Source organism: Hetaerina americana, unplaced genomic scaffold (assembly GCF_022747635.1).
Source record: "Hetaerina americana unplaced genomic scaffold, ioHetAmer1.1.p SCAF_221, whole genome shotgun sequence".
Taxonomy (NCBI): Eukaryota; Metazoa; Arthropoda; class Insecta; order Odonata; family Calopterygidae; genus Hetaerina; species Hetaerina americana.
Window position 1 is genome coordinate 229,190 of NW_027286788.1, and position 72,089 is coordinate 301,278.

The 72,089-nt window shown below is 33.4% G+C and overlaps 1 long non-coding RNA gene across 1 annotated transcript; it reads left to right on the forward strand.

Annotated features, from left to right (window-relative positions):
• The first annotated feature begins 30,005 nt into the window (after nucleotides 1-30,005).
• LOC139689362 (uncharacterized) lies at nucleotides 30,006-30,871 on the forward strand. The gene is made up of 3 exons (XR_011701313.1): nucleotides 30,006-30,119; nucleotides 30,201-30,499; nucleotides 30,775-30,871. It is a non-coding gene; the product is annotated as an uncharacterized lncRNA (long non-coding RNA).
• Nucleotides 30,872-72,089: the final 41,218 nt, after the last annotated feature.

Sequence of the window (72,089 nt, forward strand, 5' to 3'; positions counted from 1 at the left end):
CGAAAGACAAGAAATGAGCATAGAAGAAGCTTCAGCGCAAGTGTTAATGTTACTAAGAGAGCCCAAATTTCTAAAAATATTGCGAAAAACAATAATCTTCTGTTTTAGAATGAATGTTTGAGGTGTATAGAAGGCATTTATTTCATTTTTAGAAAATTTAATTTTTCACATTTTTCCATGAAAAGTGCCAATACCCCCCCCTCAGGGTTCTAGGTGAAAATCTCACTCGACACAAATCAAACAAAAATGTTTCCATGGTGTGTATTGTTGTACATTTTCATCAAATAAACAATATAAAAGCCAGTTTTAATCCCGAAAGACAAGAAATGAGCATAGAAGATGCTTCAGCGCAAGTGTTAATGTTACTAAGAGAGCCCAAATTTCTAAAAATATTGCAAAAAACAATAATCTTCTAGTTTAGAGTGAATGTTTGAGGTGTATAGAAGGCATTTATTTAATTTTTAGAAAATTTAATTTTTCACATTTTTCAATGAAAAGTGCCAATACCCCCCCTTTGGGTCCTAGGTGAAAATCTCACTCGATACAAATCAAACAGAAATGTTTCCATGGTGTGTATTGTTGTTAATTTTCATCAAATAAACAAAATAAAACCAATTATTAATCCCGAAAGACAAGAAATGAGCATAAAAGATGCTTCAGCGCAAGTGTTAATGTTACTAAGAGAGCCCAAATTTCTAAAAGTATTGCGAAAAACAACAATCTTCTGTTTTAGAGTGAATGTTTGAGGTGTATGGAAGGCATTTATTTCATTTTTAGAAAATTTAATTTTTCACATTTTTCCATGAAAAGTGCCAATACCCCCCCCTTTGGGTGCTAGGTGAAAATCTCACTCGACACAAATCAAACAAAAATGTTTCCATGGTGTGTATTGTTGTTAATTTTCATAAAATAAACAAAATAAAACCAATAATTAATCCCGAAAGACAAGAAATGAGCATAAAAGATACTTCAGCGCAAGTGTTAATGTTACTAAGAATGCCCAAATTTCGAAAAATATTGCGAAAAACAACAATCTTCTGTTTTAGAGTGAATGTTTGAGGTGTATAGAAGGCATTTATTTCATTTTTAGAAAATTTAATTTTTCACATTTTTCCATGAAAAGTGCCAATACCCCCCCCTTTGGGTTCTAGGTGAAAATCTCACTCGACACAAATCAAACAAAAATGTTTCCATGGTGTGTATTGTTGTTAATTTTCATTAAATAAACAAAATAAAACCAATAATTAATCCCGAAAGACAAGAAATGAGCATAGAACATGCTTCAGCGCAAGTGTTAATGTTAATAAGAGAGCCCAAATTTCTAAAAATTTGCAAAAAACAATAATCTTCTGTTTTAGAGTGAATGTTTGAGGTGTATAGAAGGCATTTATTTCATTTTTAGAAAATTTAATTTTTTACATTTTTCCATGAAAAGTGCCAATCCCCCCCCTTTGGGTTCTAGGTGAAAATCTCACTCGACACAAATCAAACAAAAATGTTTCCATGGTGTGTATTGTTGTTCATTTTCATCAAATAAACAATATAAAAGCCAGTTTTAATCCCGAAAGACAAGAAATGAGCATAGAAGATGCTTCAGCGCAAGTGTTAATGTTACTAAGAGAGCCCAAATTTCTAAAAATATTGCGAAAAACAATAATCTTCTGTTTTAGAATGAATGTTTGAGGTGTATAGAAGGCATTTATTTCATTTTTAGAATATTTAATTTTTCACATTTTTCCATGAAAAGTGTCAATACCCCCCCTTTGGGTTCTAGGTAAAAATCTCACTCGACACAAATCAAACAGAAATGTTTCCATGGTGTGTATTGTTGTTCATTTTCATCAAATAAACAATATAAAAGCCAGTTTTAATCCAGAAAGACAAAAAATGAGCATAAAAGATGCTTCAGCGCAAGTGTTAATGTTACTAAGAGAGCCCAAATTTCTAAAAATATTGCGAAAAACAACAATCTTCTGTTTTAGAGTGAATGTTTGAGGTGTATAGAAGGCATTTATTTCATTTTTAGAAAATTTAATTTATTACATTTTTCCATGAAAAGTGCCAATACCCCCTCTTTGGGTTCTAGGTGAAAATCTCAATCGATATTAATCAAACAAAACTGTTTCCATGGTGTGTATAGTTGTTCATTTTCATCAAATAAACAAAATAAAACCAATAATTAATCCCGAAAGACAAGAAATGAGCATAGAATATGCTTCAGCGCAAGTCTTAATGTTACTAAGAGAGCCCAAATTTCTAAAAATTTGCGAAAAACAATAATCTTCTGTTTTAGAGTGAATGTTTAAAGGTGTATAGAAGGCATTTATTTCATTTTTAAAAAATTTAATTTTTCACATTTTTCCATGAAAAGTGCCAATACCCCCCCTTTGGGTTCTAGGTGAAAATCTCACTCGACACAAGTCAAACAAAAATGTTTCCATGGTGTGTATTGTTGTTAATTTTCATCAAATAAACAAAATAAAACCAATAATTAATCCCGAAAGACAAGAAATGAGCATAGTAGATGCTTCAGCGCAAGTGTTAATGTTACTAAGAGAGCCCAAATTTCTAAAAATTTGCGAAAAACAATAATCTTCTGTTTTGAAGTGAATGTTTGAGGTGTATAGAAGGCATTTATTTCATTTTTAGAAAATTTATTTTTTTACATTTTTCCATGAAAAGTGCCAATACCCCCCCCTTTGGGTTCTAGGTGAAAATCTCACTCGACACAAATCAAACAAAAATGTTTCCATGGTGTGTATTGTTGTTGTTCATTTTCATCAAATAAACAATATAAAAGCCAGTTTTAATCCCGAAAGACAAGAAATAAGCATAGAAGATGCTTCAGCGCAAGTGTTAATGTTACTAAGAGAGCCCAAATTTCTAAAAATATTGCGAAAAACAACAATCTTCAGTTTTAAGGTGAATGTTTAGGTGTATAGAAGGCATTAATTTCATTTTTAGAAAATTTAATTTTTCACATTTTTCCATGAAAAGTGCCAATACCCCCCCCTTTGGGTTCTAGGTGAAAATCTCACTCGACACAAATCAAACAGAAATGATTCCATGGTGTGTATTGTTGTTCATTTTCATCATATAAACAATATTAAAGCCAGTTTTAATCCAGAAAGTTAAGAAATGAGCATAAAAGATGCTTCAGGCAAGTGTTAATGTTACTAAGGGAGCATAAATTTCTTAAAATATTGCGAAAAACAACAATCTTCTGTTTTAGAGTGAATGTTTGAGGTGTATAGAAGGCATTTATTTCATTTTTAGAAAATTTAATTTTTCACATTTTTCCATGAAAAGTGACAATAACCCCCCTTTGGGTTTTAGGTGAAAACTCACTCGACACAAATCAAACAAAAATGTTTCCATGGTGTGTATTGTTGTTATTTTTCATCAAATAAACAAAAGAAAACCAATAATTAATCCCGAAAGACAAGAAATGAGCATTAAAGATGCTTCAGCGCAAGTGTTAATGTTACTAAGAGAGCCCAAATTTCTAAAAATATTGCGAAAAACAATAATCTTCTTTTTTAGAGTGAATGTTTGAGGTGTATAGAAGGCATTTATTTCATTTTTAGAAAATTTAATTTTTCACATTTTTCCATGAAAAGTGCCAATACCCCCCCTTTGGGTTCTAGGTGAACTTCTCACTCGACACAAATCAAACAAAACTGTTTCCATGGTGTGTATAGTTGTACATTTTCATCAAATAAACAAAATAAAAGCCAGTTTTAATCCCGAAAGACAAGAAATGAGCATAAAAGATACTTCAGCGCAAGTGTTAATGTTACTAAGAATGCCCAAATTTCGAAAAATATTGCGAAAAACAACAATCTTCTGTTTTAGAGTGAATGTTTGAGGTGTATAGAAGACATTTATTTCATTTTTAGAAAATTTAATTTCTCACATTTTTCCATGAAAAGTGCCAATACCCCCCCCTTTGGGTTCTAGGTGAAAATCTCACTCGACACAAATCAAACAAAAATGTTTCCATGGTGTGTATTGTTGTTCATTTTCATCAAATAAACAAAATAAAAGCCAGTTTTAATCCCGAAAGACAAGAAATGAGCATAAAAGATGCTTCAGCGCAAGTGTTAATGTTACTAAGAGAGCCCAAATTTCTAAAAATATTGCGAAAAACAACAATCTTCAGTTTTAGAGTGAATGTTTGAGGTGTATAGAAGGCATTTATTTCATTTTTAGAAAATTTAATTTTTCACATTTTTCCATGAAAAGTGCCAATACCCCCCCTTTGGGTCCTAGGTGAAAATCTCACTCGAAACAAATCAAACAGAAATGTTTCCATGGTGTGTATTGTTGTTAATTTTCATCAAATAAACAAAATAAAACCAATAATTAATCCCGAAAGACAAGAAATGAGCATAAAAGATGCTTCAGCGCAAGTGTTAATGTTACTAAGAGAGCCCAAATTTCTAAAAGTATTGCGAAAAACAACAATCTTCTGTTTTAGAGTGAATGTTTGAGGTGTATGGAAGGCATTTATTTCATTTTTAGAAAATTTAATTTTTCACATTTTTCCATGAAAAGTGCCAATACCCCCCCCTTTGGGTTCTAGGTGAAAATCTCACTCGACACAAATCAAACAAAAATGTTTCCATGGTGTGTATTGTTGTTAATTTTCATCAAATAAACAAAATAAAACCAATAATTAATCCCGAAAGACAAGAAATGAGCATAGAACATGCTTCAGCGCAAGTGTAAATGTTAATAAGAGAGCCCAAATTTCTAAAAATTTGCGAAAAACAATAATCTTCTGTTTTAGAGTGAATGTTTGAGGTGTATAGAAGGCATTTATTTCATTTTTAGAAAATTTAATTTTTCACATTTTTCCATGAAAAGTGCCAATACCCCCCCTTTGGGTTCTAGGTGAAAATCTCACTCAACACAATCAAACAATAATGTATCCAAGGTGTGTAATGTTGTTCATTTTCATCAAATAAACAAAATAAAACCCATAATTAATCCCGAAAGACAAGAAATGAGCATAAAAGTTGCTTCAGCGCAAGTGTTAATGTTACTAAAAGAGCCCAAATTTCTAAAAAAAATGCGAAAAACAACAATCTTCTGTTTTAGAGTGAATGTTTGAGGTGTATAAAAGGCATTTATTTCATTTTTAGAAATTTAATTTTTCACATTTTTCCATGAAAAGTGCCAATACCCCCCCTTTGGGTTCTGGAAAAAAAATCTCACTCGACACAAATCAATCAAAAATGTTTCCATGGTGTGTATTGTTGTTCATTTTCCTCAAATAAACAAAATAAAACCCAGAATTAATCCTGAAAGACAAGAAATGAGCATAAAAGATGCTTCAGCGCTAGTGTTAATGTTACTAAAAGAGCCCAAATTTCTAAAAATATTGCGAAAAACAACAATCTTCTTTTTTAGAGCGAATGTTTGAGGAGTTTAGAAGGCATTTATTTCATTTTTAGAAAATTTAATTTTTCTCATTTTTCCATGAAAAGTGCCAATACCAAGTGCCAATATTGGGTTCTAGGTGAAAATCTCACTTAACACAATCAAACAATAATGTATCCAAGGTTTGTGTTGTTGTTCATTTTCTTCAAATAAACAAAATAAAACCCAGAATTAATCCTGAAAGACAAGAAATGAGCATAAAAGATGCTTCAGCGGAAGTGTTAATGTTACTAAAAACTCCAAATTTCTAAAAATATTGCGAAAAACAACATTTTTCTGTTTTAGAGTGAATGTTTGAGGTGGATAGAAGGCATTTTTTTAATTTTTAGAAAATTTAATTTTTCACATTTTTCCATGAAAAGTGCCAATACCCCCCCCTTTGGGTTCTAGGTGAAAATCTCACTCGACAAAATCAAACCAAAATGTTTCCATGGTGTGTAATGTTGTTCATTTTCATCAAATAAACAAAATAAAACCCATAATTAATCCCGAAAGACAAGAAATGAGCATAAAAGATGCTTCAGCGCAAGAGTTAATGTTACTAAAAGAGCCCAAATTTCTAAAAATATTGCGAAAAACAACAATCTTCTGTTTTAGTGTGAATGTTTGAGGTGTATAAAAGGCATTTATTTCATTTTTAGAAAATTTAATTTTTCACATTTTTCCATGAAAAGTGCCAATACCCCCATTTTGGGTTCTAGGTGAAAATCTCACTCGAAACAAATCAATCAAAAATGTTTCCATGGTGTGTATTGTTGTTCATTTTCCTCAAATAAACAAAATAAAACCCAGAATTAATCCTGAAAGACAAGAAATGAGCATAAAAGTTGCTTCAGCGCAAGTGTTAATGTTACTAAAAGAGCCCAAATTTCTAAACATATTGCGAAAAACAACAATCTTCTGTTTTAGAGTGAATGTTTGAGGTGTTTAGAAGGCATTTATTTCATTTTTAGAAAATTTAATTTTCACATTTTTCCATGAAAAGTGCCAATACCAAGTGATAATATTGGGTTCAAGGTGAAAATCTCACTCAACACAATCAAACAATAATGTATCCAAGCTGTGTGTGGTTGTTCATTTTCTTCAAATAAAAAAAATAAAACCCATAATTAATCCCGAAAGACAAGAAATGAGCATAAAAGATGCTTCAGCGCAAGTGTTAATGTTACTAAAAGAGCCCAAATTTCTAAAAAAATGCGAAAAACAACAATCTTCTGTTTTAGAGTGAATGTTTGAGGTGTATAAAAGGCATTTATTTCATTTTTAGAAATTTAATTTTTCACATTTTTCCATGAAAAGTGCCAATACCCCCCCTTTGGGTTCTAGGTGAAAATCTCACTCGACACAAATCAATCAAAAATGTTTCCATGGTGTGTATTGTTGTTCATTTTCCTCAAATAAACAAAATAAAACCCAGAATTAATCCTGAAAGACAAGAAATGAGCATAAAAGATGCTTCAGCGCTAGTGTTAATATTACTATAAGAGCCCAAATTTCTAAAAATATTGCGAAAAACAACAATCTTCTTTTTTAGAGTGAATGTTTGAGGAGTTTAGAAGGCATTTATTTCATTTTTAGAAAATTTAATTTTTCACATTTTTCCATGAAAAGTGCCAATACCCCCCCTTTGGGTTCTAGGTGAAAATTTCACTCGACCCAAATCAAACAAAAATGTTTCCATGGTGTGTATTGTTGTTAATTTTCATCAAATAAACAAAATAAAACCAATAATTAATCCCGAAAGACAAGAAATGAGCATAAACGATGCTTCAGCGCAAGTGTTAATGTAACTAAAACAGCCCAAATTTCTAAAAATATTGCGAAAAACAACAATCTTCAGTTTTAAGGTGAATGTTTAGGTGTATAGAAGGCATTAATTTCATTTTTAGAAAATTTAATTTTTCACATTTTTCCATGAAAAGTGCCAATACCCCCCCCTTTGGGTTCTAGGTGAAAATCTCACTCGACACAAATCAAACAGAAATGATTCCATGGTGTGTATTGTTGTTCATTTTCATCATATAAACAATATTAAAGCCAGTTTTAATCCAGAAAGTTAAGAAATGAGCATAAAAGATGCTTCAGGCAAGTGTTAATGTTACTAAGGGAGCAAAAATTTCTTAAAATATTGCGAAAAACAACAATCTTCTGTTTTAGAGTGAATGTTTGAGGTGTATAGAAGGCATTTATTTCATTTTTAGAAAATTTAATTTTTCACATTTTTCCATGAAAAGTGACAATAACCCCCCTTTGGGTTTTAGGTGAAAACTCACTCGACACAAATCAAACAAAAATGTTTCCATGGTGTGTATTGTTGTTATTTTTCATCAAATAAACAAAATAAAAGCAATAATTAATCCCGAAAGACAAGAAATGAGCATTAAAGATGCTTCAGCGCAAGTGTTAATGTTACTAAGAGAGCCCAAATTTCTAAAAATATTGCGAAAAACAATTATCTTCTTTTTTAGAGTGAATGTTTTAGGTGTATAGAAGGCATTTATTTCATTTTTAGAAAATTTAATTTTTCTCATTTTTCCATGAAAAGTGCCAATACCCCCCCCTTTGGGTTCTAGGTGAACTTCTCACTCGACACAAATCAAACAAAACTGTTTCCATGGTGTGTATAGTTGTACATTTTCATCAAATAAACAAAATAAAAGCCAGTTTTAATCCCGAAAGACAAGAAATGAGCATAAAAGATACTTCAGCGCAAGTGTTAATGTTACTAAGAATGCCCAAATTTCGAAAAATATTGCGAAAAACAACAATCTTCTGTTTTAGAGTGAATGTTTGAGGTGTATAGAAGGCATTTAGTTCATTTTTAGAAAATTTAATTTTTCACATTTTACCATGAAAAGTGCCAATACCCCCCCCTTTGGGTTCTAGGTGAAAATCTCACTCGACACAAATCAAACAAAAATGTTTCCATGGTGTGTATTGTTGTTAATTTTCATCAAATAAACAAAATAAAACCAATAATTAATCCCGAAAGACAAGAAATGAGCATAGAACATGCTTCAGCGCAAGTGTTAATGTTAATAAGAGAGCCCAAATTTCTAAAAATTTGCGAAAAACAATAATCTTCTGTTTTAGAGTGAATGTTTGAGGTGTATAGAAGGCATTTATTTCAATTTTAGAAAATTTAATTTTTCACATTTTTCCATGAAAAGTGCCAATACCCCCCCTTTGGGTCCTAGGTGAAAATCTCACTCGGAACAAATCAAACAGAAATGTTTCCATGGTGTGTATTGTTGTTCATTTTCATCAAATAAACAATATAAAAGCCAGTTTTAATCCCGAAAGACAAGAAATGAGCATAGAAGATGCTTCAGCGCAAGTGTTAATGTTACTAAGAGAGCCCAAATTTCTAAAAGTATTGCGAAAAACAACAATCTTCTGTTTTAGAGTGAATGTTTGAGGTGTATAGAAGGCATTTATTTCATTTTTAGAAAATTTAATTTTTCACATTTTTCCATGAAAAGTGCCAATACCCCCCCTTTAGGTCCTAGGTGAAAATCTCACTCGATGCAAATCAAACAGAAATGTTTCCATGGTGTGTATTGTTGTTAATTTTCATCAAATAAACAAAATAAAACCAATAATTAATCCCGAAAGACAAGAAATGAGCATAAACGATGCTTCAGCGCAAGTGTTAATGTAACTAAAACAGCCCAAATTTCTAAAAATATTGCGAAAAACAACAATCTTCAGTTTTAAGGTGAATGTTTAGGTGTATAGAAGGCATTAATTTCATTTTTAGAAAATTTAATTTTTCACATTTTTCCATGAAAAGTGCCAATACCCCCCCCTTTGGGTTCTAGGTGAAAATCTCACTCGACACAAATCAAACAGAAATGATTCCATGGTGTGTATTGTTGTTCATTTTCATCATATAAACAATATTAAAGCCAGTTTTAATCCAGAAAGTTAAGAAATGAGCATAAAAGATGCTTCAGGCAAGTGTTAATGTTACTAAGGGAGCAAAAATTTCTTAAAATATTGCGAAAAACAACAATCTTCTGTTTTAGAGTGAATGTTTGAGGTGTATAGAAGGCATTTATTTCATTTTTAGAAAATTTAATTTTTCACATTTTTCCATGAAAAGTGACAATAACCCCCCTTTGGGTTTTAGGTGAAAACTCACTCGACACAAATCAAACAAAAATGTTTCCATGGTGTGTATTGTTGTTATTTTTCATCAAATAAACAAAATAAAAGCAATAATTAATCCCGAAAGACAAGAAATGAGCATTAAAGATGCTTCAGCGCAAGTGTTAATGTTACTAAGAGAGCCCAAATTTCTAAAAATATTGCGAAAAACAATTATCTTCTTTTTTAGAGTGAATGTTTTAGGTGTATAGAAGGCATTTATTTCATTTTTAGAAAATTTAATTTTTCTCATTTTTCCATGAAAAGTGCCAATACCCCCCCCTTTGGGTTCTAGGTGAACTTCTCACTCGACACAAATCAAACAAAACTGTTTCCATGGTGTGTATAGTTGTACATTTTCATCAAATAAACAAAATAAAAGCCAGTTTTAATCCCGAAAGACAAGAAATGAGCATAAAAGATACTTCAGCGCAAGTGTTAATGTTACTAAGAATGCCCAAATTTCGAAAAATATTGCGAAAAACAACAATCTTCTGTTTTAGAGTGAATGTTTGAGGTGTATAGAAGGCATTTAGTTCATTTTTAGAAAATTTAATTTTTCACATTTTACCATGAAAAGTGCCAATACCCCCCCCTTTGGGTTCTAGGTGAAAATCTCACTCGACACAAATCAAACAAAAATGTTTCCATGGTGTGTATTGTTGTTAATTTTCATCAAATAAACAAAATAAAACCAATAATTAATCCCGAAAGACAAGAAATGAGCATAGAACATGCTTCAGCGCAAGTGTTAATGTTAATAAGAGAGCCCAAATTTCTAAAAATTTGCGAAAAACAATAATCTTCTGTTTTAGAGTGAATGTTTGAGGTGTATAGAAGGCATTTATTTCAATTTTAGAAAATTTAATTTTTCACATTTTTCCATGAAAAGTGCCAATACCCCCCCTTTGGGTCCTAGGTGAAAATCTCACTCGGAACAAATCAAACAGAAATGTTTCCATGGTGTGTATTGTTGTTCATTTTCATCAAATAAACAATATAAAAGCCAGTTTTAATCCCGAAAGACAAGAAATGAGCATAGAAGATGCTTCAGCGCAAGTGTTAATGTTACTAAGAGAGCCCAAATTTCTAAAAGTATTGCGAAAAACAACAATCTTCTGTTTTAGAGTGAATGTTTGAGGTGTATAGAAGGCATTTATTTCATTTTTAGAAAATTTAATTTTTCACATTTTTCCATGAAAAGTGCCAATACCCCCCCTTTAGGTCCTAGGTGAAAATCTCACTCGATGCAAATCAAACAGAAATGTTTCCATGGTGTGTATTGTTGTTAATTTTCATCAAATAAACAAAATAAAACCAATAATTAATCCCGAAAGACAAGAAATGAGCATAAACGATGCTTCAGCGCAAGTGTTAATGTAACTAAAACAGCCCAAATTTCTAAAAATATTGCGAAAAACAACAATCTTCAGTTTTAAGGTGAATGTTTAGGTGTATAGAAGGCATTAATTTCATTTTTAGAAAATTTAATTTTTCACATTTTTCCATGAAAAGTGCCAATACCCCCCCTTTAGGTCCTAGGTGAAAATCTCACTCGATGCAAATCAAACAGAAATGTTTCCATGGTGTGTATTGTTGTTAATTTTCATCAAATAAACAAAATAAAACCAATAATTAATCCCGAAAGACAAGAAATGAGCATAAAAGATGCTTCAGCGCAAGTGTTAATGTTACTAAGAGAGCCCAAATTTCTAAAAGTATTGCGAAAAACAACAATCTTCTGTTTTAGAGTGAATGTTTGAGGTGTATAGAAGGCATTTATTTCATTTTTAGAAAATTTAATTTTTCACATTTTTCCATGAAAAGTGCCAATACCCCCCCTTTAGGTCCTAGGTGAAAATCTCACTCGATGCAAATCAAACAGAAATGTTTCCATGGTGTGTATTGTTGTTAATTTTCATCAAATAAACAAAATAAAACCAATAATTAATCCCGAAAGACAAGAAATGAGCATAAAAGATGCTTCAGCGCAAGTGTTAATGTTACTAAGAGAGCCCAAATTTCTAAAAGTATTGCGAAAAACAACAATCTTCTGTTTTAGAGTGAATGTTTGAGGTGTATGGAAGGCATTTATTTCATTTTTAGAAAATTTAATTTTTCACATTTTTCCATGAAAAGTGCCAATACCCCCCCTTTGGGTTCTAGGTGAAAATCTCACTCGACACAAATCAAACAAAAATGTTTCCATGGTGTGTATTGTTGTTAATTTTCATAAAATAAACAAAATAAAACCAATAATTAATCCCGAAAGACAAGAAATGAGCATAAAAGATACTTCAGTGCAAGTGTTAATGTTACTAAGAATGCCCAAATTTCGAAAAATATTGCGAAAAACAACAATCTTCTGTTTTAGAGTGAATGTTTGAGGTGTATAGAAGGCATTTATTTCATTTTTAGAAAATTTAATTTTTCACATTTTTCCATGAAAAGTGCCAATACCCCCCCCTTTGGGTTCTAGGTGAAAATCTCACTCGACACAAATCAAACAAAAATGTTTCCATGGTGTGTATTGTTGTTAATTTTCATTAAATAAACAAAATAAAACCAATAATTAATCCCGAAAGACAAGAAATGAGCATAGAACATGCTTCAGCGCAAGTGTTAATGTTAATAAGAGAGCCCAAATTTCTAAAAATTTGCGAAAAACAATAATCTTCTGTTTTAGAGTGAATGTTTGAGGTGTATAGAAGGCATTTATTTCATTTTTAGAAAATTTAATTTTTTACATTTTTCCATGAAAAGTGCCAATCCCCCCCCTTTGGGTTCTAGGTGAAAATCTCACTCGACACAAATCAAACAAAAATGTTTCCATGGTGTGTATTGTTGTTCATTTTCATCAAATAAACAATATAAAAGCCAGTTTTAATCCCGAAAGACAAGAAATGAGCATAGAAGATGCTTTAGCGCAAGTCTTAATGTTACTAAGAGAGCCCAAATTTCTAAAAATTTGCGAAAAACAATAATCTTCTGTTTTAGAGTGAATGTTTGAGGTGTATAGAAGGCATTTATTTCATTTTTAGAAAATTTAATTTTTTTCATTTTTCCATGAAAAGTGCCAATACCCCCGCCCTTTGGGTTCTAGGTAAAAATCTCACTCGACAGAAATCAAACAAAACTGTTTCCATGGTGTGTATAGTTGTTCATTTTCATCAAATAAACAAAATAAAAGCCAGTTTTAATCCCGAAAGACAAGAAATGAGCATAAAAGATACTTCAGCGCAAGTGTTAATGTTACTAAGAATGCCCAAATTTCGAAAAATATTGCGAAAAACAACAATCTTCTGTTTTAGAGTGAATGTTTGAGGTGTATAGAAGGCATTTATTTCATTTTTAGAAAATTTAATTTTTCACATTTTTCCATGAAAAGTGCCAATACCCCCCCCTTTGGGTTCTAGGTGAAAATCTCACTCGACACAAGTCAAACAAAAATGTTTCCATGGTGTGTATTGTTGTTAATTTTCATCAAATAAACAAAATAAAACCAATAATTAATCCCGAAAGACAAGAAATGAGCATAGAAGATGCTTCAGCGCAAGTGTTAATGTTACTAAGAGAGCCCACATTTCTAAAAATTTGCGAAAAACAATAATCTTCTGTTTTGAAGTGAATGTTTGAGGTGTATAGAAGGCATTTATTTCATTTTTAGAAAATTTATTTTTTTACATTTTTCCATGAAAAGTGCCAATACCCCCCCCTTTGGGTTCTAGGTGAAAATCTCACTCGACACAAATCAAACAAAAATGTTTCCATGGTGTGTATTGTTGTTAATTTTCATCAAATAAACAAAATAAAACCAATAATTAATCCCGAAAGACAAGAAATGAGCTTAGAACATGCTTCAGCGCAAGTGTAAATGTTAATAAGAGAGCCCAAATTTCTAAAAATTTGCGAAAAACAATAATATTCTGTTTTAGAGTGAATGTTTGAGGTGTATAGAAGGCATTTATTTCATTTTTAGAAAATTTAATTTTTCACATTTTTCCATGAAAAGTGCCAATACCCCCCCTTTGGGTTCTAGGTGAAAATCTCACTCAACACAATCAAACAATAATGTATCCAAGGTGTGTAATGTTGTTCATTTTCATCAAATAAACAAAATAAAACCCATAATTAATCCCGAAAGACAAGAAATGAGCATAAAAGTTGCTTCAGCGCAAGTGTTAATGTTACTAAAAGAGCCCAAATTTCTAAAAAAAATGCGAAAAACAACAATCTTCTGTTTTAGAGTGAATGTTTGAGGTGTATAAAAGGCATTTATTTCATTTTTAGAAATTTAATTTTTCACATTTTTCCATGAAAAGTGCCAATACCCCCCCTTTGGGTTCTAGAAAAAAAATCTCACTCGACACAAATCAATCAAAAATGTTTCCATGGTGTGTATTGTTGTTCATTTTCCTCAAATAAACAAAATAAAACCCAGAATTAATCCTGAAAGACAAGAAATGAGCATAAAAGATGCTTCAGCGCTAGTGTTAATGTTACTAAAAGAGCCCAAATTTCTAAAAATATTGCGAAAAACAACAATCTTCTTTTTTAGAGCGAATGTTTGAGGAGTTTAGAAGGCATTTATTTCATTTTTAGAAAATTTAATTTTTCTCATTTTTCCATGAAAAGTGCCAATACCAAGTGCCAATATTGGGTTCTAGGTGAAAATCTCACTTAACACAATCAAACAATAATGTATCCAAGGTTTGTGTTGTTGTTCATTTTCTTCAAATAAACAAAATAAAACCCAGAATTAATCCTGAAAGACAAGAAATGAGCATAAAAGATGCTTCAGCGGAAGTGTTAATGTTACTAAAAACTCCAAATTTCTAAAAATATTGCGAAAAACAACAATTTTCTGTTTTAGAGTGAATGTTTGAGGTGGATAGAAGGCATTTTTTTAATTTTTAGAAAATTTAATTTTTCACATTTTTCCATGAAAAGTGCCAATACCCCCCCCTTTGGGTTCTAGGTGAAAATCTCACTCGACAAAATCAAACCAAAATGTTTCCATGGTGTGTAATGTTGTTCATTTTCATCAAATAAACAAAATAAAACCCATAATTAATCCCGAAAGACAAGAAATGAGCATAAAAGATGCTTCAGCGCAAGAGTTAATGTTACTAAAAGAGCCCAAATTTCTAAAAATATTGCGAAAAACAACAATCTTCTGTTTTAGAGTGAATGTTTGAGGTGTATAAAAGGCATTTATTTCATTTTTAGAAAATTTAATTTTTCACATTTTTCCATGAAAAGTGCCAATACCCCCATTTTGGGTTCTAGGTGAAAATCTCACTCGAAACAAATCAATCAAAAATGTTTCCATGGTGTGTATTGTTGTTCATTCTCCTCAAATAAACAAAATAAAACCCAGAATTAATCCTGAAAGACAAGAAATGAGCATAAAAGTTGCTTCAGCGCAAGTGTTAATGTTACTAAAAGAGCCCAAATTTCTAAACATATTGCGAAAAACAACAATCTTCTGTTTTAGAGTGAATGTTTGAGGTGTTTAGAAGGCATTTATTTCATTTTTAGAAAATTTAATTTTCACATTTTTCCATGAAAAGTGCCAATACCAAGTGATAATATTGGGTTCAAGGTGAAAATCTCACTCAACACAATCAAACAATAATGTATCCAAGCTGTGTGTGGTTGTTCATTTTCTTCAAATAAAAAAAATAAAACCCATAATTAATCCCGAAAGACAAGAAATGAGCATAAAAGATGCTTCAGCGCAAGTGTTAATGTTACTAAAAGAGCCCAAATTTCTAAAAAAATGCGAAAAACAACAATCTTCTGTTTTAGAGTGAATGTTTGAGGTGTATAAAAGGCATTTATTTCATTTTTAGAAATTTAATTTTTCACATTTTTCCATGAAAAGTGCCAATACCCCCCCTTTGGGTTCTAGGTGAAAATCTCACTCGACACAAATCAATCAAAAATGTTTCCATGGTGTGTATTGTTGTTCATTTTCCTCAAATAAACAAAATAAAACCCAGAATTAATCCTGAAAGACAAGAAATGAGCATAAAAGATGCTTCAGCGCTAGTGTTAATGTTACTATAAGAGCCCAAATTTCTAAAAATATTGCGAAAAACAACAATCTTCTTTTTTAGAGTGAATGTTTGAGGAGTTTAGAAGGCATTTATTTCATTTTTAGAAAATTTAATTTTTCACATTTTTCCATGAAAAGTGCCAATACCCCCCCTTTGGGTTCTAGGTGAAAATTTCACTCGACCCAAATCAAACAAAAATGTTTCCATGGTGTGTATTGTTGTTAATTTTCATCAAATAAACAAAATAAAACCAATAATTAATCCCGAAAGACAAGAAATGAGCATAAACGATGCTTCAGCGCAAGTGTTAATGTAACTAAAACAGCCCAAATTTCTAAAAATATTGCCAAAAACAACAATCTTCAGTTTTAAGGTGAATGTTTAGGTGTATAGAAGGCATTAATTTCATTTTTAGAAAATTTAATTTTTCACATTTTTCCATGAAAAGTGCCAATACCCCCCCCTTTGGGTTCTAGGTGAAAATCTCACTCGACACAAATCAAACAGAAATGATTCCATGGTGTGTATTGTTGTTCATTTTCATCATATAAACAATATTAAAGCCAGTTTTAATCCAGAAAGTTAAGAAATGAGCATAAAAGATGCTTCAGGCAAGTGTTAATGTTACTAAGGGAGCATAAATTTCTTAAAATATTGCGAAAAACAACAATCTTCTGTTTTAGAGTGAATGTTTGAGGTGTATAGAAGGCATTTATTTCATTTTTAGAAAATTTAATTTTTCACATTTTTCCATGAAAAGTGACAATAACCCCCCTTTGGGTTTTAGGTGAAAACTCACTCGACACAAATCAAACAAAAATGTTTCCATGGTGTGTATTGTTGTTATTTTTCATCAAAAAAACAAAATAAAAGCAATAATTAATCCCGAAAGACAAGAAATGAGCATTAAAGATGCTTCAGCGCAAGTGTTAATGTTACTAAGAGAGCCCAAATTTCTAAAAATATTGCGAAAAACAATTATCTTCTTTTTTAGAGTGAATGTTTGAGGTGTATAGAAGGCATTTATTTCATTTTTAGAAAATTTAATTTTTCTCATTTTTCCATGAAAAGTGCCAATACCCCCCCCTTTGGGTTCTAGGTGAACTTCTCACTCGACACAAATCAAACAAAACTGTTTCCATGGTGTGTATAGTTGTACATTTTCATCAAATAAACAAAATAAAAGCCAGTTTTAATCCCGAAAGACAAGAAATGAGCATAAAAGATACTTCAGCGCAAGTGTTAATGTTACTAAGAATGCCCAAATTTCGAAAAATATTGCGAAAAACAACAATCTTCAGTAGAAGGCTTTAGGCTGTCCGAGGACAGTTGCGCGCGCGCGGAAAAGACAGCAACAAGCGGTGTGTTTCCCCCCTCCCCTTCCCTTCCCATCCCCTCCCCTCCCCTCCCCTTCCCCTCCCCTTTCCCTTCCCATTTCCCTTTCCGCCGAACTTGTTTGTGCATGTTTTTTTTGGATTTCTTACGTTCCCTCTCTCTCCCTTTCCGCGACTTTCGGGGGGTTTGGAATGAAAAAATGACGACCTGAAAAGGTCGGTTTATTTATATTAAAGTTAATTATATATAAATATTTCTATATAAGTTTGCACTAGCGGATTCTGTATAATTGCGACTTTAAAAGTGTGGCGTACTTATATATTATTCTCGCATCCATGGCAGTGCTTTTTCAATGGTGGTGGTCCGTCGATATGTGTCTGCCCTTTATTGTAGTGTTGGTAACACAAATCGAACTCGGTACCATGGCCTCCTCTTGGCAGCCTCGACAGCAAGACATGCACCTGGCTGGGTCGGTACATTTCTAGAAAAGCGAGAGGCAGGTGTGCGACGTGTTCGTCGGAGAGTATGTTAATTTCGCCCTTCGCGACAATGCAAGCTCTAATGGAGTTGTTGACTCTCTCCATAATATGACTGCTCGCATCCATGGCTGTGAGCTCAATGCTCAAGTGTTCATTTGAGATGAGTATCACGCGGGAAGAGGGGAAAAAAGGAAACCGGAAAGGGGAGGCAGGAAACTTGCTAACCGCATTTGCCTGAAACTCTTCTGAGATGGATACTTTTAAGAATGCTAAAATTTTATCATTGCTATTATAGTAGTAGCATTATTAGAGAAATAATTATACAATGGAAGGTGAAGGAAAATTAATTAGGAAAAAAGAACAAATTTTTTTACAACCAATTTATTCTATATATAAATAAAAAAAATACACATTACAATAGGAATATGATCAATTAGAACAAACACTATAACATTACAATAGGAATATGATCAATTAGAACAAACACTATAACATTATAATTGGAATTCAAAGCAGAATAATTAAATAAATTTTAAAAATGAATTAAATTTATCATGCTGCACATTATTATGTATCCAAGCTTTTAATTTTGAACAATTTTTCACCGCACATACTAATTTCTCCGTTTTGTGAAAATCGCATTTTGTTGAAGTGGGTGGGAGCGTGCACAATTTTGGGACATTAAAATACTTTGCCAGTTCTATTACTGGACGATCAATGATTCCCGACAAAAATTTACATTTTTCCAACCCTTTTGCAAAAACATATTGAAATGGCTCGGTTTCCTTTTTCAGAATAGTGTTCAATTCGTCGTAAGGTACATCGCCCGAATCATAATCTAACCCGTGCCAATTTCTAGTGAGCCACTGGTTCGTTTCCATCGCGGGAATTGGGATGCCGGGTGGAAACTGGAAAAGCCACGACCTTCGCCACTCGGATTCCAGATCCTCCATAGCCAATTCTCTGATCACCAAAACCTTTCCATCAACTCCTGCCTGGAAGTCCACAATGACTTTACTCATCCTTGTGCTCGGCATGGGTCGAACGGGAAGGGTACGTTTAGACTGGCGGTCGACCTCATGCCAAAGGTTATTCTCATGTGTTGCCCTCCCACCGTGCTTACGGCATCCCGAATGGGCGTGAAGAATTGGTCCAGTTTCGGGCTCCAATGATTGGCAACTAGGATAGCATCTATGAGTACATTGAGAATTTTTGAAAACTCTAGCCATTCCGATAAGTTTAGCAAAACAGTTTTACCCCACCGTTGATCGAGGAGAGCAGCTCCCGATTTACGAACAAACGCTACAACTTTACCACCGTTATGCGTGCCAAACTCGACGGAGAAATTCGTAAGTGGGCGGATGGTTTTCGGCTTTCCCTTCGATCTGCTTAAGAAGCCAGTAATGATCTTTTCACAGTTGCGTAGGGCGCAAAGGTCACAATCGAATAAGTCCAGCCCGCTCAACTCGTCACAGTCGTCTGGTATATTTAACAATCTCACGTAAGCCCGCCCACCGTCACTCTGCCTCAGCTGCCACGCAATGTGAATTTTCTTGCTTGCACTTAGGACGGCACCACAATAGTATAAATGTTTAATGGCAGATAGATGTTTCTCATCGACACAAGAGGTCGTGGATGATGGTTGAGGAGGAGGAGGAGGAGGAGGTGGTGGTGGTGGTGAAACAGGTACCGCGTCGGGCTTATCTGCGTGTAATGCCCCAAGGATCGCTTCCTCTATTTCCCTCTCCAAAATGTCGAACGCAGCTAAACTGCAATGTTCGTATGTTTTACTTTTCTTCACCGCTCTCTTGGGCTGTATATTTTCTTTCCCTTCCGCTCCTCCTGTCTTGATCTTTCGCTTGATGCGAGGGTCAGAAGCACTCTGCTGCTCCTCGGCAGGAGGCTGTATCTGATGCACCGGCTGCTGTTGTTGTTGATGATCCGGTGACGGCATGAGTTGTTCGCACTGCTGCGGATGTGGATGCTGCTGCTCATGAGGAGACTGAGGAGACTGTTGCTGCTCCGGGTGCTGCTGATTATCTGGCGACTGCATGATGATTGACTTAAAATTTGTTTGGCGCTTCGTATTTCTTTATATGCTTATTTCCGGACTTCTTATCTTCTTTGCATCCGGTCTTTTTTCATTATCTCTAACCAATCCGGTTACGTGTTCGTCTGGGATATTTTTTTGTGTAACGTTTCGAATGTTTTTCAATTTTCTTTGAAGGCATAGTTGATTTTTTACGGAAATGATATCGTAAATATCATCCAAGTTGGTTATTATACTAGTAATTTCCCCCTCGAATTCGTCTAGAAATTAATCGGGTACTTGCGGATGTCGCGTTTCCTTGTTTATGGAAATGGTATCGTTTATATATTCCAACGTGTTCATTAATTTAGTAATTTCCTTCGCGTATATGTCTAGAAATGCATCGCCTACTCCCGGATGTCTTTTATTTTTCCTTTTATTCCTTTTCTCGTAATGCGGCATGGTGCTCTCCGTTTGCCAGCAGACGGGTTAATGATTATTTTATTAGCTCGTGCAACCATATGTCTCAGTCTCTGCCGCCAAGCCGAAGTCTCAGCTAACGAGCAACATACTTGCGATTTTGGATGGCACTTGCGTTTGCATCTGACTTTACCGAAAAACTTTGCAAACAATACAGCGGCTTTGCAATCATTTATGTGAGGGTGTGAGAAAACCCCAATGAACTGCGAAAGAGAGCGTTTGGTGGATTTGAATAGTGTGTACAAGCAGCAGTACTCCCCACACAAATCAGACTTGAAATTCTGAAGACGTGTAGTATTCGTTCGTAAGGAGGAAAATCTTGAAAGAAAGATTAATATATCGGGAACGAAAGGTTGAATCGCATACGAATCGAAATATTCCGCATGTTGCGAATCGATGACGTGCACTGCAACCCAATGAATCCCCGGTTTGCTTGATGGGTCAAAATTAATTATATACACGCCAGGTTTAACATTATATTTCGGTAAAATGTCAGAGGCGAAAACTCCGCGAAATGAGTCTCGTGTTAGCGGATTTTGCCTAAGAACTCTGTCAATCTCGTGAGTTTGCATGTTGTGAACCTTATGACAAAAGTAAACTTACTTCCCTATTGTTATTAATTAAAATCTCCGAATCATACTCGGCATAAACGAGGACGGTCACGGCGTTTTCTATGGGGTTCTTGAATTTGGCTTGCAAGCGTAAATTTCCCGTACGAGTTGGGGAAATGTGAGTCTCGTGCCCCGAACCGTCGCGAGTGAGATTCCACGCCATAATGAAATACCCATGCTCGAACATCTCCTTGGTCACTTGATTTCCACCGTCACTATGATGAAGCCTCAGGGCTCGGTACAGCTGACGGTATGCTCCGGTACAAAACTTTTTGGAAGTGGTATCAAAATCAGTTTCGTACCCTCCGCAAGGGTATTCCTGATCGTCCACATAGACCGAGCAGGCATACATGCTATAATGATGAAAGTTGAAAGGATTTTTATTCCTTTTACCGAGAAATGAATTGCTATCTAACAGAACGGCGACTAGCGTGTTTGGAATTCGCCCTAATATTAGGTTATCATTGCTAAACATGCTGCTATTTGCTGGGATAGTAAATGTTTTAATTTCGACTCGCTTATAGGGTAACGTTATCGGCATTCCACTGGATAAAACAGTAGCGTGAGCCACGAGAAGGGAAGGATCTAGATCGTAATGCGTGGCATATAGTGTAGCTTCTTCAATTTTCAAAATGGAATCTCCCCCCTCTTTTTCCATCAAAAAGAAATCAGGCTTGGCGAATGATAAATCTATATCAACGTCTACATTATTGATCAACAATCTGTCTTGATGCAGCACATCCGCGTGGAGTTTACCTTCTAATTCTAGCAAGGCACTATCCTTCAACCAAGTCTGACGTTTTACGAAACCTCTGTTCGGCAATTCAATTTTGTCCAAATCGTCGCCTTCATCGAGTGCCCATCCATCGCAAATCATGTGCGTACGAGCAGCGTCTTCACCATAGTTCAGGAGCTTTTCAATGTAACTTCTGTATCCATAGTATTCCGAGGTGGTCACCCTTTTCCCGTTCAAGGACACGTTACAATTTTCGAACATGGAATGTAAGATGTTGTTCACGACCCCAGGTTGATTTGGGTCAACACTCGCGTAAGACTTTTCATCAGTTTTAACTAGTCTTAATTTAACATTGAGACATATGCTGCTTAGATCGAGATACCTATCTCCATTGCCTTTGATTGAAAATTTCAATTCCGAATATGTATCGATTGCGGTAATTGGTTTGTACGCTACCGTCCTGTGGCCGAGAATACTGGTTTGCATAGGAAGCTGTTTGAACAGGTCCAAACACGAAGGAATGACTTGCTCCATTTCGTTTGATGATGTAGTCCAAACCCAAGCTCTAGAAAGACTGTTTATCTTTTGCGTTAAATCACGGTTTTATGAGAAAATGTCCCTCCCACCACCACGCTGCTTCCCTTTCCCCTTTTTCTTCTTCTTCGTAACGACATTTTTTTTCTTGCGGTGCGTCTTTTTCTTGCGGTTCAACTTTGTTTTCCTATCAACTTTTCTTCTCTTTCTCGTCGTGGGAGGTGAGGATATGTCATTCATGTTGATGACAGCGTCGGCAGGTATCCTCACATTATTTGAAGCAATGCGCGGTCGCTTTGCAATACGCAAGCCTGCGCCCGCCATTCTTTCCAACTTTGCTTCGGCTCTACTCTGAAGGCTGCTTCCTGCCTCTCCTAAACGCGTTCGTAATATTTCCCTCCCCGACTTCGAGCCGACGTCGGAAAGTGCCCCTACCCCGGCCTTCACCGCTTCCTCGCCGACTGCTCTCAACCCGGAATTAAAAAATGGTTTGACGTATCTCCACAATCCGCTGAAAAAAGACCCAAGCCCCTTTCCTCTCTGTTTGAAATGGCTCGCACGATAAACGGATCCGACATCGCCGCCTCTTTGACTCCTCGAAACGTAATATCTTATATAGCGATTCGTATCATTCGCCATCTTGATGCACACTAATGAAAATTAATGATATCACTTCAATTTAAAGTGTAGTATCACCGCAGCCGGATCTAAACCATCAATACATGGAAACGGCTTACCCATTTTATCTGTGAGAAATATCTCAATGCTATCGAATTCCCTTCGTTCGATGGGTAAATAATATGGATTTTGAAATATTTGATGTCTTCCGCTCCCTGTACTGATAACTCTCATGCATCTCGCCAACTTATCACCAATATATTGTCGTTTTATCAAATCGGTGTACACGAAGAGGGTCCCGGAATGGCTCACATCTTCAGCATGACGAGCGGATCTTTTATTAGACCAGTTTACCACTCTTTTAAGGACGCTATATTGTTCTTTTGTTATCATATGCCTATCTGTATAACCACGCCAATCCGAAGTAGCTTTCTTCTCCACTCCCACGTCTGCTTCCTCCTCCTCATTTGCACCCTTATCACCTTTGCTATTACCAACTGTAATATCATCCATGGTCGTCGTCATAGGTGGATCAGAAGTCAAACCGTCAATGGTTTTAGCAATTTCGACGTTGTATTCCGCCTGGCTGTCTGCAGGCACAGAATCTCGCATCGCATGAATCAATTCTTTCAGCGAGCCGTAATGTTGATCCAATTTCAGCACGTGATTCGGGAGGACTCTCACCGATACATCTTCCACGGGTGTTTCATATGCCTCCGGTATCAAAATCTCCACCAACCCCACGGTCCACTCTCCATTTTCCAGTAAAATCCGATGAGGGAGCCTCGTACGAAAGTGTGCGATGGTATTATCAGGAAAAAAATTACCAGAACTATCGCTGAGAAGCGTTATGTGAAAATTATCCAACATCTTGCAATCTTTTCACGGCAGACGCCGGCACCCAACTATTAAAATCGTTACCATAACCTCTCCATTTAACGAAAAACTCCAACTTTTTTCCCTTACCCCTACGCTGGAGTATTTTATCGATCTGAAATTCGGTGTTATCACTCAACCGTACTCGAACCAACTCCTCTCCGTAAAATGTTCCTTTTATATCTTCCCCGTTTAAATCTTCCAGTTGGTAGGTCGGCACCTTCAAGCCTTGTACTAAAGCCTTAATTCTGAAAACTTCAGTGGAGTAATTGGGGGTGTATCCTTTTGCGAATGGTGTCCTTTCTTTGCTGATTCGAACGTGATCACCCACTTCAAATGCTGCTTTCTTGCCCATTCTGTTTCTCAAACGTCTTGATTGGGCTAGCTTCTGTGCAACCTGAAAAGCATTTGAAACATTAACCTTCGAAGGTGGAATTCCGATACTAGAATGCACTCGATTGTTATAACTTTGGAGCAGTTTCGAGAGCACTTTCACGTAATTGTATGTGTTGTACTTTGTAAAATATTTGTACATTCTATCTTTCAACGTCCTGTTGAATCTCTCCACAACAGCTGCTTTGACTCCAGGTTGGTTGGTAGTATAGAATTTTATTCCTCTTCTCCCGAGATATGACTTGAATTTTTCGTTGGCAAATTCGGTTCCCTTGTCGCTTTGCACCTTCAACGGCCGTCTTTTCTTGAGAATAGCGTGAAAAGCTTGGATGACATCTTCAGCCTTCTTGTTCCTCAAAGGTACGGCCCAAGCATATTTAGAAAATAAGTCGATGATCGTCAAGAGATACCGATAGCCTTCGTTAAACTTCATCAAACTTCTCATGTCGTTGAGGTCACACTGCCAAGTTTCATCAATGTAAGACGCATCGTAATAATTTCGCGAAATCTTCTTTCTGATAGGTTTGTGTAATGAATATGTTTCCTGCGAATCCAGCCATTTTTGAATGGCATTCTTTGAAAATTTTCTTCCGAGAGCCTCCCACAATGCGTTCCTAGTCGAAAAACTGGCCGGATGTGATGGGTCGTAGTAAATTTTATTCAAGGATGAGAGGTCCAAGCTCGAATCTTGCCTCCTTTTTGAGAGACTTTTCCCTTCCTCTTGCCGTCGTTTGACGGTGGAGTGTATGGTGGCCTTTTCGTTCGTTTTCGTCTTCCTCTTCTTGGTAAAACTGTCTCCTCCTCCTCGCTTCCCTCCTGCTCTTCCTTTATTGGCACGTTCCCCGCCGTTGTTTCTCCTTCTCGCATTTGCTGCTCCAAGTCGTCCAGCAGGCTCTCCATCCTTTGTATTCCTTTCTCTTGGTTTTCCTCCCATTTCCCAAACTTAGCGTCTGCTTGCAATAATTCCTTTCCAGAATTTATTATGCCACTCCTTGGCACCGCCTCGTCGGAATGACCATCATCATCAAATATTGACGGTGGAATGAACTGCTTATTTTTTTAATACGTTTTCTATATACGAATTCAATATTCTTCTATATAAAATCCATTTTTGCCGGTCGGGGAGGTCCTTTCGATTTAAAATCTCTCTAAGTTTTTCGTCCAGAGCTATTTCATTGTTTTCTCCAGAAATGAAATAATGATCAGGCTCGGACGGCTTAGTAATTTTTCCTCCTTTGCGGCGTGTTGACTTGAGTTGATGGTCAACGGCGGGGTGTGATAATACATTATATTCGCTACTTTCGGCTACTGCGTCTAAGTATGAATCTAATACTTTACGGTAATAATGCCATTTTTGCGAATCGTTCAAATCAATCCGCTTAAGAATTCCTTGCATTTGTTTATCCAACTCTGTCATTTCGTTCTTAATATTCCGCCCCTTTTCATGTGTGGTGGTGGTGGTGGTGGTGGTGGCGGTGGCGGCGGCGGCGGGGTCCACTAACACGAACTTTTTGAAACTCATTATTTTTTTATCAAACTAGCTATTCCGCCGCTGATTAGTGGGAGTATTGCACCAAGAAGAGCTGACAAAAATCCTCCTTGTTGACTAAGTAAAACGCGTTTTCTTTTCAGGGGTGCTCTATAGCAACCTATCTCTCTGATCGCTTTTTTGTATCTGAGCAATTTTTTTCTCAACCTCGGACTAATCTTACAATTACCGTTTAATACGTTTCGGCAACATTCGCTCAAAGATTTAATGACATCCGAACCTGCCGTCTTAATGATGGATCTTCTCTTCGTAGCCGAGGCCTTCTTTATCTTTTTTAAAATGTTAACATTTCGCTTTAATCTGGCTAATTTCATTTTCTTCATCTTGGGTTAACTTTGAAGGCGGTTTAGTAAATTTGGTGGGACGAAAATTTCACCGATTTCGTCGGGAAATATGTTCGTTCTGAACCTCAAGCAGTCGTCCGTTTCTTGAGCAAAGTCAAGTAACAAGTAAGTGAATGGCTTCGAAGTCGCCTCCCTATATACCTCGGTGAGCGCTGCGGGATTTTCAGGATAAACCTGGCAGGCCAAATGTCTAAATTGCGACCGATCACGGAGATTTCTAAAACATACAATGTATTTTGCGTTTAGTGAAATGGTACGTGAAAAACGCGACTGATAAAAAACATTCTGGCTAATAAGAATTACGGAGATATTTGAATGATGCGAATCTTTCGTAAAAAGTTCGCTTACTCTGTTGTCACTGAAGGAGTCATGCATCAAGTCATCTATGATGTACAGAGTTGGTACCTTCTTAGGATTTGCAAAGCTTTCGGGAAGACTGAATAAGAACTGAACCTTATAAGTCTCGATTGCATTAGGTACACTTCCGTAGCTACAGCACCATATGATTTTATCTATCTTCCCATCCACCATTGACGTTAAATTTCTGAGAAACTTTAAGACAAATTCTGTTTTTCCGCTGCTCGAAGGGCCGGCCACCACACACGTAAAAGGATGCTTCCACTTGATCATGATCGAAAACAACGCGCGAGATGCGAATAGAAAAATGAACACTCCTCTCTTCAGTTTGTGCTTTTATCTTCATATTTCGAGCATGTCATGCATACGCGTCGCGAGCACCTTCAACTCTTTCGCGATCTTTGTTAACACTGGTGAATAATTCTTGGGGCATGCTATTCCGAATAGTCCTAGGTTATTTTTACCTGCTCTCACTAGAGTGTTGTTGAACTCACTGTACTCATAGACGTTATCGTCGCGAAAAAAGTACAAGATTCCATTAGTGTATCTAAACACAGAATCGATGTCTGATGGTATTTGCGGAAACATCTTTTGATAGCGATATTGAGTTTTAGGTCTAAAGTGGCATTCATCCATTTCAATGATAAAATCTTTACTGTGAAATATCAACGTCATCCCTGTATATGTGTTCACAGCTGCTTGAATATTAGCATTACGCGGCAGTCCTACGGATGACGCAGCCAAAGGGTAACCCTCTACCAATTGCATACTCGGGTATTGAATCATATAAATCATTTCCTTAATGAAAATTACAATTTCCCCGCTCGGTCTTTGATAAATTGCCGTAATATTTTTACCCGGAAGAAAGGGAAGCCAATCGGTAATCCGTTGGGGGCCAAATATAACCGAATTGACCGCATTTTCCATATCCATGAACCAAAAATACTGGCCGTGAAATATGTATAACAAGTGATTTAGTATAAGATATTTATCTATTTTTTTTAATTCGCACAACATGGGAGGGGGGTCATTTCTTTCTCGCCCCATATTCCCATCCTCCACCTCGCCTCCACCACTCCCCCCTCCTTCGTTTTCTTTCTTTTCTGCAGGTCTGCCATAAATGTACTGTATCGCTTGAATGTCATCTTCGTGTAAGGCTATTCTATAATCGGATGCGTTGTATATTGCGTACATGATAGCATTTTTATAATTGGAGTGCGCGATTCCCAAAGCATGACCAATTTCGTGGATAAGTGTTGCGAGAAGGCTGTATTTTAGTTCGGCCCTATCAAATCCTAAATACCAATCCTCGTCCTGGTCAATGTGAATTTCTACTAGCTCGCCGTTAGCCCTCGGATAATCTGCGTGGGCTAATTGACCGCCATTTCCATCAAAACTCATGGCGCAGAAACCCGGACCAACATTTTTATGAATAAGGGCAGCATTTCTGATAATGATATCGGGTGTTCTAGAATTTTGCTCGAATGTAACATTCGTTACCTCGGCCCATGTCTCGAATGCTTTCTTTGCCAATGCAATGTAGGTTTCATTTACGAAGATGTAATGCCAATTGATAACATTCTTACGCCACTTGTACGGGGTTATTGAGAATGCAAAATCATCCGCTACGCCACACCGGGGGTTTTTCATAAAATCCACAGTCTCTTCATCCATCCGCCCACCCGCATCGCTGATATTATAATATTCTTGAAACCTTCTTAGTGATTCTGTTATTTCCGCCGGTTTTACGTTGGCAAGTCCATTCTCGCTCACATTCAGGTAGCCATATTGTTGCAGATAACTCGATATGCAATACGTGCGGTTGTTGTCTGGTATGATACCGGAAATGCTCAACCCCAGCTCGGTGAGAAACAAGACCAAAAATATTAATCTCATGATTATGCTCAAAAGCTTCGCGAATCCCGCGATGTTTCATTTACCAATTGCGAATAGTGACTGAGTACGACTCGGAAAAACGTTATTTATATATTAAATCCACCCATTGGAACCGATGTTAACAATTGGCAACTCACGTATCGGAAAACGCATTTAAGACCCCCCCCCCCCCCAAAGGGGTGTATCTATTTATTCGGAGTTCTAACCCTTCAACCATTGATAAAATCCATCCACTCCCTTTCGCGCTATGCTCACTTTTTTCTTTTAATAGTTTTGAATACAATAAATCTAATATCTCATCGACATCGTCGGCCTGAAACACTCTAACGTTCTTAGTTTTGAAACATCGATCATCGAATTGCTCATCTTTAACAAATCGGCATTTTAAAATTACATTAATTTTCAATGGATTACTTCGAAGTTGTTCGGTTATTTTATCCCTGATTGTGCTTTTGATTGCTCCCAAAAATGTTACAACATCGGATATTTCTTCGATTCTACTCACCCAATATGTTTTCAATCGATTCTGCGCAGCCGACTGTAGTTCGATTAATGGTCGATTTTCACCGCCAAATTGTCGTAATTCATGCCTTCGGTGCACATCGGAGTTTTGGTGGCTTTGCAAATTTTGATAATATGTGTAGCACACGTCACAAAGTTGTTGCTCCATTGCTTCACAAACACCCCCAATACTCCCGGGACGTGGAATGCTAGCAAACGACTGATGGGGGGCGAAGCGGAAACTATATATATTTTAGTTCGGCTTCGCACTACTTACCGCAGCACAAGACGGGAGGAGTCGGAAAGGAAAACATTTTTCCGTGGACAGACAGCGGCGGGAGCGCAGAGCCGGAAACCACGAGGGAGATAAGATATGGAGAGCGAGGACTCCTCTCGCTTGGGGGGATGTACGCGTTTAAGAAGGCTAAAATTTTAGCATTGCAGTTTTTATTTTTTTCTAGAAAAATTTTATTATAACGCATAGGCCTATGTATTATTATTGCATGATGCACACTGGGTTTTTTTAAGGGTGGTCATTTTTCGAGACCACATTATTTACTATATATCGGTTTTTTCGATTTTATATATATATGTATGCTTTTTTTATTTATCATGAGGTAGGAATCACATTATTCAATATTCATTATGGGGAAGGTGGCATGGATTCGTAACATAGTAAATTATTTTTTCTTTGCTGTAACTTTCGACATTTATTTCCTGCTAATGTCTCGAAATTATTACTGAAATTTGGATTGTAATATAATTTACATTCGGACATTAGTTTGCTAGGTTTTTCATTAATTCGAATTAAGTTTAGGTATAACTGCTTCACAAATTTATGTTTAATGCAACAGTTCGCGTCGGTATCTTCAACAATTTCATTCATTCGATTCTTTAACCAAATTTCGTTTAGCTTCGAATTATATTTTTGCCCAGTTATTTCTCTGCGTGAAACAAATTTTATTATGTTAATTTGTTCCATTTATGCAACAGCGCAAGTGAACACAAGCTTATCCTTCCACCTCTAGCATTGGAATGCCGCGACCGCGCTACTTTCTTTTGCTTTCCTTATTCTCGCCTCCAGGCTATCCTTCCTATCCTCCTCTTTTTCTGCCCATTCTCTTAGCCGTTCGGTCCGTATATGGTTAACGCATACCAACGGAAGTCTAGCGTCAAGACAAAGTCATCTTAACTTCACTTTGTCCCACCATTTTCGTTGATTCAATTTATAACCAAATGTTTCCCTATCGTAAAGATCGAACACAATTTGGGGGGCGTCCATTTCTTTCGCGTCAATGCTATGAAATGAATTGCTAGCGCTCGTCCGCTTGGAAAAACAAATTCGCTTTGTCATCACGTTTCCGTCGAGTAATGTCATTACGTTTCCGTCGAGGGAGAGAGAGAGAGACCTTCCCGCTTGGTAAAAAATATTTTCGTTACGTTTTAAAAAAATATTTTTCTTCTGTAACGAACCTTAAACTAGACACATTGGCAATATTTTCCATATAATCCATCCGGTTCTCTCATGAAAACATCCGCTCTTTTCCGCGTATATATCCAGAGGGTGTCGCCCTGAACGCCATTCGAAGTAAATCAAGACAAGGGAAAGGTAAGATGACGTGCCTTAGAAAATTATTACTTATTATTCATATTTCTTTCATTAATTTTTATCTTCCTCCTTCGAACAGGTCACGCCGATTTTTAAAAAAATCCCCCAATTGAAAGGTAAGGTATCCTTTCTCATTTTTCATTATTAATACAATTTGCCGATGTAACAATATATACTAATTACTTCATTCCTTTCAGATGGACAAGTTGAACAGCCTGTTGGTGGGAGTAAACAAAAACAGCCCCGCATTTTTAAAAAAAGAAGAATTAGACCTAAATAGAAAATATCTCATCTTGAGCATGGAAAAGGTTAATGGGAGGTACGGGGAGGGGTTGGTGGGATTGATTAAATATGAAGGAGAAGCCAAAAGGAAGATTTGGCTTCCCAAAAGATATACAACCATTTTTGAAAATGAAGGCGACATTACAACCTATAATAACAATGAGGTAAAATGGAGCCTTACCTGGGACGGAACCCGGTGTGTTATCCTCTCCTGGTATGTACTATCTTTTTACTTCAGTCTTGTATTGACCATTTCATTGATCGAGTAATTATTTGCATGGCATTTTTCTTCTTTCAATTTTGGATGTTTTTAAATCGATGTAAATTTCCAAAACAAACAGACCATATATAGTGATATATAAGTAATACTATCCTATCTACATTTCACTATCACTAGTTTCAAATTATATGTAACCTTTTCAATTCATTGATTGTAAAAGATGTTTTCTTCCTTTTTTTCTTTATTTCATTTGCGGCTTGGAATCACAGAGCGCCCCTCCCCAAAGTGACATAACTATTTTGTACATGAAAAAAGATAAAATAAAAATGAAAAAAGTGTGATAATGTGTTTTATTTCTTAATCCTGATCTCCCGTTCCAGTTTAAATAAGCATCCCTTGCGTGTTACAACAAGCATCGGAAAGGCTGGTGTTCAGTGTTGTTAAATATTCTGTTTTAATATAAATGGAATTTTATTAATTAATATCATTAATGTTTTCACCTATAGTGTTTGTTTAAATTGATCATCATTTTTGTAATGTATATTCTTTAAATTGTTTATATAAAATAAATTGGTTTTAAACAATTTTGTTCTTTTTCCTAATTCTTTTTCCTTCACCTCCAATTGTAAAATTATTTCTCTCGAAAATATGAAATACAAGCAATGATGAAAGTTAGCCTCCTTAAAGTGTTCGCATCAAGAGTTTCAGCCAAGTGCGGTTAGCAAGTTTCCTGCCTCCCCTTTCCGGTTTCCTTTTTTCCCCTCTTCCCGCGTGATACTCATCTCAAATGAACACTTGAGCATTGAGCTCACAGCCATGGATGCGAGCAGTCATATTATGGAGAGAGTCAACGACTCCATCAGGCATGCATTGTCGCGTAGGGCGAAATTAATATACTCTCCGACGAACACGTCGCACACCTGCCTCTCGCTTTTCTAGAAATGTACCGACCCAGCCAGGTGCATGTCTTGCTGTCGAGGCTGCCAAGAGGAGGCCATGGTACCGAGTTCGATTTGTGTTACCAACACTACAATAAAGGGCAGACACATATCGACGGACCACCACCATTGAAAAAGCACTGCCATGGATGCGAGAATAATATATAAGTACGCCACACTTTTAAAGTCGCAATTATACAGAATCCGCTAGTGCAAACTTATATAGAAATATTTATACATAATTAACTTTAATATAAATAAACCGACCTTTTCAGGTCGTCATTTTTTCATTCCAAACCCCCCGAAAGTCGCGGAAAGGGAGAGAGAGGGAACGTAAGAAATCCAAAAAAACATGCACAAACAAGTTCGGCGGAAAGGGAAATGGGAAGGGAAAGGGGAGGGGAAGGGGAGGGGAGGGGAGGGGATGGGAAGGGAAGGGAAGGGGGGAAACACACCGCTTGTTGCTGTCTTTTCCGCGCGCGCGCAACTGTCCTCGGACAGCCTAAAGCCTTCTACTATCTTCTGTTTTAGAGTGAATGTTTGAGGTGTATAGAAGGCATTTAGTTCATTTTTAGAAAATTTAATTTTTCACATTTTACCATGAAAAGTGCCAATACCCCCCCCTTTGGGTTCTAGGTGAAAATCTCACTCGACACAAATCAAACAAAAATGTTTCCATGGTGTGTATTGTTGTTAATTTTCATCAAATAAACAAAATAAAACCAATAATTAATCCCGAAAGACAAGAAATGAGCATAGAACATGCTTCAGCGCAAGTGTTAATGTTAATAAGAGAGCCCAAATTTCTAAAAATTTGCGAAAAACAATAATCTTCTGTTTTAGAGTGAATGTTTGAGGTGTATAGAAGGCATTTATTTCAATTTTAGAAAATTTAATTTTTCACATTTTTCCATGAAAAGTGCCAATACCCCCCCTTATGGTCCTAGGTGAAAATCTCACTCGGAACAAATCAAACAGAAATGTTTCCATGGTGTGTATTGTTGTTCATTTTCATCAAATAAACAATATAAAAGCCAGTTTTAATCCCGAAAGACAAGAAATGAGCATAGAAGATGCTTCAGCGCAAGTGTTAATGTTACTAAGAGAGCCCAAATTTCTAAAAATATTGCGAAAAACAATAATCTTCTGTTTTAGAATGAATGTTTGAGGTGTATAGAAGGCATTTATTTCATTTTTAGAAAATATAATTTTTCACATTTTTCCATGAAAAGTGCCAATACCCCCCCCTCACGGTTCTAGGTGAAAATCTCACTCGACACAAATCAAACAAAAATGTTTGCATGGTGTGTATTGTTGTTCATTTTCATCAAATAAACAATATAAAAGCCAGTTTTAATCCCGAAAGACAAGAAATGAGCATAGAAGATGCTTCAGCGCAAGTGTTAATGTTACTAAGAGAGCCCAAATTTCTAAAAATATTGCGAAAAACAATAATCTTCTAGTTTAGAGTGAATGTTTGAGGTGTATAGAAGGCATTTATTTCATTTTTAGAAAATTTAATTTTTCACATTTTTCCATGAAAAGTGCCAATACCCCCCCTTTAGGTCCTAGGTGAAAATCTCACTCGATGCAAATCAAACAGAAATGTTTCCATGGTGTGTATTGTTGTTAATTTTCATCAAATAAACAAAATAAAACCAATAATTAATCCCGAAAGACAAGAATTGAGCATAAAAGATGCTTCAGCGCAAGTGTTAATGTTACTAAGAGAGCCCAAATTTCTAAAAGTATTGCGAAAAACAACAATCTTCTGTTTTAGAGTGAATGTTTGAGGTGTATGGAAGGCATTTATTTCATTTTTAGAAAATTTAATTTTTCACATTTTTCCATGAAAAGTGCCAATACCCCCCCTTTGGGTTCTAGGTGAAAATCTCACTCGACACAAATCAAACAAAAATGTTTCCATGGTGTGTATTGTTGTTAATTTTCATAAAATAAACAAAATAAAACCAATAATTAATCCCGAAAAACAAGAAATGAGCATAAAAGATACTTCAGTGCAAGTGTTAATGTTACTAAGAATGCCCAAATTTCGAAAAATATTGCGAAAAACAACAATCTTCTGTTTTAGAGTGAATGTTTGAGGTGTATAGAAGGCATTTATTTCATTTTTAGAAAATTTAATTTTTCACATTTTTCCATGAAAAGTGACAATAACCCCCCTTTGGGTTTTAGGTGAAAACTCACTCGACACAAATCAAAGAAAAATGTTTCCATGGTGTGTATTGTTGTTATTTTTCATCAAATAAACAAAATAAAACCAATAATTAATCCCGAAAGACAAGAAATGAGCATAGAACATGCTTCAGCGCAAGTGTTAATGTTAATAAGAGAGCCCAAATTTCTAAAAATTTGCGAAAAACAATAATCTTCTGTTTTAGAGTGAATGTTTGAGGTGTATAGAAGGCATTTATTTCATTTTTAGAAAATTTAATTTTTTACATTTTTCCATGAAAAGTGCCAATCCCCCCCCTTTGGGTTCTAGGTGAAAATCTCACTCGACACAAATCAAACAAAAATGTTTCCATGGTGTGTATTGTTCTTCATTTTCATCAAATAAACAATATAAAAGCCAGTTTTAATCCCGAAAGACAAGAAATGAGCATAGAAGATGCTTTAGCGCAAGTCTTAATGTTACTAAGAGAGCCCAAATTTCTAAAAATTTGCGAAAAACAATAATCTTCTGTTTTAGAGTGAATGTTTGAGGTGTATAGAAGGCATTTATTTCATTTTTAGAAAATTTAATTTTTTTCATTTTTCCATGAAAAGTGCCAATACCCCCGCCCTTTGGGTTCTAGGTGAAAATCTCACTCGACAGAAATCAAACAAAACTGTTTCCATGGTGTGTATAGTTGTTCATTTTCATCAAATAAACAAAATAAAAGCCAGTTTTAATCCCGAAAGACAAGAAATGAGCATAAAAGATACTTCAGCGCAAGTGTTAATGTTACTAAGAATGCCCAAATTTCGAAAAATATTGCGAAAAACAACAATCTTCTGTTTTAGAGTGAATGTTTGAGGTGTATAGAAGGCATTTATTTCATTTTTAGAAAATTTAATTTTTCACATTTTTCCATGAAAAGTGCCAATACCCCCCCCTTTGGGTTCTAGGTGAAAATCTCACTCGACACAAGTCAAACAAAAATGTTTCCATGGTGTGTATTGTTGTTAATTTTCATCAAATAAACAAAATAAAACCAATAATTAATCCCGAAAGACAAGAAATGAGCATAGAAGATGCTTCAGCGCAAGTGTTAATGTTACTAAGAGAGCCCACATTTCTAAAAATTTGCGAAAAACAATAATCTTCTGTTTTGAAGTGAATGTTTGAGGTGTATAGAAGGCATTTATTTCATTTTTAGAAAATTTATTTTTTTACATTTTTCCATGAAAAGTGCCAATACCCCCCCCTTTGGGTTCTAGGTGAAAATCTCACTCGACACAAATCAAACAAAAATGTTTCCATGGTGTGTATTGTTGTTGTTCATTTTCATCAAATAAACAATATAAAAGCCAGTTTTTATCCCGAAAGACAAGAAATAAGCATAGAAGATGCTTCAGCGCAAGTGTTAATGTTACTAAGAGAGCCCAAATTTCTAAAAATATTGCGAAAAACAACAATCTTCTGTTTTAGAGTGAATGTTTGAGGTGTATAGAAGGCATTTATTTCATTTTTAGAAAATTTAATTTTTTACATTTTTCCATGAAAAGTGCCAATACCCCCCCCTTTGGGTTCAAGGTGAAAATCTCAATCGACACTAATCAAACAAAACTGTTTCCATGGTGTGTATAGTTGTTCATTTTCATCAAATAAACAAAATAAAACCAATAATTAATCCCGAAAGACAAGAAATGAGCATAGAATATGCTTCAGCGCAAGTCTTAATGTTACTAAGAGAGCCCAAATTTCTAAAAATTTGCGAAAAACAATAATCTTCTGTTTTAGAGTGAATGTTTGAGGTGTATAGAAGGCATTTATTTCATTTTTAGAAAATTTAATTTTTTACATTTTTCCATGAAAAAAGCCAATCCCCCCCCTTTGGGTTCTAGCTGAAAATCTCACTCGACACAATTCAAACAAAAATGTTTCCATGGTGTGTATTGTTGTTCATTTTCATCAAATAAACAAAATAAAAGCCAGTTTTAATCCCGAACGACAAAAAATGAGCATAAAAGATGCTTCAGCGCAAGTGTTAATGTTACTAAGAGAGCCCAAATTTCTAAAAATATTGCGAAAAACAACAATCTTCAGTTTTAGAGTGAATGTTTGAGGTGTATAGAAGGCATTTATTTCATTTTTAGAAAATTTAATTTTTCACATTTTTCCATGAAAAGTGCCAATACCCCCCCTTTGGGTTCTAGGTGAAAATTTCACTCGACCCAAATCAAACAAAAATGTTTCCATGGTGTGTATTGTTGTTAATTTTCATCAAATAAACAAAATAAAACCAATAATTAATCCCGAAAGACAAGAAATGAGCATAAACGATGCTTCAGCGCAAGTGTTAATGTAACTAAAACAGCCCAAATTTCTAAAAATATTGCGAAAAACAACAATCTTCAGTTTTAAGGTGAATGTTTAGGTGTATAGAAGGCATTAATTTCATTTTTAGAAAATTTAATTTTTCACATTTTTCCATGAAAAGTGCCAATACCCCCCCCTTTGGGTTCGAGGTGAAAATCTCACTCGACACAAATCAAACAGAAATGATTCCATGGTGTGTATTTTTGTTCATTTTCATCATATAAACAATATTAAAGCCAGTTTTAATCCAGAAAGTTAAGAAATGAGCATAAAAGATGCTTCAGGCAAGTGTTAATGTTACTAAGGGAGCATAAATTTCTTAAAATATTGCGAAAAACAACAATCTTCTGTTTTAGAGTGAATGTTTGAGGTGTATAGAAGGCATTTATTTCATTTTTGGAAATTTAATTTTTCACATTTTTCCATGAAAAGTGACAATAACCCCCCTTTGGGTTCTAGGTGAAAATCTCAATCGACACTAATCAAACAAAACTGTTTCCATGGTGTGTATTGTTGTTATTTTTCATCAAATAAACAAAATAAAACCAATAATTAATCCCGAAAGACAAGAAATGAGCATTAAAGATGCTTCAGCGCAAGTGTTAATGTTACTAAGAGAGCCCAAATTTCTAAAAATATTGCGAAAAACAATAATCTTCTTTTTTAGAGTGAATGTTTGAGGTGTATAGAAGGCATTTATTTCATTTTTAGAAAATTTAATTTTTTACATTTTTCCATGAAAAGTGCCAATACCCCCCCCCTTTGGGTTCTAGGTGAAAATCTCAATCGACACTAATCAAACAAAACTGTTTCCATGGTGTGTATAGTTGTTCATTTTCATCAAATAAACAAAATAAAACCAATAATTAATCCCGAAAGACAAGAAATGAGCATAGAATATGCTTCAGCGCAAGTCTTAATGTTACTAAGAGAGCCCAAATTTCTAAAAATTTGCGAAAAACAATAATCTTCTGTTTTAGAGTGAATGTTTGAGGTGTATAGAAGGCATTTATTTCATTTTTAGAAAATTTAATTTTTTACATTTTTCCATGAAAAAAGCCAATCCCCCCCCTTTGGGTTCTAGCTGAAAATCTCACTCGACACAATTCAAACAAAAATGTTTCCATGGTGTGTATTGTTGTTCATTTTCATCAAATAAACAAAATAAAAGCCAGTTTTAATCCCGAACGACAAAAAATGAGCATAAAAGATGCTTCAGCGCAAGTGTTAATGTTACTAAGAGAGCCCAAATTTCTAAAAATATTGCGAAAAACAACAATCTTCAGTTTTAGAGTGAATGTTTGAGGTGTATAGAAGGCATTTATTTCATTTTTAGAAAATTTAATTTTTCACATTTTTCCATGAAAAGTGCCAATACCCCCCCTTTGGGTTCTAGGTGAAAATTTCACTCGACCCAAATCAAACAAAAATGTTTCCATGGTGTGTATTGTTGTTAATTTTCATCAAATAAACAAAATAAAACCAATAATTAATCCCGAAAGACAAGAAATGAGCATAAACGATGCTTCAGCGCAAGTGTTAATGTAACTAAAACAGCCCAAATTTCTAAAAATATTGCGAAAAACAACAATCTTCAGTTTTAAGGTGAATGTTTAGGTGTATAGAAGGCATTAATTTCATTTTTAGAAAATTTAATTTTTCACATTTTTCCATGAAAAGTGCCAATACCCCCCCCTTTGGGTTCTAGGTGAAAATCTCACTCGACACAAATCAAACAAAAATGTATCCAAGGTGTGTATTGTTGTTCATTTTCATCAAATAAACAAAATAAAACCCAGAATGAATCCTGAAAGACAAGAAATGATCATAAAAGATGCTTCAGCCCAGGTGTTAATGATACTCAAAGAGCCCAAATTTCTAAAAATATTGCGAAAAACAACAATCTTCTGTTTTAGAGTGAATGTTTGAGGTGTATAGAAGGCATTTATTTCATTTTTAGAAAATTTAATTTTTCACATTTTTCCATGAAAAGTGACAATAACCCCCCTTTGGGTTTTAGGTGAAAACTCACTCGACACAAATCAAAGAAAAATGTTTCCATGGTGTGTATTGTTGTTATTTTTCATCAAATAAACAAAATAAAACCAATAATTAATCCCGAAAGACAAGAAATGAGCATTAAAGATGCTTCAGCGCAAGTGTTAATGTTACTAAGAGAGCCCAAATTTCTAAAAATATTGCGAAAAACAATAATCTTCTTTTTTAGAGTGAATGTTTGAGGTGTATAGAAGGCATTTATTTCATTTTTAGAAAATTTAATTTTTCACATTTTTCCATGAAAAGTGCCAATACCCCCCCCTTTGGGTTCTAGGTGAACTTCTCACTCGACACAAATCAAACAAAACTGTTTCCATGGTGTGTATAGTTGTACATTTTCATCAAATAAACAAAATAAAAGCCAGTTTTAATCCCGAAAGACAAGAAATGAGCATAAAAGATACTTCAGCGCAAGTGTTAATGTTACTAAGAATGCCCAAATTTCGAAAAATATTGCGAAAAACAACAATCTTCTGTTTTAGAGTGAATGTTTGAGGTGTATAGAAGACATTTATTTCATTTTTAGAAAATTTAATTTCTCACATTTTTCCATGAAAAGTGCCAATACCCCCCCCTTTGGGTTCTAGGTGAAAATCTCACTCGACACAAATCAAACAAAAATGTTTCCATGGTGTGTATTGTTGTTAATTTTCATCAAATAAACAAAATAAAACCAATAATTAATCCCGAAAGACAAGAAATGAGCATAAAAGATGCTTCAGCGCAAGTGTTAATGTTACTAAGAGAGCCCAAATTTCTAAAAATATTGCGAAAAACAACAATCTTCAGTTCTAGAGTGAATGTTTGAGGTGTATAGAAGGCATTTATTTCATTTTTAGAAAATTTAATTTTTCACATTTTTCCATGAAAAGTGCCAATACCCCCCCTTTGGGTTCTAGGTGAAAATTTCACTCGACCCAAATCAAACAAAAATGTTTCCATGGTGTGTATTGTTGTTAATTTTCATCAAATAAACAAAATAAAACCAATATTTAATCCCGAAAGACAAGAAATGAGCATAAACGATGCTTCAGCGCAAGTGTTAATGTAACTAAAACAGCCCAAATTTCTAAAAATATTGCGAAAAACAACAATCTTCAGTTTTAAGGTGAATGTTTAGGTGTATAGAAGGCATTAATTTCATTTTTAGAAAATTTAATTTTTCACATTTTTCCATGAAAAGTGCCAATACCCCCCCCTTTGGGTTCTAGGTGAAAATCTCACTCGACACAAATCAAACAGAAATGATTCCATGGTGTGTATTGTTGTTCATTTTCATCATATAAACAATATTAAAGCCAGTTTTAATCCAGAAAGTTAAGAAATGAGCATAAAAGATGCTTCAGGCAAGTGTTAATGTTACTAAGGGAGCATAAATTTCTTAAAATATTGCGAAAAACAACAATCTTCTGTTTTAGAGTGAATGTTTGAGGTGTATAGAAGGCATTTATTTCATTTTTAGAAAATTTAATTTTTCACATTTTTCCATGAAAAGTGACAATAACCCCCCTTTGGGTTTTAGGTGAAAACTCACTCGACACAAATCAAACAAAAATGTTTCCATGGTGTGTATTGTTGTTATTTTTCATCAAATAAACAAAATAAAACCAATAATTAATCCCGAAAGACAAGAAATGAGCATTAAAGATGCTTCAGCGCAAGTGTTAATGTTACTAAGAGAGCCCAAATTTCTAAAAATATTGCGAAAAACAATAATCTTCTTTTTTAGAGTGAATGTTTGAGGTGTATAGAAGGCATTTATTTCATTTTTAGAAAATTTAATTTTTTACATTTTTCCATGAAAAGTGCCAATACCCCCCCCCTTTGGGTTCTAGGTGAAAATCTCAATCGACACTAATCAAACAAAACTGTTTCCATGGTGTGTATAGTTGTTCATTTTCATCAAATAAACAAAATAAAACCAATAATTAATCCCGAAAGACAAGAAATGAGCATAGAATATGCTTCAGCGCAAGTCTTAATGTTACTAAGAGAGCCCAAATGTCTAAAAATTTGCGAAAAACAATAATCTTCTGTTTTAGAGTGAATGTTTGAGGTGTATAGAAGGCATTTATTTCATTTTTAGAAAATTTAATTTTTTACATTTTTCCATGAAAAAAGCCAATCCCCCCCCTTTGGGTTCTAGCTGAAAATCTCACTCGACACAATTCAAACAAAAATGTTTCCATGGTGTGTATTGTTGTTCATTTTCATCAAATAAACAAAATAAAAGCCAGTTTTAATCCCGAACGACAAAAAATGAGCATAAAAGATGCTTCAGCGCAAGTGTTAATGTTACTAAGAGAGCCCAAATTTCTAAAAATATTGCGAAAAACAACAATCTTCATTTTTAGAGTGAATGTTTGAGGTGTATAGAAGGCATTTATTTCATTTTTAGAAAATTTAATTTTTCACATTTTTCCATGAAAAGTGCCAATACCCCCCCTTTGGGTTCTAGGTGAAAATTTCACTCGACCCAAATCAAACAAAAATGTTTCCATGGTGTGTATTGTTGTTAATTTTCATCAAATAAACAAAATAAAACCAATAATTAATCCCGAAAGACAAGAAATGAGCATAAACGATGCTTCAGCGCAAGTGTTAATGTAACTTAAACAGCCCAAATTTCTAAAAATATTGCGAAAAACAACAATATTCAGTTTTAAGGTGAATGTTTAGGTGTATAGAAGGCATTAATTTCATTTTTAGAAAATTTAATTTTTCACATTTTTCCATGAAAAGTGCCAATACCCCCCCCTTTGGGTTCTAGGTGAAAATCTCACTCGACACAAATCAAACAGAAATGATTCCATGGTGTGTATTGTTGTTCATTTTCATCATATAAACAATATTAAAGCCAGTTTTAATCCAGAAAGTTAAGAAATGAGCATAAAAGATGCTTCAGGCAAGTGTTAATGTTACTAAGGGAGCATAAATTTCTTAAAATATTGCGAAAAACAACAATCTTCTGTTTTAGAGTGAATGTTTGAGGTGTATAGAAGGCATTTATTTCATTTTTAGAAAATTTAATTTTTCACATTTTTCCATGAAAAGTGACAATAACCCCCCTTTGGGTTTTAGGTGAAAACTCACTCGACACAAATCAAAGAAAAATGTTTCCATGGTGTGTATTGTTGTTATTTTTCATCAAATAAACAAAATAAAACCAATAATTAATCCCGAAAGACAAGAAATGAGCATAGAAGATGCTTCAGCGCAAGTGTTAATGTTACTAAGAGAGCCCAAATTTCTAAAAATCTTGCGAAAAACAATAATCTTCTTTTTTAGAGTATATGTTTGAGGTGTATAGAAGGCATTTATTTCATTTTTAGAAAATTTAATTTTTCACATTTTTCCATGAAAAGTGCCAATACCCCCCCCTTTGGGTTCTAGGTGAACTTCTCACTCGACACAAATCAAACAAAACTGTTTCCATGGTGTGTATAGTTGTACATTTTCATCAAATAAACAAAATAAAAGCCAGTTTTAATCCCGAAAGACAAGAAATGAGCATAAAAGATACTTCAGCGCAAGTGTTAATGTTACTAAGAATGCCCAAATTTCGAAAAATATTGCGAAAAACAACAATCTTCTGTTTTAGAGTGAATGTTTGAGGTGTATAGAAGGCATTTATTTCATTTTTAGAAAATTTAATTTTTCACATTTTTCCATGAAAAGTGCCAATACCCCCCCCTTTGGGTTCTAGGTGAAAATCTCACTGGACACAAATCAAACAAAACTGTTTCCATGGTGTGTATAGTTGTACATTTTCATCAAATAAATAAAATAAAAGCCTGTTTTAAACCCGAAAGGCAAGAAATGAGCATAAAAGATACTTCAGCGCAAGTGTTAATGTTGCTAAGAATGCCCAAATTTCGAAAAATATTGCGAAAAACAACAATCTTCTGTTTTAGAGTGAATGTTTTAGGTGTTTAGAAGGCATTTACATCATTTTTAGAGAATTTAATTTTTTACATTTTTCCATGAAAAGTGCCAATACCCCCCCCTTTGGGTTCTAGGTGAAAATCTCACTCGACACAAATCAAACAAAAATGTTTCCATGGTGTGTATTGTTGTTCATTTTCATCAAATAAACAAAATAAAACCAATAATTAATCCCGAAAGACAAGAAATGAGCATAAAAGATACTTCAGCGCAAGTGTTAATGTTACTAAGAGAGCCCAAATTTCGAAAAATATTGCGAAAAACAACAATCTTCCGTTTTAGAGTGAATGTTTGAGGTGTTTAGAAGGCATTTACATCATTTTTAGAGAATTTAATTTTTCACATTTTTCCATGAAAAGTGCCAATACCCCCCCCTTTGGGTTCTAGGTGAAAATCTCACTCGACACAAATCAAACAAAAATGTTTCCATGGTGTGTATTGTTGTTAATTTTCATCAAATAAACAAAATAAAACCAATAATTAATCCCGAAAGACAAGAAATGAGCATAGAAGATGCTTCAGAGCAAGTCTTAATGTTACTAAGAGAGCTCAAATTTCTAAAAATTTGCGAAAAACAATAATCTTCTGTTTTAGAGTGAATGTTTGAGGTGTATAGAAGGCATTTATTTCATTTTTAGAAAATTTTATTTTTTACATTTTTCCATGAAAAGTGCCAATCCCCCCCCTTTGGGATCTAGCTGAAAATCTCCCTCGACACAATTCAAACAAAAATGTTTCCAAGGTGTGTATTCTTGTTCTTTTTCATCAAATAAACAAAATAAAAGCCAGTTTTAATCCCGAAAGACAAGAAATGAGCATAAACGATGCTTCAGCGCAAGTGTTAATGTAACTAAAACAGCCCAAATTTCTAAAAATATTGCGAAAAACAACAATCTTCAGTTTTAAGGTGAATGTTTAGGTGTATAGAAGGCATTTATTTCATTATTAGAAAATTAAATTTTTCACATTTTTCCATGAAAAGTGCCAATACCCCCCCCTTTGGGTTTTAGGTGAAAACTCACTCGACACAATTCAAACAAAAATGTTTCCATGGTGTGTATTGTTGTTCATTTTCATCAAATAAACAAAATAAAACCAATAATTAATCCCGAAAGACAAGAAATGAGCATAAAAGATACTTCAGCGCAAGTGTTAATGTTACTAAGAGAGCCCAAATTTCTAAAAATATTGCGAAAAACAATAATCTTCTGTTTTAGAGTGAATGTTTGAGGTGTATAGAAGGCATTTATTTCATTTTTAGAAAATTTAATTTTTCACATTTTTCCATGAAAAGTGCCAATACCCCCCCCTTTGGGTTCTAGGTGAAAATCTCATTCGACACAAATCAAACAAAACTGTTTCCATGGTGTGTATAGTTGTTCATTTTCATCAAATAAACAAAATAAAAGCCAGTTTTAATCCCGAAAGACAAGAAATGAGCATAAAAGATACTTCAGCGCAAGTGTTAATGTTACTAAGAATGCCCAAAATTCGAATTATATTGCGAAAAACAACAATCTTCTGTTTTAGAGTGAATGTTTGAGGTGTATAGAAGGCATTTATTTCATTTTTAGAAAATTTAATTTTTCACATTTTTCCATGAAAAGTGCCAATACCCCCCCCTTTGGGTTCTAGGTGAAAATCTCACTCGACACAAATCAAACAAAAATGTTTCCATGGTGTGTATTGTTGTTAATTTTCATCAAATAAACAAAATAAAACCAATAATTAATCCCGAAAAACAAGAAATGAGCATAGAAGATGCTTCAGCGCAAGTATTAATGTTACTAAGAGTGCCCAAATTTCTAAAAATTTGCGAAAAACAATAATCTTCTGTTTTAGAGTGAATGTTTGAGGTGTATAGAAGGCATTTATTTCATTTTTAGAAAATTTAATTTTTTACATTTTTCCATGAAAAGTGCCAATCCCCCCCCTTTGGGTTCTAGCTGAAAATCTCTCTAGACACAATTCAAACAAAAATGTTTCCATGGTGTGTATTGTTGTTCTTTTTGATCAAATAAACAAAATAAAAGCCAGTTTTAATCCCGAAAGACAAGAAATGAGCATAAAAGATGCTTCAGCGCAAGTGTTAATGTTACTAAGAGAGCCCAAATTTCTAAAAATATTGCGAAAAACAACAATCTTCAGTTTTAGAGTGAATGTTTGAGGTGTATAGAAGGCATTTATTTCATTTTTAGAAAATTTAATTTTTCACATTTTTCCATGAAAAGTTCCAATACCCCCCCTTTGGGTTCTAGGTGAAAATTTCACTCGACTCAAATCAAACAAAAATGTTTCCATGGTGTGTATTGTTGTTAATTTTCATCAAATAAACAAAATAAAACCAATAATTAATCCCGAAAGACAAGAAATGAGCATAAACGATGCTTCAGCGCAAGTGTTAATGTAACTAAAACAGCCCAAATTTCTAAAAATATTGCGAAAAACAACCATCTTCAGTTTTAAGGTAAATGTTTAGGTGTATAGAAGGCATTTATTTCATTATTAGAAAATTTAATTTTTCACATTTTTCCATGAAAAGTGCCAATACCCCCCCCTTTGGGTTCTAGGTGAAAATCTCACTGGACACAAATCAAACAAAACTGTTTCCATGGTGTGTATAGTTGTACATTTTCATCAAATAACCAAAATAAAAGCCTGTTTTAAACCCGAAAGGCAAGAAATGAGCATAAAAGATACTTCAGCGCAAGTGTTAATGTTGCTAAGAATGCCCAAATTTCGAAAAATATTGCGAAAAACAACAATCTTCTGTTTTAGAGTGAATGTTTGAGGTGTTTAGAAGGCATTTATATCATTTTTAGAAAATTTAATTTTTCACATTTTTCCATGAAAAGTGCCAATCCCCCCCCTTTGGGTTCTAGGTGAAAATCTCACTCGACACAAATCAAACAAAAATGTTTCCATGGTGTGTATTGTTGTTAATTTTCATCAAATAAACAAAATAAAACCAATAATTAATCCCGAAAGACAAGAAATGAGCATAGAAGATGCTTCAGAGCAAGTCTTAATGTTACTAAGAGAGCTCAAATTTCTAAAAATTTGCGAAAAACAATAATCTTCTGTTTTAGAGTGAATGTTTGAGGTGTATAGAAGGCATTTAATTCATTTTTAGAAAATTTAATTTTTTACATTTTTCCATGAAAAGTGCCAATCCCCCCCCTTTGGGTTCTAGCTGAAAATCTCACTCGACACAATTCAAACAAAAATGTTTCCATGGTGTGTATTGTTGTTCTTTTTCATCAAATAAACAAAATAAAAGCAAGTTTTAATCCCGAAAGACAAGAAATGAGCATAAACGATGCTTCAGCGCAAGTGTTAATGTAACTAAAACAGCCCAAATTTCTAAAAATATTGCGAAAAACAACAATCTTCAGTTTTAAGGTGAATGTTTAGGTGTATAGAAGGCATTTATTTCATTATTAGAAAATTAAATTTTTCACATTTTTCCATGAAAAGTGCCAATACCCCCCCCTTTGGGTTTTAGGTGAACACACACTCGACACAAATCAAACAAAAATGTTTCCATGGTGTGTATTGTTGTTCATTTTCATCAAATAAACAAAATAAAACCAATAATTAATCCCGAAAGACAAGAAATGAGCATAAAAGATGCTTCAGCGCAAGTGTTAATGTTACTAAGAGAGCCCAAATTTCTAAAAATAATGCGAAAAACAATAATCTTCTGTTTTAGAGTGAATGTTTGAGGTGTATAGAAGGCATTTATTTCATTTTTAGAAAATTTAATTTTTCACATTTTTCCATGAAAAGTGCCAATACCCCCCCCCTTTGGGTTCTAGGTGAAAATCTCACTCGACACAAATCAAACAAAACTGTTTCCATGGTGTGTATAGTTGTACATTTTCATCAAATAAACAAAATAAAAGCCAGTTTTAATCCCGAAAGACAAGAAATGAGCATAAAAGATACTTCAGCGCAAGTGTTAATGTTACTAAGAATGCCCAAAATTCGAATTATATTGCGAAAAACAACAATCTTCTGTTTTAGAGTGAATGTTTGAGCTGTATAGAAGGCATTTATTTCATTTTTAGAAAATTTAATTTTTCACATTTTTCCATGAAAAGTGCCAATACCCCCCCCTTTGGGTTCTAGGTGAAAATCTCACTCGACACAAATCAAACAAAAATGTTTCCATGGTGTGTATTGTTGTTAAATTTCATCAAATAAACAAAATAAAACCAATAATTAATCCCGAAAAACAAGAAATGAGCATAGAAGATGCTTCAGCGCAAGTATTAATGTTACTAAGAGTGCCCAAATTTCTAAAAATTTGCGAAAAACAATAATCTTCTGTTTTAGAGTGAATGTTTGAGGTGTATAGAAGGCATTTAATTCATTTTTAGAAAATTTAATTTTTTACATTTTTCCATGAAAAGTGCCAATCCCCCCCCTTTGGGTTCTAGCTGAAAATCTCTCTAGACACAATTCAAACAAAAATGTTTCCATGGTGTGTATTGTTGTTCTTTTTCATCAAATAAACCAAATAAAAGCCAGTTTTAATCCCGAAAGACAAGAAATGAGCATAAAAGATGCTTCAGCGCAAGTGTTAATGTTACTAAGAGAGCCCAAATTTCTAAAAATATTGCGAAAAACAACAATCTTCAGTTTTAGAGTGAATGTTTGAGGTGTATAGAAGGCATTTATTTCATTTTTAGAAAATTTAATTTTTCACATTTTTCCATGAAAAGTTCCAATACCCCCCCTTTGGGTTCTAGGTGAAAATTTCACTCGACTCAAATCAAACAAAAATGTTTCCATGGTGTGTATTGTTGTTAATTTTCATCAAATAAACAAAATAAAACCAATAATTAATCCCGAATGACAAGAAATGAGCATAAACGATGCTTCAGCGCAAGTGTTAATGTAACTAAAACAGCCCAAATTTCTAAAAATATTGCGAAAAACAACAATCTTCAGTTTTAAGGTAAATGTTTAGGTGTATAGAAGGCATTTATTTCATTATTAGAAAATTTAATTTTTCACATTTTTCCATGAAAAGTGCCAATACCCCCCCCTTTGGGTTCTAGGTGAAAATCTCACTGGACACAAATCAAACAAAACTGTTTCCATGGTGTGTATAGTTGTACATTTTCATCAAATAAACAAAATAAAAGCCTGTTTTAAACCCGAAAGGCAAGAAATGAGCATAAAAGATACTTCAGCGCAAGTGTTAATGTTGCTAAGAATGCCCAAATTTCGAAAAATATTGCGAAAAACAACAATCTTCTGTTTTAGGGTGAATGTTTGAGGTGTTTAGAAGGCATTTATATCATTTTTAGAAAATTTAATTTTTCACATTTTTCCATGAAAAGTGCCAATACCCCCCCCTTTGGGTTCTAGGTGAAAATCTCACTCGACACAAATCAAACAAAAATGTTTCCATGGTGTGTATTGTTGTTAATTTTCATCAAATAAACAAAATAAAACCAATAATTAATCCCGAAAGACAAGAAATGAGCATAGAAGATGCTTCAGAGCAAGTCTTAATGTTACTAAGAGAGCTCAAATTTCTAAAAATTTGCGAAAAACAATAATCTTCTGATTTAGAGTGAATATTTGAGGTGTATAGAAGGCATTTATTTCATTTTTAGAAAATTTAATTTTTTACATTTTTCCATGAAAAGTGCCAATCCCCCCCCTTTGGGATCTAGCTGAAAATCTCACTCGACACAATTCAAACAAAAATGTTTCCATGGTGTGTATTGTTGTTCTTTTTCATCAAATAAACAAAATAAAAGCCAGTTTTAATCCCGAAAGACAAGAAATGAGCATAAAAGATGCTTCAGCGCAAGTGTTAATGTTACTAAGAGAGCCCAAATTTCTAAAAATATAGCGAAAAACAATAATCTTCTTTTTTAGAGTGAATGTTTGAGGTGTATAGAAGGCATTTATTTCATTTTTAGAAAATTTAATTTTTCACATTTTTCCATGAAAAGTGACAATAACCCCCCTTTGGGTTTTAGGTGAAAACTCACTCGACACAAATCAAACAAAAATGTTTCCATGGTGTGTATTGTTGCTCATTTTCATCAAATAAAAAAAATAAAACCAATAATTAATCCCGAAAGACAAGAAATGAGCATAAAAGATGCATCAGCGTAAGTGTTTATGTTACTAAGAGAGCCCGAATTTCTAAAAATATTGCGAAAAACAATAATCTTCTGTTTTAGAGTGAATGTTTGAGGTGTATAGAAGGCATTAATTTCATTTTTAGAAAATTTAATTTTTCACATTTTTCCATGAAAAGTGCCAATACTCCCCTTTTTGGGTTCTAGGTGAAAATCTCACTCGACACAAATTAAACAAAAATGTTTCCATGGTGTGTATTGTTGTTAATTTTCATCAAATAAAAAAATAAAACCAATAATTAATCCCGAAAGACAAGAAATGAGCATAGAAGATGCTTCAGAGCAAGTCTTAATGTTACTAAGAGAGCTCAAATTTCTAAAAATTTGCAAAAAACAATAATCTTCTGTTTTAGAGTGAATGTTTGAGGTGTATAGAAGGCATTTATTTCATTTTTAGAAAATTTAATTTTATACATTTTTCCATGAAAAGTGCCAATCCCCCCCCTTTGGGTTCTAGCTGAAAATCTCACTCGACACAATTCAAACAAAAATGTTTCCATGGTGTGTATTGTTGTTCTTTTTCATCAAATAAACAAAATAAAAGCCAGTTTTAATCCCGAAAGACAAGAAATGAGCATAAAAGATGCTTCAGCGCAAGTGTTAATGTTACTAAGAGAGCCCAAATTTCTAAAAATATTGCGAAAAACAATAATCTTCTTTTTTAGAGTGAATGTTTGAGGTGTATAGAAGGCATTTATTTCATTTTTAGGAAATTTATTTTTCACATTTTTCCATGAAAAGTGCCAATACCCCCCCTTTGGGTTCTAGGTGAAAATTTCACTCGACTCAAATAAAACAAAAATGTTTCCATGGTGTGTATTGTTGTTAATTTTCATCAAATAAACAAAATAAAACCAATTATTAATCCCGAAAGACAAGAAATGAGCATAAACGATGCTTCAGCGCATGTGTTAATGTAACTAAAACAGCCCAAATTTCCAAAAATATTGCGAAAAACAACAATCTTCAGTTTTAAGGTGAATGTTTAGGTGTATAGAAGGCATTTATTTCATTATTAGAAAATTTAATTTTTCACATTTTTCCATGAAAAGTGCCAATACCCCCCCCTTTGGGTTTTAGGTGAAAACTCACTCGACACAAATCAAACAAAACTGTTTCCATGGTGTGTATTGTTGTTTATTTTCATCAAATAAACAAAATAAAACCAATAATTAATCCCGAAAGACAAGAAATGAGCATAAAAGATGCTTCAGCGCAAGTGTTAATGTTACTAAGAGAGCCCAAATTTCTAAAAATATTGCGAAAAACAATAATCTTCTGTTTTAGAGTGAATGTTTGAGGTGTATAGAAGGCATTTATTTCATTTTTAGAAAATTTAATTTTTCACATTTTTCCATGAAAAGTGCCAATACCCCCCCTTTGGGTTCTAGGTGAAAATCTCACTCGACACAAATCAAACAAAACTGTTTCCATGGTGTGTATAGTTGTACATTTTCATCAAATAAACAAAATAAAAGCCAGTTTTAATCCCGAAAGACAAGAAATGAGCATAAAAGATACTTCAGCGCAAGTGTTAATGTTACTAAGAATGCCCAAAATTCGAATTATATTGCGAAAAACAACAATCTTCTGTTTTAGAGTGAATGTTTGAGGGGTATAGAAGGCATTTATTTCATTTTTAGAAAATTTAATTTTTCACATTTTTCCATGAAAAGTGCCAATACCCCCCCTTTGGGTTCTAGGTGAAAATCTCACTCGACACAAATCAAACAAAAATGTTTCCATGGTGTGTATTGTTGTTAATTTTCATCAAATAAACAAAATAAAACCAATAATTAATCCCGAAAGACAAGAAATGAGCATAGAAGATGCTTCAGCGCAAGTATTAATGTTACTAAGAGTGCCCAAATTTCTAAAAATTTGCGAAAAACAATAATCTTCTTTTTTAGAGTGAATGTTTGAGGTGTATAGAAGGCATTTATTTCATTTTTAGAAAATTTAATTTTTTACATTTTTCCATGAAAAGTGCCAATCCCCCCCCTTTGGGTTCTAGCTGAAAATCTCTCTAGACACAATTCAAACAAAAATGTTTCCATGGTGTGTATTGTTGTTCTTTTTCATCAAATAAACAAAATAAAAGCCAGTTTTAATCCCGAAAGACAAGAAATGAGCATAAAAGATGCTTCAGCGCAAGTGTTAATGTTACTAAGAGAGCCGAAATTTCTAAAAATATTGCGAAAAACAACAATCTTCAGTTTTAGAGTGAATGTTTGAGGTGTATAGAAGGCATTTATTTCATTATTAGAAAATTTAATTTTTCACATTTTTCCATGAAAAGTTCCAATACCTCCCCTTTGGGTTCTAGGTGAAAATTTCACTCGACTCAAATCAAACAAAAATGTTTCCATGGTGTGTATTGTTGTTAATTTTCATCAAATAAACAAAATAAAACCAATAATTAATCCCGAAAGACAAGAAATGAGCATAAACGATGCTTCAGCGCAAGTGTTAATGTAACTAAAACAGCCCAAATTTCTAAAAATATTGCGAAAAACAACAATCTTCAGTTTTAAGGTAAATGTTTAGGTGTATAGAAGGCATTTATTTCATAATTAGAAAATTTAATTTTTCACATTTTTCCATGAAAAGTGCCAATACCCCCCCCTTTGGGTTCTAGGTGAAAATCTCACTCGACACAAATCAAACAGAAATGTTTCCATGGTGTGTATTGTTGTTCTTTTTCATCAAATAAACAAAATAAAAGCCAGTTTTAATCCCGAAAGACAAGAAATGAGCATAAAAGATGCTTCAGCGCAAGTGTTAATGTTACTAAGAATGCCCAAAATTCGAATTATATTGCGAAAAACAACAATCTTCTGTTTTAGAGTGAATGTTTGAGGTGTATAGAAGGCATTTATTTCATTTTTAGAAAATTTAATTTTTCACATTTTTCCATGAAAAGTGCCAATACCCCCCCCTTTGGGTTCTAGGTGAAAATCTCACTCGACACAAATCAAACAAAAATGTTTCCATGGTGTGTATTGTTGTTAATTTTCATCAAATAAACAAAATAAAACCAATAATTAATCCCGAAAGACAAGAAATGAGCATAGAAGATGCTTCAGCGCAAGTATTAATGTTACTAAGAGTGCCCAAATTTCTAAAAATTTGCGAAAATCAATAATCTTCTTTTTTAGAGTGAATGTTTGAGGTGTATAGAAGGCATTTATTTCATTTTTAGAAAATTTAATTTTTTACATTTTTCCATGAAAAGTGCCAATCCCCCCCCTTTGGGTTCTAGCTGAAAATCTCTCTAGACACAATTCAAACAAAAATGTTTCCATGGTGTGTATTGTTGTTCTTTTTCATCAAATAAACAAAATAAAAGCCAGTTTTAATCCCGAAAGACAAGAAATGAGCATAAAAGATGCTTCAGCGCAAGTGTTAATGTTACTAAGAGAGCCCAAATTTCTAAAAATATTGCGAAAAACAACAATCTTCAGTTTTAGAGTGAATGTTTGAGGTGTATAGAAGGCATTTATTTCATTATTAGAAAATTTAATTTTTCACATTTTTCCATGAAAAGTTCCAATACCCCTCCTTTGGGTTCTAGGTGAAAATTTCACTCGACTCAAATCAAACAAAAATGTTTCCATGGTGTGTATTGTTGTTAATTTTCATCAAATAAACAAAATAAAACCAATAATTAATCCCGAAAGACAAGAAATGAGCATAAACGATGCTTCAGCGCAAGTGTTAATGTAACTAAAACAGCCCAAATTTCTAAAAATATTGCGAAAAACAACAATCTTCAGTTTTAAGGTAAATGTTTAGGTGTATAGAAGGCATTTATTTCATTATTAGAAAATTTAATTTTTCACATTTTTCCATGAAAAGTGCCAATACCCCCCCCTTTGGGTTCTAGGTGAAAATCTCACTCGACACAAATCAAACAGAAATGTTTCCATGGTGTGTATTGTTGTTCTTTTTCATCAAATAAACAAAATCAAAGCCAGTTTTAATCCCGAAAGACAAGAAATGAGCATAAAAGATGCTTCAGCGCAAGTGTTAATGTTACTAAAAGAGGCCAAATTTCTAAAAATATTGCGAAAAACAACAATCTTCAGTTTTAGAGTGAAAGTTTGAGGTGTATAGAAGGCATTTATTTCATTTTTAGAAAATTTAATATTTTACATTTTTCCATGAAAAGTTCCAATACCCCCCCTTTGGGTTCTAGGTTAAAATTTCACTCGACTCAAATCAAACAAAAATGTTTCCATGCTGTGTATTGTTGTTAATTTTCATCAAATAAACAAAATAAAACCAATAATTAATCCCGAAAGACAAGAAATGAGCATAAACGATGCTTCAGCGCAAGTGTTAATGTAACTAAAACAGCCCAAATTTCTAAAAATATTGCGAAAAACAACAATCTTCAGTTTTAAGGTAAATGTTTAGGTGTATAGAAGGCATTTATTTCATTTTTAGAAAATTTAATTTTTCACATTTTTCCATGAAAAGTGCCAATACCCCCCCCCCTTTGGGTTCTAGGTGAAAATCTCACTCGACACAAATCAAACAAAAATGTTTCCATGGTGTGTATTGTTGTTCATTTTCATCAAATAAAAAAAATAAAAGCCAGTTTTAATCCCGAAAGACAAGAAATGAGCATAAAAGATGCTTCAGCGCAAGTGTTAATGTTACTAAGAGAGCCCAAATTTCTAAAAATATTGCGAAAAACAACAATCTTCAGTTTTAGAGTGAATGTTTGAGGTGTATAGAAGGCATTTATTTCATTTTTAGAAAATTTAATTTTTCACATTTTTCCATGAAAAGTGCCAATACCCCCCCTTTGGGTTCTAGGTGAAAATTTCACTCGACTCAAATCAAACAAAAATGTTTCCATGGTGTGTATTGTTGTTAATTTTCATCAAATAAACAAAATAAAAACAATAATTAATCCCGAAAGACAAGAAATGAGCATAAACGATCCTTTTCGCAAGTGTTAATGTAACTAAAAGAGGCCAAATTTCTAAAAATATTGCGAAAAAAAACAATCTTCAGTTTTAAGGTAAATGTTTAGGTGTATAGAAGGCATTTATTTCATTTTTAGAAAATTTAATTTTTCACATTTTTCCATGAAAATTGCCAATACCGCCCCCTTTGGGTTCTAGGTGAAAATCTCACTCGACACAAATCAAACAAAAATGTTTCTATGGTGTGTATTGTTGTTCATTTTCATCAAATAAACAAAATAAAAGCCAGTTTTAATCCCGAAAGACAAGAAATGAGCATAAAAGATGCTTCAGCGCAAGTGTTTATGTTACTAAGAGAGCCCAAATTTCTAAAAATATTGCGAAAAACAACAATCTTCTGTTTTAGAGTGAATGTTTGAGGTGTATAGAAGGCATTTATTTCGTTTTTAGAAAATTTAATTTTTCACATTTTTCCATGAAAAGTGACAATAACCCCCCTTTGGGTTTTAGGTGAAAACTCACTCGACACAAATCAAACAAAAATGTTTCCATGGTGTGTATTGTTGTTCATTTTCATCAAATAAACAAAATAAAACCAATAATTAATCCCGAAAGACAAGAAATGAGCATAAAAGATGCTTCAGCGCAAGTGTTAATGTTACTAAGAGAGCCCAAATTTCTAAAAATATTGCGAAAAACAATAATCTTCTGTTTTAGAGTGAATGTTTGAGGTGTATAGAAGGCATTTATTTCATTTTTAGAAAATTTAATTTTTCACATTTTTCCATGAAAAGTGCCAATACCCCCCCTTTGGGTTCTAGGTGAAAATCTCACTCGACACAAATCAAACAAAACTGTTTCCATGGTGTGTATAGTTGTACATTTTCATCAAATAAACAAAATAAAAGCCAGTTTTAATCCCGAAAGACAAGAAATGAGCATAAAAGATGCTTCAGCGCAAGTGTTAACCCCCCCCTTTGGGTTCTAGGTGAAAATTTCACTTGACTCAAATCAAACAAAAATGTTTCCATGGTGTGTATTGTTGTTAATTTTCATCAAATAAACAAAATAAAACCAATAATTAATCCCGAAAGACAAGAAATGAGCATAAACGATGCTTCAGCGCAAGTGTTAATGTAACTAAAACAGCCCAAATTTCTAAAAATATTGCGAAAAACAACAATCTTCAGTTTTAAGGTAAATGTTTAGGTGTATAGAAGGCATTTATTTCATTTTTAGAAAATTTAATTTTTCACATTTTTCCATGAAAAGTGCTAATACCCCCCCCTTTGGGTTCTAGGTGAAAATCTCATTCGACACAAATCAAACAAAAATGTTTCCATGGTGTGTATTGTTGTTCATTTTCATCAAATAAACAAAATAAAAGCCAGTTTTAATCCCGAAAGACAAGAAATGAGCATAAAAGATGCTTCAGCGCAAGTGTTAATGTTACTAAGAGAGCCCAAATGTCTAAAAATATTGCGAAAAACAACAATCTTCAGTTTTAGAGTTAATGTTTGAGGTGTATAGAAGGCATTTATTTCATTTTTAGAAAATTTAATTTTTCACATTTTTCCATGAAAAGTGCCAATACCCCCCCTTTGGGTTCTAGGTGAAAATCTCACTCGACACAAATTAAACAAAAATGTTTCCATGGTGTGTATTGTTATTCATTTTCATCAAATAAACAATATAAAAGCCAGTTTTAATCCCGAAAGACAAGAAATGAGCATAGAAGATGCTTCAGCGCAAGTGTTAATGTTACTAAGAGAGCCCAAATTTCGAAAAATATTGCGAAAAACAACAATCTTCGGTTTTAGAGTGAATGTTTGAGGTGTATAGAAGGCATTTATTTCATTTTTAGAAAATTTAATTTTTCACATTTTTCCATGAAAAGTGCCAATACCCCCCCCTTTGGGTTCTAGGTGAAAATCTCACTCTACACAAATCAAACAAAAATGTTTCCATGGTGTGTATTGTTGTTAATTTTCATCAAATAAACAAAATAAAACCAATAATTAATCCCGAAAGACAAGAAATGAGCATAGAAGATGCTTCAGCGCAAGTATTAATGTTACTAAGAGTGCCCAAATTTCTAAAAATTTGCGAAAAACAATAATCTTCTGTTTAAGAGTGAATGTTTGAGGTGTATAGAAGGCATTTATTTCATTTTTAGAAAATTTAATTTTTTACATTTTTCCATGAAAAGTGCCAATCCCCCCCCTTTGGGTTCTAGCTGAAAATCTCTCTCGACACAATTCAAACAAAAATGTTTCCATGGTGTGTATTGTTGTTCTTTTTCATCAAATAAACAAAATAAAAGCCAGTTTTAATCCCGAAAGACAAGAAATGAGCATAAAAGATGCTTCAGCGCAAGTGTTAATGTTACTAAGAGAGCCCAAATTTCTAAAAATATTGCGAAAAACAACAATCTTCAGTTTTAGAGCGAATGTTTGAGGTGTATAGAAGGCATTTATTTCATTTTTAGAAAATTTAATTTTTCACATTTTTCCATGAAAAGTGCCAATACCGCCCCCTTTGGGTTCTAGGTGAAAATCTCACTCGACACAAATCAAACAAAAATGTTTCTATGGTGTGTATTGTTGTTCATTTTCATCAAATAAACAAAATAAAAGCCAGTTTTAATCCCGAAAGACAAGAAATGAGCATAAAAGATGCTTCAGCGCAAGTGTTTATGTTACTAAGAGAGCCCAAATTTCTAAAAATATTGCGAAAAACAACAATCTTCTGTTTTAGAGTGAATGTTTGAGGTGTTTAGAAGGCATTTATTTCATTTTTAGAAAATTTAATTTTTCACATTTTTCCATTAAAAGTGACAATAACCCCCTTTGGGTTTTAGGTGAAAACTCACTCGACACAAATCAAACAAAAATGTTTCCATGGTGTGTATTGTTGTTCATTTTCATCAAATAAACAAAATAAAACCAATAATTAATCCCGAAAGACAAGAAATGAGCATAAAAGATGCTTCAGCGCAAGTGTTAATGTTACAAAGAGAGCCAAAATTTCTAAAAATATTGCGAAAAACAATAATCTTCTGTTTTAGAGTGAATGTTTGAGGTGTATAGAAGGCATTTATTTCATTTTTAGAAAATTTAATTTTTCACATTTTTCCATGAAAAGTGCCAATACCCCCCCCTTTGGGTTCTAGGTGAAAATCTCACTCGACACAAATCAAACAAAACTGTTTCCATGGTGTGTATAGTTGTACATTTTCATCAAATAAACAAAATAAAAGCCAGTTTTAATCCCGAAAGACAAGAAATGAGCATTAAAGATACTTCAGCGCAAGTGTTAATGTTACTAAGAATGCCCAAATTTCGAAAAATATTGCGAAAAACAACAATGTTCAGTTTTAGAGTGAATGTTTGAGGTGTATGGAAGGCATTTATTTCATTTTTAGAAAATTTAATTTTTCACATTTTTCCATGAAAAGTTCCAATACCCCCCTTTGGGTTCTAGGTGAAAATTTCACTCGACTCAATTCAAACAAAAATGTTTCCATGGTGTGTATTGTTGTTAATTTTCATCAAATAAACAAAATAAAACCAATAATTAATCCCGAAAGACAAGAAATGAGCATAAACGATGCTTCAGCGCAAGTGTTGATGTAACTAAAACAGCCCAAATTTCTAAAAATATTGCGAAAAACAACAATCTTCAGTTTTAAGGTAAATGTTTAGGTGTATAGAAGGCATTTATTTCATTTTTAGAAAATTTAATTTTTCACATTTTTCCATGAAAAGTGCCAATAAATAAATAAAGTGCCCCTTTGGGTTCTAGGTGAAAATCTCACTCGACACAAATCAAAAAAAAATGTTTCCATGGTGTGTATTGTTGTTCATTTTCATCAAATAAACAAAATAAAAGCCAGTTTTAATCCCGAAAAACAAGAAATGAGCATAAAAGATGCTTCAGCGCAAGTGTTAATGTTACTAAGAGAGCCCAAATTTCTAAAAATATTGCGAAAAACAACAATCTTCAGTTTTAGAGTGAATGTTTGAGGGGTATAGAAGGCATTTATTTCATTTTTAGAAAATTTAATTTTTCACATTTTTCCATGAAAAGTGCCAATACCCCCCCTTTGGGTTCTAGGTGAAAATTTCAATCGACTCAAATCAAACAAAAATGTTTCCATGGTGTGTATTGTTGTTCATTTTCATCAAATAAACAATATAAAAGCCAGTTTTAATCCAGAAAGACAAAAAATGAGCATAAAAGATGCTTCAGCGCAAGTGTTAATGTTACTAAGAGAGCCCAAATTTCTAAAAATATTGCGAAAAACAACAATCTTCTGTTTTAGAGTGAATGTTTGAGGTGTATAGAAGGCATTTATTTCATTTTTAGAAAATTTTTTTTTACATTTTTCCATGAAAAGTGCCAATACCCCCCCCCCCTTTGGGTTCTAGGTGAAAATCTCAATCAACACTAATCAAACAAAACTGTTTCCATGGTGTGTATAGTTGTTCATTTTCATCAAATAAACAAAATAAAACCAATAATTAATCCCGAAAGACAAGAAATGAGCATAAAAGATGCTTCAGCGCAAGTCTTAATGTTACTAAGAGAGCCCAAATTTCTAAAAATTTGCGAAAAACAATAATCTTCTGTTTTAGAGTGAATGTTTGAGGTGCATAGAAGGCATTTATTTCATTTTTAGAAAATTTAATTTTTCACATTTTTCCATGAAAAGTGCCAATCCCCCCCCTTTGGGTTCTAGCTGAAAATCTCACTCGACACAAATCAAACAAAAATGTTTCTATGGTGTGTATTAGTGTTCATTTTCATCAAATAAACAAAATAAAAGCCAGTTTTAATCCCGAAAGACAAGAAATGAGCATAAAAGATGCTTCAGCGCAAGTGTTAATGTTACTAAGAGAGCCCAAATTTCTAAAAATATTGCGAAAAACCACAATCTTCTGTATTAGAGTGAATGTTTGAGGTGTATAGAAGGCATTTATTTCATTTTTAGAAAATTTAATTTTTCACATTTTTCCATGAAAAGTGACAATAACCCCCCTTTGGGTTTTAGGTGAAAACTCACTCGACACAAATCAAAAAAAAACGTTTCCATGGTGTGTATTGTTGTTATTTTTCATCAAATAAACAAAATAAAACCAATAATTAATCCCGAAAGACAAGAAATGAGCATTAAAGATGCTTCAGCCCAAGTGTTAATGTTACTAAGAGAGCCCAAATTTCTAAAAATATTGCGAAAAACAATAATCTTCTTTTTTAGAGTGAATGTTTGAGGTGTATAGAAGGCATTTATTTCATTTTTAGAAAATTTAATTTTTCACATTTTTCCATGAAAAGTGCCAATACCCCCCCTTTGGGTTCTAGGTGAAAATCTCACTCGACACAAATCAAACAAAAATGTTTCCATGGTGTGTATTGTTGTTCATTTTCATCAAATAAACAATATAAAAGCCAGTTTTAATCCCGAAAGACAAGAAATGAGCATAGAAGATGCTTCAGCGCAAGGGTTAATGTTACTAAGAGAGCCCAAATTTCTAAAAATATTGCGAAAAACAATAATCTTCTAGTTTAGAGTGAATGTTTGAGGTGTATAGAAGGCATTTATTTCATTTTTAGAAAATTTAATTTTTCACATTTTTCCATGAAAAGTTCCAATACCCCCCCTTTGGGTTCTAGGTGAAAATCTCACTCGACACAAATCAAACAAAAATGTTTCCATGGTGTGTATTGTTGTTAATTTTCATCAAATAAACAAAATAAAACCAATAATTAATCCCGAAAGACAAGAAATGAGCATAGAAGATGCTTCAGCGCAAGTATTAATGTTACTAAGAGTGCCCAAATTTCTAAAAATTTGCGAAAATCAATAATCTTCTTTTTTAGAGTGAATGTTTGAGGTGTATAGAAGGCATTTATTTCATTTTTAGAAAATTTAATTTTTTACATTTTTCCATGAAAAGTGCCAATCCCCCCCCTTTGGGTTCTAGCTGAAAATCTCTCTAGACACAATTCAAACAAAAATGTTTCCATGGTGTGTATTGTTGTTCTTTTTCATCAAATAAACAAAATAAAAGCCAGTTTTAATCCCGAAAGACAAGAAATGAGCATAAAAGATGCTTCAGCGCAAGTGTTAATGTTACTAAGAGAGCCCAAATTTCTAAAAATATTGCGAAAAACAACAATCTTCAGTTTTAGAGTGAATGTTTGAGGTGTATAGAAGGCATTTATTTCATTTTTAGAAAATTTAATTTTTCACATTTTTCCATGAAAAGTGCCAATACCCCCCCTTTGGGTTCTAGGTGAAAATTTCACTCGCCTCAAATCAAACAAAAATGTTTCCATGGTGTGTATTGTTGTTCATTTTCATCAAATAAACAATATAAAAGCCAGTTTTAATCCAGAAAGACAAAAAATGAGCATAAAAGATGCTTCAGCGCAAGTGTTAATGTTACTAAGAGAGCCCAAATTTCTAAAAATATTGCGAAAAACAACAATCTTCTGTTTTAGAGTGAATGTTTGAGGTGTATAGAAGGCATTTATTTCATTTTTAGAAAATTTTTTTTTACATTTTTCCATGAAAAGTGCCAATACCCCCCCCTTTGGGTTCTAGGTGAAAATCTCAATCGACACTAATCAAACAAAACTGTTTCCATGGTGTGTATAGTTGTTCATTTTCATCAAATAAACAAAATAAAACCAATAATTAATCCCGAAAGACAAGAAATGAGCATAGAATATGCTTCAGCGCAAGTCTTAATGTTACTAAGAGAGCCCAAATTTCTAAAAATTTGCGAAAAACAATAATCTTCTGTTTTAGAGTGAATGTTTGAGGTGTATAGAAGGCATTTATTTCATTTTTAGAAAATTTAATTTTTTACATTTTTCCATGAAAAGTGCCAATCCCCCCCTTTGGGTTCTAGCTGAAAATCTCACTCGACACAATTCAAACAAAAATGTTTCCATGGTGTGTATTGTTGTTCATTTTCATCAAATAAACAAAATAAAACCAATAATTAATCCCGAAAGACAAGAAATGAGCATAAAAGATGCTTCAGCGCAAGTGTTAATGTTACTAAGAGAGCCCAAATTTCTAAAAATATTGCGAAAAAAACAATCTTCAGTTTAAGAGTGAATGTTTGAGGTGTATAGAAGGCATTTATTTCATTTTTAGAAAATTTAATTTTTCACATTTTTCCATGAAAAGTGCCAATACCCCCCCTTTGGGTTCTAGGTGAAAATTTCACTCGACTCAAATCAAACAAAAATGTTTCCATGGTGTGTATTGTTGTTAATTTTCATCAAATAAACAAAATAAAACCAATAATTAATCCCGAAAGACAAGAAATGAGCATAAACGATGCTTCAGCGGAAGTGTTAATGTAACTAAAACAGCCCAAATTTCTAAAAATATTGCGAAAAACAACAATCTTCAGTTTTAAGGTGAATGTTTAGGTGTATAGAAGGCATTTATTTCATTTTTAGAAAATTTAATTTTTCACATTTTTCCATGAAAAGTGCCAATACCCCCCCCCCTTTGGGTTCTAGGTGAAAATCTCACCATACACAAATCAAACAGAAATGATTCCATGGTGTGTATTGTTGTTCATTTTCATCAAATAAACAATATTAAAGCCAGTTTTAATCCAGAAAGATAAGAAATGAGCATGAAAGATGCTTCAGCGCAAGTGTTAATGTTACTAAGGGAGCCCAAATTTCTTAAAATATTGCGAAAAACAACAATCTTCTGTTTTAGAGTGAAAGTTTGAGGTGCATAGAAGGCATTTATTTCATTTTTAGAAAATTTAATTTTTCACATTTTTCCATGAAAAGTGCCAATACCCCCCCTTTGGGTTATAGGTGAAAATCTCACTCGACACAAATCAAACAAAATGTTTCTATGGTGTGTGTTGTTGTTCATTTTCATCAAATAAACAAAATAAAAGCCAGTTTTAATCCCGAAAGACAAGAAATGAGCATAAAAGATGCTTCAGCGCAAGTGTTAATGTTACTAAGAGAGCCCAAATTTCTAAAAATATTGCGAAAAACCACAATCTTCTGTTTTAGAGTGAATGTTTGAGGTGTATAGAAGGCATTTATTTCATTTTTAGAAAATTTAATTTTTCACATTTTTCCATGAAAAGTGACAATTACCCCCCTTTGGGTTTTAGGTGAAAACTCACTCGACACAAATCAAACAAAAATGTTTTCATGGTGTGTATTGTTGTTCATTTTCATCAAATAAACAATATAAAAGCCAGTTTTAATCCCGAAAGACAAGAAATGAGCATAGAAGATGCTTCAGCGCAAGTGTTAATGTTACTAAGAGAGCCCAAATTTCTAAAAATATTGCGAAAAACAATAATCTTCTGTTTTAGAGTGAATGTTTGAGGTGTATAGAAGGCATTTATTTCATTTTTAGAAAATTTAATTTTTCACATTTTTCCATGAAAAGTGCCAATACCCCCCCCTTTGGGTTCTAGGTGAAAATCTCACTCGACACAAATCAAACAAAACTGTTTCCATGGTGTGTATAGTGGTACATTTTCATCAAATAAACAAAATAAAAGCCATTTTTAATCCCGAAAGACAAGAAATGAGCATAAAAGATACTTCAGCACAAGTGTTAATGTTACTAAGAATGCCCAAATTTCGAAAAATATTGCGAAAAACAGCAATCTTCTGTTTTAGAGTGAATGTTTGAGGTGTATAGAAGACATTTATTTCATTTTTAGAAAATTTAATTTCTCACATTTTTCCATGAAAAGTGCCCCCCCTTTGGGTTCTAGGTGAAAATCTCACTCGACCCAAATCAAACAAAAATGTTTCCATGGTGTGTATTGTTGTTAATTTTCATCAAATAAACAAAATAAAACCAATAATTAATCCCGAAAGACAAGAAATGAGCATAGAAGATGCTTCAGCGCAAGTCTTAATGTTACTTAGAGAGCCCAAATTTCTAAAAATTTGCGAAAAACAATAATCTTCTGTTTTAGAGTGAATGTTTGAGGTATATAGAAGGCATTTATTTCATTTTTAGAAAATTTAATTTTTTACATTTATCCATGAAAAGTGCCAATCCCCCCCCTTTGGGTTCTAGCTGAAAATCTCACTCGTCATAATTCAAACAAAAATGTTTCCATGGTGTGTATTGTTGTTCTTTTTCATCAAATAAACAAAATAAAAGCCAGTTTAATCCCGAAAGACAAGAAATGAGCATAAAAGATGCTTCAGCGCAAGTGTTAATGTTACTAAGAGAGCCCAAATTTCTAAAAATATTGCGAAAAACAACAATCTTCAGTTTTAAGGTGAATGTTTAGGTGTATAGAAGGCATTTATTTCATTTTTAGAAAATTTAATTTTTCACATTTTTCCATGGAAAGTGCCAATACCCCCCCCCTTTGGGTTCTAGGTGAAAATATATCTAAACACAAATCAAACAGAAATGATTCCATGGTGTGTATTGTTGTTCATTTTCATCAAATAAACAATATTAAAGCCAGTTTTATTCCAGAGAGATAAGAAATGAGCATGAAAGATGCTTCAGCGCAAGTGTTAATGTTACTAAGGGAGCCCAAATTTCTTAAAATATTGCGAAAAACAACAATCTTCTGTTTTAGAGTGAAAGTTTGAGGTGCATAGAAGGCATTTATTTCATTTTTAGAAAATTTAATTTTTCACATTTTTCCATGAATAGTGCCAATACCCCCCCTTTGGGTTATAGGTGAAAATCTCACTCGACACAAATCAAACAAAAATGTTTCTATGGTGTGTATTGTTGTTCATTTTCATCAAATAAACAAAATAAAAGCCAGTTTTAATCCCGAAAGACAAGAAATGAGCATAAAAGATGCTTCAGCGCAAGTGTTAATGTTACTAAGAGAGCCCAAATTTCTAAAAATATTGCGAAAAACCACAATCTTCTGTTTTAGAGTGAATGTTTGAGGTGTATAGAAGGCATTTATTTCATTTTTAGAAAATTTAATTTTTCACATTTTTCCATGAAAAGTGACAATAACCCCCCTTTGGGTTTTAGGTGAAAACTCACTCGACACAAATCAAACAAAAATGTTTCCATGGTGTGTATTGTTGTTATTTTTCATCAAATAAACAAAATAAAAACAATAATTAATCCCGAAAGACAAGAAATGAGCATTAAAGATGCTTCAGCGCAAGTGTTAATGTTACTAAGAGAGCCCAAATTTCTAAAAATATTGCGAAAAACAATAATCTTCTTTTTTAGAGTGAATGTTTGAGGTGTATAGAAGGCATTTATTTCATTTTTAGAAAATTTAATTTTTCACATTTTTCCATGAAAAGTACCAATACCCCCCCCTTTGGGTTCTAGGTGAAAATCTCACTCGACACAAATCAAACAAAACTGTTTCCATGGTGTGTATAGTTGTACATTTTCATCAAATAAACAAAATAAAAGCCAGTTTTAATCCCGAAAGACAACAAATGAGCATAAAAGATACTTCAGCGCAAGTGTTAATGTTACTAAGAATGCCCAAATTTCGAAAAATATTGCGAAAAACAACAATCTTCTGTTTAAGAGTGAATGTTTGAGGTGTATAGAAGACATTTATTTCATTTTTAGAAAATTTAATTTCGCACATTTTTCCATGAAAAGTGCCAATACCCCCCCTTTGGGTTCTAGGTGAAAATCTCACTCTTTACAAATCAAACAAAAATGTTTCCATGGTGTGTATTGTTGTTCTTTTTCATCAAATAAACAAAATAAAAGCCAGTTTTAATCCCGAAAGACAAGAAATGAGCATAAAAGATGCTTCAGCGCAAGTGTTAATGTTACTAAGAGAGCCCAAATTTCTAAAAATATTGCGAAAAACCACAATCTTCTGTATTAGAGTGAATGTTTGAGGTGTATAGAAGGCATTTATTTCATTTTTAGAAAATTTAATTTTTCACATTTTTCCATGAAAAGTGACAATAACCCCCCTTTGGGTTTTAGGTGAAAACTCACTCGACACAAATCAAACAAAAACGTTTCCATGGTGTGTATTGTTGTTATTTTTCATCAAATAAACAAAATAAAACCAATAATTAATCCCGAAAGACAAGAAATGAGCATTAAAGATGCTTCAGCCCAAGTGTTAATGTTACTAAGAGAGCCCAAATTTCTAAAAATATTGCGAAAAACAATAATCTTCTTTTTTAGAGTGAATGTTTGAGGTGTATAGAAGGCATTTATTTCATTTTTAGAAAATTTAATTTTTCACATTTTTCCATGAAAAGTGCCAATACCCCCCCTTTGGGTTCTAGGTGAAAATCTCACTCGACACAAATCAAACAAAAATGTTTCCATGGTGTGTATTGTTGTTCATTTTCATCAAATAAACAATATAAAAGCCAGTTTTAATCCCGAAAGACAAGAAATGAGCATAGAAGATGCTTCAGCGCAAGGGTTAATGTTACTAAGAGAGCCCAAATTTCTAAAAATATTGCGAAAAACAATAATCTTCTAGTTTAGAGTGAATGTTTGAGGTGTATAGAAGGCATTTATTTCATTTTTAGAAAATTTAATTTTTCACATTTTTCCATGAAAAGTTCCAATACCCCCCCTTTGGGTTCTAGGTGAAAATTTCACTCGACTCTAATCAAACAAAAATGTTTCCATGGTGTGTATTGTTGTTAATTTTCATCAAATAAACAAAATAAAACCAATAATTAATCCCGAAAGGCAAGAAATGAGCATAAACGATGCTTCAGCGCAAGTGTTAATGTAACTAAAACAGCCCAAATTTCAAAAAAAAATATTGCGAAAAACAACAATCTTCAGTTTTAAGGTAAATGTTTAGGTGTATAGAAGGCATTTAATTCATTTTTAGAAAATTTAATTTTTCACATTTTTCCATGAAAAGTGCCAATACCCCCCCCTTTGGGTTCTAGGTGAAAATCTCACTCGACACAAATTAAACAAAAATTTTTTCTTGGTGTGTATTGTTGTTCATTTTCATCAAATAAACAAAATAAAAGCCAGTTTTAATCCCGAAAGACAAGATATGAGCATAAAAGATGCTTCAGCGCAAGTGTTAATGTTACTAAGAGAGCCCAAATTTCTAAAAATATTGCGAAAAACAACAATCTTCAGTTTTAGAGTGAATGTTTGAGGTGTATAGAAGGCATTTATTTCATTTTTAGAAAATTTAATTTTTCACATTTTTCCATGAAAAGTGCCAATACCCCCCCTTTGGGTTCTAGGTGAAAATTTCACTCGCCTCAAATCAAACAAAAATGTTTCCATGGTGTGTATTGTTGTTCATTTTCATCAAATAAACAATATAAAAGCCAGTTTTAATCCAGAAAGACAAAAAATTAGCATAAAAGATGCTTCAGCGCAAGTGTTAATGTTACTAAGAGAGCCCAAATTTCTAAAAATATTGCGAAAAACAACAATCTTCTGTTTTAGAGTGAATGTTTGAGGTGTATAGAAGGCATTTATTTCATTTTTAGAAAATTTTTTTTTACATTTTTCCATGAAAAGTGCCAATACCCCCCCCTTTGGGTTCTAGGTGAAAATCTCAATCGACACTAATCAAACAAAACTGTTTCCATGGTGTGTATAGTTGTTCATTTTCATCAAATAAACAAAATAAAACCAATAATTAATCCCGAAAGACAAGAAATGAGCATAGAATATGCTTCAGCGCAAGTCTTAATGTTACTAAGAGAGCCCAAATTTCTAAAAATTTGCGAAAAACAATAATCTTCTGTTTTAGAGTGAATGTTTGAGGTGTATAGAAGGCATTTATTTCATTTTTAGAAAATTTAATTTTTTACATTTTTCCATGAAAAGTGCCAATCCCCCCCTTTGGGTTCTAGCTGAAAATCTCACTCGACACAATTCAAACAAAAATGTTTCCATGGTGTGTATTGTTGTTCATTTTCATCAAATAAACAAAATAAAACCAATAATTAATCCCGAAAGACAAGAAATGAGCATAAAAGATGCTTCAGCGCAAGTGTTAATGTTACTAAGAGAGCCCAAATTTCTAAAAATATTGCGAAAAAAACAATCTTCAGTTTAAGAGTGAATGTTTGAGGTGTATAGAAGGCATTTATTTCATTTTTAGAAAATTTAATTTTTCACATTTTTCCATGAAAAGTGCCAATACCCCCCCTTTGGGTTCTAGGTGAAAATTTCACTCGACTCAAATCAAACAAAAATGTTTCCATGGTGTGTATTGTTGTTAATTTTCATCAAATAAACAAAATAAAACCAATAATTAATCCCGAAAGACAAGAAATGAGCATAAACGATGCTTCAGCGCAAGTGTTAATGTAACTAAAACAGCCCAAATTTCTAAAAATATTGCGAAAAACAACAATCTTCAGTTTTAAGGTGAATGTTTAGGTGTATAGAAGGCATTTATTTCATTTTTAGAAAATTTAATTTTTCACATTTTTCCATGAAAAGTGCCAATACCCCCCCCCTTTGGGTTCTAGGTGAAAATATGACCATACACAAATCAAACAGAAATGATTCCATGGTGTGTATTGTTGTTCATTTTCATCAAATAAACAATATTAAAGCCAGTTTTAATCCAGAAAGATAAGAAATGAGCATGAAAGATGCTTCAGCGCAAGTGTTAATGTTACTAAGGGAGCCCAAATTTCTTAAAATATTGCGAAAAACAACAATCTTCTGTTTTAGAGTGAAAGTTTGAGGTGCATAGAAGGCATTTATTTCATTTTTAGAAAATTTAATTTTTCACATTTTTCCATGAAAAGTGCCAATACCCCCCCTTTGGGTTATAGGTGAAAATCTCGACACAAATCAAACAAAATGTTCAATGGAGTGATGTTGTTGTTCATTTTCATCATAATAAACAAAATAAAAGCCAGTTTTAATCCCGAAAGACAAGAAATGAGCATAAAAGATGCTTCAGCGCAAGTGTTTAATGTTACTAAGAGAGCCCAAATTTCTAAAAATATTGCGAAAAAACCACAATCTTCTGTTTTAGAGTGAATGTTTGAGGTGTATAGAAGGCATTTATTTCATTTTTAGAAAATTTAATTTTTCACATTTTTTCCATGAAAAGTGACAATTACCCCCCTTTGGGTTTTAGGTGAAAACTCACCTCGACACAAATCAAACAAAAATGTTTTCATGGTGTGTATTGTTGTTCATTTTCATCAAATAAACAATATAAAAGCCAGTTTTAATCCCGAAAGACAAGAAATGAGCATAGAAGATGCTTCAGCGCAAGTGTTAATGTTACTAAGAGAGCCCAAATTTCTAAAAATATTGCGAAAAACAATAATCTTCTGTTTTAGAGTGAATGTTTGAGGTGTATAGAAGGCATTTATTTCATTTTTAGAAAATTTAATTTTTCACATTTTTCCATGAAAAGTGCCAATACCCCCCCCTTTGGGTTCTAGGTGAAAATCTCACTCGACACAAATCAAACAAAACTGTTTCCATGGTGTGTATAGTGGTACATTTTCATCAAATAAACAAAATAAAAGCCATTTTTAATCCCGAAAGACAAGAAATGAGCATAAAAGATACTTCAGCACAAGTGTTAATGTTACTAAGAATGCCCAAATTTCGAAAAATATTGCGAAAAACAGCAATCTTCTGTTTTAGAGTGAATGTTTGAGGTGTATAGAAGACATTTATTTCATTTTTAGAAAATTTAATTTCTCACATTTTTCCATGAAAAGTGCCCCCCCTTTGGGTTCTAGGTGAAAATCTCACTCGACCCAAATCAAACAAAAATGTTTCCATGGTGTGTATTGTTGTTAATTTTCATCAAATAAACAAAATAAAACCAATAATTAATCCCGAAAGACAAGAAATGAGCATAGAAGATGCTTCAGCGCAAGTCTTAATGTTACTTAGAGAGCCCAAATTTCTAAAAATTTGCGAAAAACAATAATCTTCTGTTTTAGAGTGAATGTTTGAGGTATATAGAAGGCATTTATTTCATTTTTAGAAAATTTAATTTTTTACATTTATCCATGAAAAGTGCCAATCCCCCCCCTTTGGGTTCTAGCTGAAAATCTCACTCGTCATAATTCAAACAAAAATGTTTCCATGGTGTGTATTGTTGTTCTTTTTCATCAAATAAACAAAATAAAAGCCAGTTTAATCCCGAAAGACAAGAAATGAGCATAAAAGATGCTTCAGCGCAAGTGTTAATGTTACTAAGAGAGCCCAAATTTCTAAAAATATTGCGAAAAACAACAATCTTCAGTTTTAAGGTGAATGTTTAGGTGTATAGAAGGCATTTATTTCATTTTTAGAAAATTTAATTTTTCACATTTTTCCATGGAAAGTGCCAATACCCCCCCCCTTTGGGTTCTAGGTGAAAATATATCTAAACACAAATCAAACAGAAATGATTCCATGGTGTGTATTGTTGTTCATTTTCATCAAATAAACAATATTAAAGCCAGTTTTATTCCAGAGAGATAAGAAATGAGCATGAAAGATGCTTCAGCGCAAGTGTTAATGTTACTAAGGGAGCCCAAATTTCTTAAAATATTGCGAAAAACAACAATCTTCTGTTTTAGAGTGAAAGTTTGAGGTGCATAGAAGGCATTTATTTCATTTTTAGAAAATTTAATTTTTCACATTTTTCCATGAATAGTGCCAATACCCCCCCTTTGGGTTATAGGTGAAAATCTCACTCGACACAAATCAAACAAAAATGTTTCTATGGTGTGTATTGTTGTTCATTTTCATCAAATAAACAAAATAAAAGCCAGTTTTAATCCCGAAAGACAAGAAATGAGCATAAAAGATGCTTCAGCGCAAGTGTTAATGTTACTAAGAGAGCCCAAATTTCTAAAAATATTGCGAAAAACCACAATCTTCTGTTTTAGAGTGAATGTTTGAGGTGTATAGAAGGCATTTATTTCATTTTTAGAAAATTTAATTTTTCACATTTTTCCATGAAAAGTGACAATAACCCCCCTTTGGGTTTTAGGTGAAAACTCACTCGACACAAATCAAACAAAAATGTTTCCATGGTGTGTATTGTTGTTATTTTTCATCAAATAAACAAAATAAAAACAATAATTAATCCCGAAAGACAAGAAATGAGCATTAAAGATGCTTCAGCGCAAGTGTTAATGTTACTAAGAGAGCCCAAATTTCTAAAAATATTGCGAAAAACAATAATCTTCTTTTTTAGAGTGAATGTTTGAGGTGTATAGAAGGCATTTATTTCATTTTTAGAAAATTTAATTTTTCACATTTTTCCATGAAAAGTACCAATACCCCCCCCTTTGGGTTCTAGGTGAAAATCTCACTCGACACAAATCAAACAAAACTGTTTCCATGGTGTGTATAGTTGTACATTTTCATCAAATAAACAAAATAAAAGCCAGTTTTAATCCCGAAAGACAACAAATGAGCATAAAAGATACTTCAGCGCAAGTGTTAATGTTACTAAGAATGCCCAAATTTCGAAAAATATTGCGAAAAACAACAATCTTCTGTTTAAGAGTGAATGTTTGAGGTGTATAGAAGACATTTATTTCATTTTTAGAAAATTTAATTTCGCACATTTTTCCATGAAAAGTGCCAATACCCCCCCTTTGGGTTCTAGGTGAAAATCTCACTCGATACAAATCAAACAAAAATGTTTCCATGGTGTGTATTGTTGTTCTTTTTCATCAAATAAACAAAATAAAAGCCAGTTTTAATCCCGAAAGACAAGAAATGAGCATAAAAGAAACTTCAGCACAAGTGTTAATGTTACTAAGAATGCCCAAATTTCGAAAAATATTGCGAAAAACAGCAATCTTCTGTTTTAGAGTGAATGTTTGAGGTGTATAGAAGACATTTATTTCATTTTTAGAAAATTTAATTTCTCACATTTTTCCATGAAAAGTGCCCCCCCTTTGGGTTCTAGGTGAAAATCTCACTCGACCCAAATCAAACAAAAATGTTTCCATGGTGTGTATTGTTGTTAATTTTCATCAAATAAACAAAATAAAACCAATAATTAATCCCGAAAGACAAGAAATGAGCATAGAAGATGCTTCAGCGCAAGTCTTAATGTTACTTAGAGAGCCCAAATTTCTAAAAATTTGCGAAAAACAATAATCTTCTGTTTTAGAGTGAATGTTTGAGGTATATAGAAGGCATTTATTTCATTTTTAGAAAATTTAATTTTTTACATTTATCCATGAAAAGTGCCAATCCCCCCCCTTTGGGTTCTAGCTGAAAATCTCACTCGTCATAATTCAAACAAAAATGTTTCCATGGTGTGTATTGTTGTTCTTTTTCATCAAATAAACAAAATAAAAGCCAGTTTAATCCCGAAAGACAAGAAATGAGCATAAAAGATGCTTCAGCGCAAGTGTTAATGTTACTAAGAGAGCCCAAATTTCTAAAAATATTGCGAAAAACAACAATCTTCAGTTTTAAGGTGAATGTTTAGGTGTATAGAAGGCATTTATTTCATTTTTAGAAAATTTAATTTTTCACATTTTTCCATGGAAAGTGCCAATACCCCCCCCCTTTGGGTTCTAGGTGAAAATATATCTAAACACAAATCAAACAGAAATGATTCCATGGTGTGTATTGTTGTTCATTTTCATCAAATAAACAATATTAAAGCCAGTTTTATTCCAGAGAGATAAGAAATGAGCATGAAAGATGCTTCAGCGCAAGTGTTAATGTTACTAAGGGAGCCCAAATTTCTTAAAATATTGCGAAAAACAACAATCTTCTGTTTTAGAGTGAAAGTTTGAGGTGCATAGAAGGCATTTATTTCATTTTTAGAAAATTTAATTTTTCACATTTTTCCATGAATAGTGCCAATACCCCCCCTTTGGGTTATAGGTGAAAATCTCACTCGACACAAATCAAACAAAAATGTTTCTATGGTGTGTATTGTTGTTCATTTTCATCAAATAAACAAAATAAAAGCCAGTTTTAATCCCGAAAGACAAGAAATGAGCATAAAAGATGCTTCAGCGCAAGTGTTAATGTTACTAAGAGAGCCCAAATTTCTAAAAATATTGCGAAAAACCACAATCTTCTGTTTTAGAGTGAATGTTTGAGGTGTATAGAAGGCATTTATTTCATTTTTAGAAAATTTAATTTTTCACATTTTTCCATGAAAAGTGACAATAACCCCCCTTTGGGTTTTAGGTGAAAACTCACTCGACACAAATCAAACAAAAATGTTTCCATGGTGTGTATTGTTGTTATTTTTCATCAAATAAACAAAATAAAAACAATAATTAATCCCGAAAGACAAGAAATGAGCATTAAAGATGCTTCAGCGCAAGTGTTAATGTTACTAAGAGAGCCCAAATTTCTAAAAATATTGCGAAAAACAATAATCTTCTTTTTTAGAGTGAATGTTTGAGGTGTATAGAAGGCATTTATTTCATTTTTAGAAAATTTAATTTTTCACATTTTTCCATGAAAAGTACCAATACCCCCCCCTTTGGGTTCTAGGTGAAAATCTCACTCGACACAAATCAAACAAAACTGTTTCCATGGTGTGTATAGTTGTACATTTTCATCAAATAAACAAAATAAAAGCCAGTTTTAATCCCGAAAGACAACAAATGAGCATAAAAGATACTTCAGCGCAAGTGTTAATGTTACTAAGAATGCCCAAATTTCGAAAAATATTGCGAAAAACAACAATCTTCTGTTTAAGAGTGAATGTTTGAGGTGTATAGAAGACATTTATTTCATTTTTAGAAAATTTAATTTCGCACATTTTTCCATGAAAAGTGCCAATACCCCCCCTTTGGGTTCTAGGTGAAAATCTCACTCGATACAAATCAAACAAAAATGTTTCCATGGTGTGTATTGTTGTTCTTTTTCATCAAATAAACAAAATAAAAGCCAGTTTTAATCCCAAAAGACAAGAAATGAGCATAAAAGATGCTTCAGCGCAAGTGTTAATGTTACTAAGAGCGCCCAAATTTCTAAAAATATTGCGAAAAACAACAATCTTCAGTTTTAGAGTGAATGTTTGAGGTGTATAGAAGGCATTT